The 72,089-nt window shown below is 45.8% G+C and overlaps 1 protein-coding gene across 2 annotated transcripts; it reads left to right on the top strand.

Moving 5' to 3' along the window:
* The first annotated feature begins 14,043 nt into the window (after nt 1-14,043).
* Nucleotides 14,044-57,274, top strand: MAT2B (methionine adenosyltransferase 2 non-catalytic beta subunit). Of its 2 annotated transcripts, none has more exons than XM_088445989.1 (7): nt 14,044-14,220; nt 20,351-20,545; nt 23,496-23,610; nt 39,543-39,695; nt 39,847-40,040; nt 54,048-54,161; nt 55,938-57,274. In XM_088445989.1, the coding sequence occupies exons 1-7, from the start codon at nt 14,047-14,049 to the stop codon at nt 56,106-56,108; spliced, it is 1,116 nt and encodes a 371-aa protein (XP_088302115.1). In that variant the 5' UTR covers nt 14,044-14,046; the 3' UTR covers nt 56,109-57,274. The 2 variants fall into 2 exon arrangements, with proteins under 2 accessions (XP_088302115.1, XP_088302116.1); XM_088445990.1 differs by lacking the exon at nt 14,044-14,220 and adding an exon at nt 14,227-14,366.
* The last annotated feature ends 14,815 nt before the right edge of the window (nt 57,275-72,089 follow it).

Here is a 72,089-nt window from a genome sequence, read left to right as displayed (position 1 = left end):
TTTTATATGAAGCAAGAATTAATTTTATGTGGGTCTTTTTTGTCTTATATTCATTACGAATCATTTGTCAATGGTAATTATTTGATAGTTATAGTACTAGAATTGTTCTGTGAAACCAGAGATTGTACAGAAACCTAACATGCCAAAAATGTTTAAAGATAACGACATCCAAAATGAAGTCGGAATTAGTTAAAATTAATTCTATATTTTTTATATTTATTTCTTTCCACTGTGTAAATCTATATATATATATATATATATATATATATATATATATTGCACAAACAGAATATCTGGGGTTTTTTTTGCTTTATTTTACAAATTGCATATGATGGCATTTAATTGCCTAGTTCGTTTTAACTTATCAAACATATAGGGCCAAATGTAATAGGGTGAGAGTTTAGAAAATGTGAGAGCTTAGCAGTAAAACTCTCACACTAATACTGTACTTTGATCAAGTTGTATTTTCAAAACAGGAAACACTTAGATGAGTTTAAATCTTGAGAGTTTTTTGAGTCTGAAAAACATGCAAGTTTACATGTTCTGTGATTTGATTACATTGGTGTCTTTTAAAATAGTTTTCTCTTACATTTTCTAAACTCTAACGCTATTAGATTTGGCCCATAAAGAGAGAGTAACAAACTGGCAGGTTCTTCAACTATTAGGGTCTGCTTTAGTCAAAAAAATGTGAGTCTGTCTGACTCTTATTGGCTGCTAAAACAAACACACCGCCGCCGGGTAGTACACTCACTCTCAGTGAGTGTACTGCCCAGCAGTGGTGTGTTTGTTTTACTGGTTTAGCCTTTAAAAGGATTGTCACTTTAAAAACATTTGGAGACTCGCATAAATCCCCGCAATGTTGGAAGTTTGGAGCTATTACATTTAGCCCATACTGTCAGAGCAGAAATTGCTGGCGCCACAGTATCTAAAGACTGCAGCTGAGAAGATAAACGGAAGCATCCAAAATAGCTTCCAAAGATGGATATACAATACAAGATACAGTAATCTACAGCGCTGGCTTTAGAGCATATAAATGTAACTGCGTAAACACCTTAAACGTGGATATATAATACCTTGTATGACCAGGACTTAATCTGTCCAATGAACAACCTCCTTCTTTACTCACTTTACTTGAGCTGTGCACACAGGAAAAGTAGAATTGTCCACTACAATAGTTTTATAGTTTTAGGTGTGAAAGAAATTAATTTTATTTTAAATTACAAAGTATATAAGATATGACCATGTCTCCTAACAGTTCTCTAACAGATAATGACTAATTTAATAAAACAAAATAAAATATAGTTAACTAGGTTGTTCTAAAAAGTCAGATAATCAATACAAACACTTAAAAATGCAAATTAATGAAAATAAATAATAAAACATACAAAGTGAGACTGATTGTTTTTTTTATTTAAAGATTTCATAGGTGCACAACTTGGTAAGATTATAAAGGATCAAGTTTAAAACATAACTTTTATTATGTATATATATTTAAACAAATGTCCTGACTGTCTGACAGACTGACTCATCAACGCCCAGCCCAAATCCCTTGACACTGAAACATGTAATTCAGGGAGTATATGCCTCCCATGACATAGGTGTAATACCCCACTATGTGAGTTATTTGTCTGACTTGGCATTACATAGGCAGACTAGTCCCAGCGGTCTCTGCAGCTACTGAAGAGGTCAGGAGCAGCAGGTCACATGACCAGTGTCAGGCCAGTGACAGTTGGAGCTGCGGTGGGAGGAGAGCTGAGGTGACGCCATGCAGAGTAATAAACAGCTGAAGTCACAGACAGAGAAAAATATAGAAGAGTGGCTGGAACGTATAGTGCCACATAGTAAGCCAATCTGAGAGTCCTGTCCAGTTGTTTGCTGTGGCTATCTTCTGGAGAGAAAGTCGCATCCTAATTTTGGTCCTCAGATTGGTGAGAGGAATCCATTATTACACACAACTTCTATGTGTGATAGAGAGACACTGATCATAATTTATATATCAACACTGCAACATTGCTGCTTGACATTCAGTTGTAAATACGCTTCAAGAGCCCCATCATGTCACAAGGAGTTACCCGTAACCTGGGTTATAAAAGACATGTCATCTATGTTAGGTTATTGGGACATTTTATTAATTTGAAAAGAACATTGCTAATTTAGTATAGGAATAGTCAATTAGAAAAGCAGTAATAGTTTGTTATTGTAATTTATGTGATTTATTGTGTGTTTATTGTACCAAACCTATTATTCTATAACAGTGACCCATTCAGTACTTGTGGGTTACTAAAAATAAATCCAGATTGTTTTTGCATGAATTTTGTCTCCCATTGTCTGTGTCTGATTGGGGAACCCTTGCCTCTCTGAGGATGTGGACTGAATTGCCGCCAGTTACATCTGCACTACACCATCTGTATTCTTCCCAGTGGGGTATTACATAGTCACCCACTAAGCAGTAAATTCTCAAAATTCGACCCCTTAAGGGGGTGAAAAGTAGTTAAATATTGCCTCTCGACCGAGTGACTGGGTGACAAAGGAACATGTCCCAAGTGCTGTGTGATTGTAAGCTCATGGTCTGGGTTGAGTGGTGGCTTCAGAGGTGGGGCTGCAGCACTGTCCAATATTCAAATAGCGGAGTCACATCAACTGCCAGTGACGTTTGGTACCAATTGGGGTGACAGTGGGTGTGGCTCCCCTATTTAAATATTGGACTGCGCTGCAGCCCCATCCCTGGAGTCGCCACTGCTGAGAACTTAACACTAGGTTTTTTCCATTTGGATACTTCACTTACTTTTGAAGAGAATGAGTATCTGAAGGAGGGGGAAGAAGGGGAGAACAGGACAGCAGAAGGGGAGAACAGGACAGGTGGAGAAGAGGAGGAATCTGAGGGAATGGCGAGGAGATGTAGTAGAAGACAGGGTTAGAGGTTCTATGCCACTGAGGAGGGAGGCATCCTGGATAACACGCATTTGCGTATTAAGAGAAGAGGGGGCCTATGTGCATTCTCCATCCGGGGTCCCCTCTTCTGTCCCCGGGGGCAGGTAGTGCACTGAGCACAGCACTAAACTCTGGGCACTAATCTGTGCCCAGAGTCTACTGCTCATGCGCAGGTCACCAGGGAAATAGCACAGCAGCCATTTTCCCAGTGATTTCCCTACTGCGCATGCGCAAAACACAGTGAGAAAAGCCACAGCATCTACTTTCCAGGCAATTTCAACAGCTCTGCTACCATCGACGCTGGATTCCGGAGAGGTAAGTACTAAAAATATGGGTGCAGGGAGTGTGGTATGAGCCCCCTTCACGCTTTTGTACAAATGTGTTTCTGTTTTTTTGCTCTTAATGCCAATAAAATTGTTTTAAAAAAAACTTAATTCACTTAATCTTGATACTAGCACACATCAGAGGCATACTGTAAAATAAACTAAGCATATATGTTAGGTTAAGATGGTATGAAGGAAATGTAAATATCTAGGGTGAAACTGGGTACATCAGCTAGTAGTCAATAAAATGGCAAGTAGTCCCAATTAGTAGGGAAATATGAAAGAATTAAAGAGTGAACAAAAATAAAGTTGGGGTTAAAAATGTTTCAATAAACTGTAAGGGTATCCTATCAATATATAGGAACTGGTCTATAAAGGTGAATTTTTACTGAATAAATGACAGCATATGTACTTATGTCATATGTTATTAAATTAATAAATATGAATTCTTCCCAGGATCTCTCAGCAATTGCATATAATAGGGCACAATCTTATTTTATACAGGGTATGTATGATTGGATGCTTATTCTGGATCTATTAGGATTATATTAATCCATCTTGTATTATCCTGTAACTCTTATCATCTAGTATGGTGAGATGATAGCTATTATATAGCCTAATTTAATGTGGGAAGGTGTTAATCATACAATTCGTATAGTACTGAGACAGAAATATCTAGTTAAAGCAGGGGTTTGTTGTGCAAAAAATCCCATGTGTAGTATGCAGTATACTATCCAGTATATGAGCCGGTCTGCAATTCAGAGGTACAGTATATAGGTAAGTTAATATCACATATGCTCAGACCCCTATATTACTTTTAGATATTATGGACTTCCTGTCTCTATAGTAAAGTCCCATTATTCAGGCACTCTGGTATAGCTCTAATGTGGTAGAGGGGATAAATTAGTAGATTTTGGAAAATTTTTAATCAATGAGTCCCAAAATATTTAATCCAGAAAGAGATCAAATTTAAATGACCTTGATAAATCTAGAATAACGAGTTGAGCATGGAATGCCGGTGCTCGGGATCCCGGTGGTCAAAATCCCGATGCCGGCATCCCAACAGGGTTAGGATATGACACCTGTTGGTAAGTATCCTAACCCTTCTCCTATCCTTACCCCTAACTCTTGCTCCCGGGTGCCTAAACTTAACCTTCCCCTCCCCTCACCCTGACCCTCCCCCTAGTGCCTAACCAAGCTACTCGCCTTCGGGATGCCGGTGCCAGGATTCTGACAGGTGCAAGCGCTGGCATCCCCTTTGTCGGGATATTGACCAGATCCCCAGAATGACATATGATATAGTCTGTGATAATTGTGTCGGAACACATCAAATACATATACTTTATCTTTCATGGGAAAAAAATATATTACGTTAGATTATTACTGGAGGTAATTTACATTTAACCTCTTTCTGGATTATATATTTTGGGTCTCATTGATCCTAATGTTTCCACAATCTGCTGATTTATCCCCTTTCCCACATTAGAGCTATATCATGTGTAAGTTCCTTTCCTTGCTCGTGTTTATTCATAAGCTTGGTTTTCAGCAACATTTTTATATATATCTTTTTGTGATGCTCCATTTTTTGTTTAAAGCTTATCTGAATTTGTTACAATTACAACTCTACTTATAAAAACATTTTATGTCAGCAGCAGGAGTGTTTACAATATATTCTATTTTGAAGTTTGCATTTACTTGCACAATACATATGTGCAATTAATTAGTGTAGTTATTTTTTGTATATTGGCTTTCAATCTACATTATTAAAACATTTTTTTTAAATATAGCATGCCCTGATATCTTCTATAACTGCCATATTATTATTATTATTATTATTATTATTATTATTATTAACAGTTTCTTATATAGTGCAGCATATTCCGTTGCGCTTTACAATTGTAAACATAAATAGGGTAGTAACACACAGATATATAGGTAGGAAGGCCCTGCTCGTAAGCTTACAATCTATAGGGAAATAGGCATTGATACACAAGGATAGGTGCTATATATTGCATTTTGGTCCAGCCAGAATGGAGAGTTTCTTGGTGGGCTGCATGATCCAGTCACACAGAAATGTTGACCAAATATCAGGAGGATGTGAAAGAAAGACAATGTGTGAGGTTATGTGTGGACTGTGAAAGGGGATGTAATTAGATATGGAAGCTATGAAGGTTATGTGGGCGGTTCTGGAATCTGATAAGCTTGCCTGAAGAGGAGAGTTTTCAGGAGACGCTTGAAGGATTATAGACTAGGGGAAAGTCTTATTGTGCGTGGTAAGGCATTCCATAGAGTGGGTGCAGCTCGAAGAAAGTCCTGTAACCGTGAGTGGGAGCAAGTAATGCGTGGGGATGAGAGACGCAGATCTTGTGCTGAGCGGAGAGGTCGGGTTGGGACATATTTTGAAATGAGTGAAGAGATGTATGTTGGTGTGGTTTGGTTAATGACCTTATGTGTAAGTAAAAGTATTTTATATTGAATACGGTAGAAAACCGGCAGCCAATGGAGGGACTGACAGAGTGGTGCAGCCAGGGTCGTAGAGAGCCACGCCGGTCCCTGGTAAAGAGGGGGCATGGCCTAATTTCAGAAGGCGTGGCCACGCTCCCCCCTTCAGGCATAGGAGATTGCTGTGGCTGCTACATAGCAGCCGCAAGCAATATCCCACTGCAGCCCAGCACACTAGTGATGTCAGTGGGGCTGCCCCCAAATGGTAGGCGTTCCCATGGGAATGCCTCCGTTTGGGCTGCCACCCCCCCGGCCCGCCTTCCAAACAGGGCGAGCTGTGAATCAACATCGACAGCTCGCCCCCTTTGGATCGAGACCGGCGCTGTCGGTCGTAGCGGGTCTCACGCATGCGCACGACGGCGCCGGCTCTGTGGGGGGCCATCGACCCGGTCCGAGCGCATCGGCGCTAACGACCGGGTCTGAATGACCCCCTGGGAAACAAAGGACAGTTCAGAGTCAAGTATGACACCTAGGCAGCGAGCTTGTGGGGCAGGGTGGATTGTCGAGTTATCAACAGAGATTGAGAGATCACGTTGGTAACTGTTATTGGCTGGTGGAAATATAATTAATTCTGTTTTAGAAATATAAAGTTTCAGATGGCGAGATGACATCCAAAATGAAATGGCAGAAAGACATTCAGTGACACAGACCAATACAGATGGTGATAAATCTGGGAAGGATAGGTAGATTTGAGTATCATCCGCATACAGATGTAAGATATGGTGCTTTTAGTTTTAACAGTGTAGTTCCTCTTCAGGTATTGTTTTAATTTTTTTTTATTCCTTTGAGATTCAAAGCAGTGTTTGGAGAGTCTGGGCCTGATTCAGAGCTGCTCGTAAGCGGCCGCTCGTTTGCTCCGAGCGATGTTCGCACATCTGCGCATGCGTATGGATCGTAATGTGCATGCGCCAACCAGTCATTGCGGTCGGAAATCGTGCGTTTGCAAAACAGCGAGGGTCTGCTAATTTGAGTGACAGAATGAGGCGTTTGTGGGTGGTAACAGGGGAAGGTGCTTGAAAACGGAGAGTGGAGATCCGAACGCAGGCGTGCCAAACGGTCAAAACGGGCGTTTAATGGGAGTGCATAATTAACAAAGCAGCGTCATCGACCACGTCATTGGTTGTCTTTTAGCCTGAACTGCTCGCAGTGATTGCGGGAAGTAAAACCTACCACAAGCACTGCGAGCAGTTCAGACGCCTTTCGATGTACTCGATTAATAAATAGCGGAGATGATGTAGGATGCGAGCGGCCAGGGGGCGTCTTTACAAAATAGCGAGCGCATGTTTCGTTCACTCGCTCAGACATAAAGGCGTCAACAGACCGCAATGAGCGAGCGCTCAATTTAAATAGCCGGACCCTTTTACTGAACGACCGTTCGCAAATAGCGTCCGGCTCTGAATCAGGCACTCTGTTCCAAACACTGCTGCCGGGAATGATCATTAAACTCACTAAGGAAGCATCAGATGGGTCTCTGTGTGATTGCTTAAAACTAGCCAATGGGAGCTACTGTAGCTGACACAGGAGTCTGGGGGCTGGCTAATCCGGCACGCCTGTCAATCACACAGACCCCCATCTGATGCTTCCCTGGTGAGTTCAATGATCATTCCCCGGCAGCAGTGTTTGGAGCAGACTTAATTTTAGTGTTTAAATGGCATCCCCCATAAGGGCTGTAGCTCCCTCCTTGCAACCACTGATTAGAATTATTGCAGAGCAATTCAGAGCATTACAGATTTTCTTACACACCTATATTATGCTGCCAGTTGTGGGGAAAAGGTCCGAATGCTGGCAACATACAGCCATAGCTTTTGGTTCAATTTCCCCCTTGGTATTTGACAGGCAACTGTTTCACTAGCATGACAGTACCCACATTTAAATTGACCCCCCAAAACATACACCTATTGATTTTAGAGTCAATAACTTTTAATAATATTATTCCCTTGACATGTAATTTTAGATCAGACAGAATGTTCAGTTTATCTGTTTGCAGTCCTGTTTTCTAACTTCTGTACTGTCACATCCACTCTGCTCTTGAACTAAACATTGCTGAGATTATCCATTTGTTTACAGACAATCCCTCCAGGGAAACTTCAGAGCTTCTACCTTTATCTTAATACTCCTTGGTGCCTATCTCGAATAATAGGAGATGAGCTACTTTATCTGCAGGACAGGCCATTCTTCCAGCTAATGGAAATAGAATTGTGCAATTTCCTTAATATAGGCTGCACAATAGCTTGCACCAACCAACAAGAGGGCATAATGTAATTTTATCGGCTCTCCTTTATATAATTCAAATGTTTGCATGCTGTCCCAGATGACTGGCTACTGTTCCTTAGAGAAAGTGCTATGATGACTGAAATGTTGATGAAATGTGGAATATGCTGGCAAATCCGCAGCATAGAGGTATGTCATTTTTGCCTGTGTGTTTCTGTAACTAGCTAATGGTCATTAAATATTCAGAATAGTCTTGTATTAGTAGACAGAGGCCCACTGATTAAAACATTTAGGAACTGATTTTAATATGCCTAACTTATACAATGTGTTCAATTGCTTGATATTAAATGATTTACAACTTCATTTCAATGAAAATGGTTTATTTGGGATGAAAGAAAAGTAGTTCTCCATCATGATCGTATCTGCTAGAAATAAATGTACAGTACAGCAGATTCTGTAGTGTGTAATATGGTGCGTGGCACTATACAAATACACAATAGATAATACACAGATGTATTCTTAAGGGGCATACACACTAGACAATGTGCTGAAAGATATTGGTGAAAGATATTGGGTGTACACACTGAACGATATTGTTAACAATATAGTTCAGTGATGTCATCCTGCCGCATCCCTGAACAGGCACTTTCTGACGATATCGTCAGGATGACCTGCATGTTTGCACGACAGCAAACATCGTTAACAACCCGCGGGAGGGCGCATCGTTGGTCGTTTGGTGCATACACACTGGACGATATGAACGATAGATTGTTGAACGATATCGTTATCGTTCATATTGTTCACTTTTATTGTCTAGTGCAGGGGTGGCCAACCAGTCAGAGGCAGAGAGCCAAAAAATATATGTAGTCAAGCTAAAGAGCCGATAACATGCTCTTGCAAAAATGGGGCGTGGCCTAGCTGTCACAAGGCCACGCCCCATTTTTGTGCGCACGCCTTTGGTATGACATTTGCAGGACCATGATCTTGTGTCATACCCCCATTTTTTAGTTACGCTGGGGGCGAGCCCAGCACATTGAAAATACACATTTTACATAATCTTCCCAATAAACATTTTTCACTGTTAAAGTGAAAGAAAAAGCCAGAGCAATTGGGAAAACATGGAAAAAGCCACGTTCACATAAAATACACAGAAACAAGCCAGATTCACATAAAATACATTGACAATACCAGTGCCAATTATGCTCTACCCCCTGTAGTTGTGCCCCATATGCAGTGTCCTCCTGTAGTTGTGTCCATTAAGCAATGCCCCCAGTAGTTGTGGCCCTTATGCAATGCCCCCTGTAGCTGTGCCCATTATGCAATGCCCCCAGTAGTTCAGCCCCTTCTGCAAAGCTCCCTGTAGCTGTGCCCATTATGCAATGCCCTCAGTAGTTGTGCCCCTTCTGCCATGCCCCCTGTAGTTGTGCCCATTAAGCAATACTCCCAGTAGTTGTGGCCCTTAAGCAATTCCCCCTGTAGCGGTGCCCATTATGCAATGCCTGCAGTAGTTGTGCCCCTTCTGCTATGCACCCTGTAGCTGTGCCCATTAAGCAATGCCCCCAGTAGTTGTGGCCCTTATGCAATGCCCCTGTAGCTGTGCCCATTTTGCAATGCCCCCATTAGTTGTGCTCAGAGCCGGATTTAGACCTCATGGGGCCCTAGGCAAGATACAAGTTTTGGGCCCCCCCTCCCTCAAACACTCCATAGCACTATACTTTAATTTCTGATTCATGCCCCCTTACAGCACCTGAAGAAAAGGTTAGCTGTGGCCTTGAAATGTCAGCTATGTATGTATGGGTTGGGTACGGGATGCCGGCACTCAGAATCCCGACGCCAGCATCCCAACAAGGTTAGGTTACCGATACCTGCCGGTAAGTATACTAACCCTACCCCTCCCTCCCTGCAGCCTAAACCTAACCCTAACCCCTCTCAGCACAGACCCTCCCCCCCTCAAAGCTCAGGCCCTATCTTTCCTCACATCACTGACCCCTCTCCCATCTCAGCACAGACCCCCTTCCCTCATAGTAGAAAACCCCTCTCCACTCTCAGCACAGACCCCCTATTTCCGCACATCACTGAACCCTCTCAGCACAGAGAGACCCCCTATTTCCACACATCACTGACCCCTCTCCCCTCTCAGCACAGACCCCTTATTTAACACATCACTGACCCCTCTCCCCTCTCAGCACAGAGACCCCCTATTTCAACACATCACTGACCCCTCTCTGCACAGACCCCCTATTTCCGCATATCACTGACCCCTTTCCCCTCTCAGCACAGACCCCCTATTTCCGCACATCACTGACCCCTCTCCCCTCTCAGCACAGACTCCCTATTTCCGCACATCACTGACCCCTCTCCCCTCTCAGCACAGACTCCCTATTTCCGCACATCACTGACCCCTCTCCCCTCTCAGCACAGACCCCCTATTTCCGCACATCACTGACCCCTCTCAGCACAGACCCCCTATTTCCGCACATCACTGACCCCTCTCCCCTCTCAGCACAGACCCCCTATTTCCGCACATCACTGACCCCTCTCCCCTCTCAGCAGACCCATTTCCTCACATGACTGACCTCTCTCAGCACAGTACCCCCTCCCCTCACAACACAGACCCCCTTTCCTCACATCACTGACCCCTCCCCTCTCAGCATAGACCCCTCCCCCGTCGTATCACTGGCGCTTTCCTAACATCACAGACCCCCCCTCCCCTCACATCACAGACCCCCCCTACTCACATCACTGACCCCTCTCAGCACAGACTCCCTTTTACCTCACATAACTGACGTCTTTCCCCTCAGCAGAGCACTCCCACCCCTCATAGCACAGACCCCCTTTCCTCACATTACTGACCCCTCTCAGTACAGACAACCCCCTCCCCTCTATCCTCACATTACTGACCCCTATCTCCTCTGACAGCACAGCTCTCTCACAGCTCAGACCGCTCTACCCTCCCCTTCCCTCACCTCTCACAGCACATTTCTGTCCTCCCTGCTAGCTCCAGCAAACGTACCTGCTGGCCGGGTCCGGGGACATTTGCACAGCGGACCTGTCCCGCTCCTACGTGGTTTCTCGTGCTCCGCCGCCTCCCAGTGAGTATAATTGTGACGTGACTAGTTGACGTCACGTCGCACTGACGGAGCAGTGCTCCTCCTGAATAGCGCGTGTTGTCAGCCGGCGTCCCTGTCCTGAAACTCCGCCTCCTCTCCCATCTGGTAGGGGCAGGGCTTGTGCTGCTGCTGTGTGTCACTGTCCCCTCGCCGGCCGGTGCCAGCAGCAGCCGCTCCAAATACAGGTTCTCACCAGGGTCGGATTCCCCAGCAGATGCGTGTGCTCCTCACATCGTGGGTGAATTCATGACGCCACCCGTGCACTGCATTATTGGGAACGCTCTGAAGCGATCAGAGGCTTCTTTAGTCTCTGATGGCTTTAGAGACCAGCATTTTCAGTACTAATGGGGGTCTGCCGAGCCGGGAGCCGCATTAGAAGCTCAAAAGAGCCTCATGCAGCTTGAGAGCCGCGGGTTGGCCACCCCTGGTCTAGTGTGTATGCCCCATTACTTTATATGCAGTACAGTATGCATATAAAGATGTATTTAAAATGGTATCCGTATAGAAGATTGACAATGTAAAGGTCGACAGTCAATAGGTCGACATGAATAAAAGGTTGACATCAAGGGCCTGTGTGCTTTCCCCGCCCGGTGCCCCCCCTCTCTTCCTGGCGGCCGGCAGCCAACTGACGCGGCTGGCCGGCCACCAGAGCACTAGTAGACTCTGGGTACGCTGGCCATTTTTCTGGCTTTCTGTACAGTGCTGACACCCGGAACGGGACCTCGGAGAGGTAAATTTTAAATAATATGGGTGCAGGGTGTGCGGTGCGGGCCCCCCATGGACCGGAAGGCCCATGTGCACAGCACACCCTGCACTCATTATAGATACGCCCCTGGTTGACATGTACAAAAGATCGACAGTGCAGAAGGTTGACAGGTTCAAAGGGTTGACACACAAATGGTCAACACAAAAATGGTCAGCACATGTTTGTTTATGGTTTTTCAAAATGCTTAGGGTTATGGAGAGGGCTGGTTACACACCTAACAGATATATCTGCAGATCGAGTGATCTGGAAATATATCTGCAGATGATGGTTGTTCATACACACAGCTATCATCTATCATCCGGCCACGTGTCTCGCTGCTCTGGGAGATGTTGTGCCCCCCTCTCCGTGGCCTCTGCAGCATGTGTTCAGGTGTCGGCTTACTGCACGTACACAAAGTACGATGCCCAAATATACCTGTCGATGTGATATGTCTATGAACAATGTCATTCACAGACATATCGCTGGTACACACTGGCCGGCACAAACACGATATGCCGTTCAATTGATCGGCCAATATATCTGCCAGTGTGTACTCAGCATTAGGCACGTGGGAGAGGGTTAGGCTGCCGGAGGTGACAGGGTTATGCACTGGGGGGAGGGTAAGGTCTGGGCACTGGGTTAGAGCTAGGGTCAGGCACTAGCAGGAGGGTTAGGGTTAAATTACAAATAAAAAGTGGCGACCCTTTTGTGTCAACTTGTCGACCTTTTAACTAATTGACTGTGGAACTTTACATTGTCTATTATACCAAACCCATTTAATATTGTGTAGTTTCTGTTGGTCTTAAAGTTACACTCTCACTGTTGGGCTTGAAGCTCATTGTCACTACTGTTAATATTAATACACTTGGAAGATTAGCCAGTGTATTATTCTATATTGAACAATCATTTCCTGAATTAATAACTCAAGCATAACATGTTAAGTATGTCAAATATGGTCCCAAATGTGAAATGTTTATTTTTCAAATTCATAAAAAAGAAACTATACAAATACCCCTGGCTCAGTGTATTTGTATATATAAAAAGTTATCTTTAAAAGTTTGATATATTCTATGTAATAAATCTTCTCGAGCTGACTCAGGGCCTGATTCAGAGCCGGACGCTCTGACCAGAGCGCTCGCTCTGAATCAGGGCCATCCCCCCTCAACTTGGAGCGGTCTCATGGACGCTCGCATAGCTGTGGGTTACCACCCACAGCTATAGCGAGCGTCCATGAAGATGGTTGCGATGGTCAAGACCATCGCGACCATCGGGCTTGCAACGAGACCCTGCGGTAGGGGTCTTGGCGACCGCAAGCCCTGGAGTGATTTTGGCTCTATCAGAGCCAAAATCACTCCCACTGACATCACTAGTGATGCCAGTGGGGCCGGACTCAGACGGTAGGCATTGCCATGGGAACACCTCCGTCTGGCAGCCACGCCTCCGGCACGCCCACCAAAGGGGGCGTGCTGTCACTCACCATCGACAGCACGCCCCCCTTGGTGCGAGACCCATAACGACGGCTTGGCGTCGTTATTCGGGTCTCGCGCATGCGCACGACGGAGCTCCCTCCGTCGTGCGCATGCGCAGTTCAGCACCATCGACCCGCTTGCGAGGGTCCTGCGCTCGCGAGCGGGTCTGAATGACACCCTAAATTTCCTTCCAAAGTTTCACCAATGATGTTTGGAATTAGCATGGCTTGGTAAAATAAAGTTACAAATTTGTATGAAAATAAAGAGAAAGTGTGAGTATTTATTATATTCAGTGGAGAAAAAAATATATTAATAATATAACATTTTGAAATGAAGAGCGAAGTTCAAGAATAGAACATCCACCAGGAACTACAAACCCCAGACAGCACATCAGACTATGGGACCCGGGTGCTCTGCTTGTGGTTTAAGCTCATTAACGGAGTGATTTTTAATTTGAGCGTATTACATAATATACAATTCAATAAGATATATAGTTGTTTGAAAGTTAATAGAAATGGAATATAATAACTGTCATTTTAAAAATCAATGTAATGCTTTTGCTCAGCCATGCTGATGTTTTTAAAGTATAAACTAATAGTGTATAGAAGCACGGTGAGGTGACGCTCCTTTCCTGGCCAGGCCCAGGGCAGGGCCGCTGCTGATGCAGGTACACTACAGTGGCAGAATGATGGGGTCCGGGATAACAAGTAACAACGTTACACCTCACAAACTGCGCATGCTCATACACATTCTATATGTGCGGTCCACGAGTTCGGAGGACACCAGCATGGTTTTATGTGACCTCGTTTTATTGCGCCTCTGATTGGTCAGTACGGAACGTTCTGTTTACATCTCTCCTATCGGATGTCTCATCCCGCCCACCGCAGGACGTCCAGATCTGGCTGTCACAGTTCACAACAACACACAAGGTAGTGTGCGGCGTGCGCTGCAGTAGCGGCAGGCAGGGTGGACGGAAACAGACAGCAGAGTAGCAGCGGTGTGCACTGACATGGAGGGGAGACAACTCGAGTGTAAGATCCGATTCAGACCAGGCTGGGTGGATGTGGTGGTGCAGGTGAGGAGGAGCAGCAGGACAGAGGCTGCAATGAACGAGGCTTCTTATGCAGGCCTCCGTTCCTGCTGTGCTGCATACACACTGGCTGTAGTGATGTTATTAGGATAGTATACTCCCTCCACTCATGCATTGAACGATTAAACACACAGGGGATATGGACAAAACATTGGAGAGGGATAAAGTATCAACTAATCAGTTCCTAGCTGCCAATTTTCAAACACAGACCTGTTCGATGGCAACTAGGAGCTGATTGGATGGGACTTTATCTCTCTCCAAGGCTTAGTACATCTCCCCCACATACACGTTTCCTTCTGTACAGCCCAGCTTTGTGCTGTGTCTCACAGAATTGTATTTGTGACTAGTATTGCGCTAGACAGAAGATAAAGCAAGTGTGGGTTATGCATCCTGGGCTGGCACAACAGTAAGTTCTGCTTTCCATTGTGTGTATGGAGACATTGCAGTATTGCTGGGGGGGGGGGGGGGAGAGAATAATGTACTGGCCAATTAGCTCCTAACTACCTTGTTACAGGCTGTGTTTGTAAGATGACAGTTATGATTCTATTGGTTGGTGTAATATATCACTTTATCACTTCACAAGGCTTAGTACATCCGCACCATAATCATAAATCAGATGTTACTTATTATTTTTTGACACCCATTATAATGTAATGTGTATGTTTGTTATTGATAATGACAGTGTCAGTGTGTAGTCTATTTTTCACATGTCTTTAAATGATCATATTTTTATTTCAGATTAATATTTATTTTGTGGAACATAGCATACATTAGTGTAAAAGGATGTTTCCGGCAATGTTTATTAAAGTGTATGTAGTGTTGCAAGTATGCATATAGACTGGATGCTAGTTGTATTAATGAAAGAATGAAAATACATACAGATGTGTCCACATACATCTATTCTCCGTGAGCTACAAGTTGCGTTACACAGAACTTATGAGTGCCGTGTGACTCGGTAGTACCAAGCGTTTTTTTGTGCATATTTTTACCTACAAAAGTGTCTTAGTCGCACAGTGGTGAAATACAATGCAAATGCCGCTTCTGCTGAGTAAAATGATATGCAACATTCCTACAGTATGTTCTGTTTGCAACTGCGGGTGTATCTGAATGCGAAATGCTATGCTTATGGTGTCACAGCTGCTAACACTGTAATGTAGCATTTCACATGCAGATACACCCGCAGTCGCACACAGAATATAGGCATGCCGTATATAATTTTAATCATTATATTCGCACTACTCTGCAAATAAAACTCGTTTGAAGGTAAAAAGTCGCATTAAAAGACATTTGGCGCTACCGAGTCATGCCACGGCATGGCCCGACTAGAAAGGTTGTTTAACTTGCAAGGAGGCTAGATGTATGTGGACACATCTGTAATATACAGTGGCTTCCCCAGATTAATGTAATAGTACAACTATGCCGTCTTGCTGATGTTTAATCAGTGCTTCTCGAACATTTGCTAAATGCAAATAAGAAGGTTAATGACTTGCAGTATTGTTGTTTAACTGAGTACAATGGCACATTGGTTAATATTGCAGCTTCACAGTGCTGTGGCCATGGGGTTCTTTCCGACCAGGGACCACCAATGGTCAGCACCTCTACAGAGCTCTCCACGACCACGTCTACAGGATGCTCTGACAGAGCGCTCGCTCTGAATCAGGGCGTCTTTTTTTTTTTTATGGAGCGGCCCCCTGACCGCTCGCATTGCTGTGGCTTGCCACCCACAGCTAATGCGAGCAGCCATGATGATGGTCAAGACCATCGGGCTTGCGACGAGACCCTTGTGGTATGGTCTCGTGGCCACAAGCCGCAGAGAGCTTTCGGCTCAAACAGAGCCGAAAGCTCTCCCACAGACAACACTTGTGATGTTAGTGGGGCCGCCCCCAGACGGTAGGCGTTCTCATGGGAACGCCTCCGTCTGGGCAGCCACCCCCCCCGGCCCGCCCACCAAAGGGGGCGCGCTGTCACTCAACATCGACAGCATGCCCCCTTTGGTGCGAGACCCAGAGCGAAGGATTGCCCGTCGCTATCCAAGTCTCGCGCATGCGCACGACGGAGCCAACTCCGTCGTGCGCATGCGCTCTGGGCCACCATCGACCCGGTTGCGAGCGTTCAGCAATTGCGACCGGGTCTGAATCTGAATCATGCTGAATCATGCATGCTATGCCCTAGTGCTATATCATTACTCTGAGATTGCTAAAATTTTCCTTCCCTTGCTGTGAGATGTTGTCTCCAACAGCACCATTTCAGAAATCCCGCTTTGGTTCCCGGTGCATAGTGCCCGTGCTGCCCTCCAAGTCCTGCTGTGTCCTATGAGACCTGGTCATTTTAAAAATGAAGTCCGCTACCTTCATTGCTTCACAAAAGACACGTTGTAGAGCGTAAATGCGAACACTGAATCTGTGTAGGCTTCCTTTGGCTGGTTTCCTTTCACAGTCCAAAACATACTGGTAGTTTTAAATAGCTTTTGAAAAAATGCTTGTGTGTGTGTGTGAGGTGTTTTAGTCTGGGATGTAGCAATCACTGTGGATGCGATACATCCCGCTACTTACCGCATGCATACCGGCGTTAATAATGCCGATATGCACGTACAATTGCAATTAAAATTGCAACGGACAGCTCTTCCGAAAAGAGCTATCCATTGCCATTGAGAGGATTTCCGGGTGCATGACCAAGGAGTCCTTTTGCACATGCACTGCCGTCGGCCAACGCATGCATGGGGACCCTGGGAGGGATACTATTGGAACCCTCTAAGGCAGGGATGGGGAACCTCAGGCCGGGGGGACCGTAAAAAGGCCCCCGGAATCATTTGGTCTGGCCCTCTGAGCTTTTTTCTGCTAGCCTCGTCTGGCGAGGAAGGGTGCCTAGAAGGGCACCCTGCAGCCAGAATCTATGCAGCAGTGCCGCCTGGAGCGTCCTTAGGACACTTCAGACGGTCACACCGCTGCCCTTACAGCTCCCCGGAGCATCCTCAGTATACTCCGGGCATTGCTGTAATCACCGGCTATTGTGGCCCCACCCCTGTGTGACCTCACACGGAGGGGGCGTGCCCTTCATCAGGCTCGCAAATAATAATATATATATCAAAATGGCCCTCGGCAGAAAAAAGGTCCCCCACCCCTGCTCTAAGGGAACTATATGGAAGGAAGGCAAGTCCATCTGTAGATGACGTTGCCTGTCGTGTACAAGCCTGGGACAGTTTAGCTTTCCAAAGCTTTGTACATATGGAAAACCTTATTTTCGGAGTTTTGACTGCATTTTTCTGTTCGTACATCCCACCCCCGAATCTGTAATCTCCAATTGGGGAGGGACTAATGTGAATAATTTAATATTCTTTGGCAGATGTTTAAATTGATAAGCACAATTGGTGCATTCCAACCCAATAGCTGCATACATCACCTCATACAGGCAAATATATGCATTTAGTTATGTGCACACAGGGGGTGAAATTACATCTGACTTATGGTTAACTCAGGTCACTGCATTGAAAGAAATGTAATCTTCAGTTGCTTAACAGGTTCCTTCCAATACATTCACATATTTTAAAAATAATGTGGGGGAGATGTATCAAATCTTCTAAAGAGGACAGGTGGAGAAGTTGCCCGAAGTAACGAATAATTTTATGGAATGTTCTTGATAAATGATGGCTAGAAGCTGATTGGTTGCTATGGACAATGTCTCCACTTGTTCTCTATAGAAGGTTTGAAATATCTCCCCTGAAATATCTTATATTGATGTTTAATTAGAAGTGGCCAAATGCAGTACAATACACCTACTACTACTACTACTACTGTTATGTTATAGACTTCATAATTGTATGTTGGGCAATGTTATTCCTTGTTACATTGCACACCGAGGCACATACATGACATAGGTGTTTAAATGTTTTGGGCTGTACAGGCTGATGCTGGACACTAATAATTGTGTTTGGTTCTGCAGGCATATGGTGAGCATAGGGCCTAATTCAGAGATATACATAAATTCAATATTTGCGCTCATATCCGATGTTTGCAGATCTGCGCAGGAGCAGATTTGTTTTGGCGATATCGCTCGCAGTGCCCCAAAAGCTACAGCATGGTTGACATGATGGGCAGTGTTCCGGAAAACTGGGTCATTGGCTCCATTTTCTGTGCGTGCCGAAGACAAGGATGCAGCTTCACTGACCCTGGCAGAGTGTTTACACCGGACATCCTGAGTAACCTGAGATGTCCGATGTTCACGCAGTTGATCCGATGCTGCCAATTGATTGGCATAATGTTTGGCAGAATCTTAAATGAGATTCCTGAGGTCAGATATTGGTATTACATTTGAGCAAGTGACAGTGGGCCAGATTCATTTTGGACGCTATTACACAGTAGCTGCGTCTATGTATGCAGCTACTGTGTAATAATATGCTAATGCCACAAATGGCATCTTGTGTAAATAGACGCCTCCTGCCGGTTTCTGTAATCTGAAGGACACAGCAGCTGCGTGACCATCGGTCATCTGAGTAATCATCAGGTTACTCAGGATGGCTGGTGTTTTCATTCAGCTGGAACCAGTAAAGCTGCGTAAAGCAGGCAACCACTGGCTTCAACAAGCCCAGAAAACGGAGCTGACACGCCCCTGTCTTGGACACTGCTTTTTGTCACCCCCACTTTGTCCCCAAACGGCAGCAGCTTGTCAGTCAGGCTGCAGGGTCTGGGCACTGTGAGCGAGCGTGCGCTGATCGGAGGGACTGCTGGTGGCTGCTGTACACACAGGCCGCAGTGCAAACTGCAAGTCATTGGTTTAAAAAAGAAAATCATACACGCACCATCTTCCAGTGTTCTGGCCTCAGCTGTTTGACCCTTTCGCTGTAGTACTTTCAGAGACTATTTCTTGCTCCATACAGAAAGCTGGGTAAGAAAATCCTTTGAAAGAGCATATGTAATCATTTTTATGTTTTATTGCAGATTTTGCACCACTTACAGAGGTGTGCAAATTATTAGACTCTACACCAGTTTTTACTTTTCATACATTTCTGTCCACAAACAGACTGTAAAACTGCTTGCAATGCAATTAGGTATTTTCACGTGTTACCTAAGATTCTAGATTTTCTTATTAAACAAAATTGCTAGCAAAATGTAGTTTTTTGAAGGTGGCAGCCTTGGCAGAAAATTATGTAGATGTTCTTCCCTGGCCATGTAACAGCCCAGATGCAAATCCATTGAGAAGTAGTTGGTAATTGTAAAGAAAAAAAACTCGATGTAGATGATCATCACCAAGACTGGCCTCATAGAAGAGTCTACCTGAATATGGCATACAGGAATCTGTATGAAATACTGACAGTTGAATAGCCGCCGGTTCTCATACCGACGCCGGAAGCCCGAAGGGAGGACATCCCGACAGCAGCTCGTAAGTGTCCTAACCCTCCCTTGGTGATGCCTAACTGTAACCCCCCCTTTCCCCTACTCTAACACTCCCAGGGGGGTGCCTAACCCTAAAACTCCTAGAGGGGTGCCTAAGTCCCCCGGGGGTGTCTAAACCTAACTTCCTCCCCCCGCAGTTACAACCTAACTATCCCCGGCTTACCTCGTTCGAGATGCGGGGCATCGAGATTTCGGCGTGGGGCTAAAGATAGATCTCGACACCTCAACGCCTATCTTTAGTCCCCGGGCGGCCTTCCACCGTTGGGATTCCGCCGGCCGGAATTCTTTGTGGCAGAAAATTAACCGCATTCCGGCATACAGTAAGGATGAAGACATCAAGAGAAACTGTCTTGAACGGCATGCCAATCTGTATCAAAGTGATTATAAACAACAAAGGATATCAACCAAAATATCAATAGTTGTAATAAAAGAGTTTTATAGAAAAAGTGTGACTTTGTTTTAAATTCCGTGTTTGAGTCTAATAATTTGTACACCTTCTATAAAATCATAATTGCTAAAGATGGATTTGTATCCTTTGTGAGTCTCTGAATTATAAACTGGTTTGTGATTGCATTGTAGGCAGATGTTTCTGTTCCCAGTAGAAGGGCTCTGATAACTGGTGCAACTGGTCTCCTTGGCCGAGCTGTGTATAAAGAGTTCAAGGACAACAATTGGCATGTATTGGGCTGCGGTTACAGTCGGGCTCGCCCTCTCTTTGAGTTTCTTAATCTACTGGATGCATCTGCAGTGAAAACATTGATCCAAGACTTCAAGGTAATGTACCAGACCAGTGGTTCAACAAAGTATTTAAATGCAATAAAAGTATAGAACATAGCTTTTTAATGGAAGGTTTGTTATGCTGGGTACACACTGGCCGATATATTGGCCGATCAATTGATCGGCCAATATATCGTGCCTCCGTCGGCCAATGTGTACAGACGATATGTCTGTGAACAAAGTCGTTCACAGACATATCGCATTGGCTGTGCTGCGCAGCCAATGAACAGATATGTCTGCAGACATATCTGTCCATCGGCAAGTGTGTACGGGCGATCAGCTGATCACCCGTACACAGGGGTGCAGGGGGGGGAGGCGAGAGTGGGTACTACTTACCCGGGTCCGGCACACCTCCCCATCCACAGCAGCCCAGCACACGCTGCTGTATGCTGGGCTGCACTGGGAGACTGTCCAAAGCTGCTAAATCAGCAGCCAGAGCAGTCTCCTATGCCAAAGGGGGGGAGAGATCACACTGATCGCGCCCCCCATTGGCTGTGCGCCGGGCTGAGGGTTACACAGCGCCCTCCTCCACAGCGTGCAGCATTGCGTCACAAATGTGTTTTTGTTTTTTTTTCCCCCGAAGGAGGCGTGACCACGCATTCCACAATTAGGCCAGGCCTCCTACCTGCCCCAAGTCCGTCCCAAGCGTCTGCAGCATGCAGATGATGGTCATTCAGTGTGTATGAACCAGGGCCGGCTCCAGGGTTCTGAGCACCCTGTGCCGGCTCTTGAGAGAGCACCCTAACCTTGCGCGGACGAATTTGGGGGCGTGGCCCAATTACCATAGACCACGCCCCCTGTGTGACATTATTTGGAGGCGTGCCCGCATGGCACGCCTCCAAATAACGTCAGGCTGGGGGTAAAGTCCAGCACTCCGTCACTGGCTGGGCTTCCCCCAGCCCTCTCCCGTCAGTGAATGGTTGCCGCACGCATGCGCGTGCAGGTAGGGAGCTGGGCACCCACTGAGATTTTGTAACAAAATCTCAGCGGCGCCTGGCAAATGGAGCCTATTGGCTAGCTGCGGGGAACAGCTCCCCCCCGGTCAGCGGCCCACCCGACAGAGCTCCATGAGCCATCCGTGGTCCACGGGTTGAAGACCCCTGGTCTAGGCGTTCCAGTGCCTTTAAATTTCTCAGACAACAAAGTTAAAATGGACCGGTCCATCATGTACAAACTAATCTAGTATGTAAAGTTTTTTTTTTTATATAAATAAGCATTTTTTACATTTATTGTCTGTTACAAAATTGTATATGTCGCTTCATAACACTTGTTGCTGAAACAGCATGGCGATGGAATGGGAGAAAGTTTTAATAATATCTGCCAGTTTTGCATAGACAAAGGAGTAAAATGATTCACTCATCAGCAGTTCGCTATAGAAAGTATTCACTGACAAAAAAAAATGGCAATAACTAGTCCTAAATGTTATCAAAAGTGAGGGCAGTGCTGGCAAGACAGTTCACCACCCACAACTGAGAGTATAGCGGCCTAGATCGATGTTGGCTCTTATTTGAATTTTGGAAGTAAAAATTCTTCCTATTGGGATTTTCGAAGCACTATTTGAAATGCAGCACAGGTACAAATAAAATAAAACCTAAAATCAGGATGTACAGATGGGTCCAGACTCCACATACATTTAGCCTCCTTGCGCATTAAACTGCCCTTCTAGTCGCGCCATGCCATGGCGTGACTCTGTAGCACCGAGTGTCTTTTTTTGTGCATCTTTTTACATTCAAATGCATCTTATTTGCACAACTATGCGACTTCTGCTGATTAAAATGATATGCAGCCTATTTTCTGTGAGCGAGTGCAGGTGTATGCGAAACACTACGTTACAGTGTCAGTGGCTGTAACTGTAACGTAGCATATTGCATGCTGCATATCATTTTAATCAGCAGAAGCTGCTTGTGCTAACTTGTTGCATTATTGCGCATTTGAAGGTAAAAAGACGCACAAAAAGATGCTCATCGCTAATGAGTCACACTAAGCTCCTGCGTTGTGTGGCACGACTTCTAGCGCTCCGAGGATAGATGTACGTGTGAATATCTGTAATCCCTACATGTATCAAGCTCCAGAGAGCAAAACTTTCCAGAGCTTTTATCTGATGGGCAACACCATCTATAGATGACATTGCCTATAGAAGCATATGGGCTTCTTTTTGCACAATCATACCCCCCCCCACCCTGTCCTGCGTCTAGTGTAATATGACTCCCGTGTCATAAATTTGAAAGTCCTCACAACAAAAGGGACAGCAGTGGAAGTGTGAGTGAAATTCTCTATATCTAAGGTCAAATCTATAAATATTCTATATAGTTATGAAAGCTAGAAAGTTATTAATATTGGACCATCTTGTAGCTACATTAAGCCACATATTTTTAATGTATCTTTAATATGGCTTCTTTACTAATAGGATTTCTTTACTTTTGACTTTGCAGCACTTTTTTATGTTTTGCCAGTTTTTAATTTTTATATATGTTCTAAAAATTATGTTCTGTTCGTACATGTGACTGTATTTTGGGTCCCCGCTTGGTTGTTGTCCCTTCATTACTGTATATACTGTACAACTTGGATTCTTCTAATTCAAGTAGTTGGACTGGTGGGACTCTAGTATGCAAACATTTGTGATAGTAGCCCTTTAATACTTATGAAGGGGCATTTAGGATGGCAAGTAATTTTAACGCTCTAGGAAATTGTCCTATTTTCTATACTATTCCAAATAGAGGGCTTTAACATAGATACTTTTACAGACCTATACACACCAAAATGGCCATCAACAGTATTGCCATATGGTAACTAAGACATCAAGGGGCCATAGCCATTTATTAACTTTGTTCTAAAGGGAGTCCCAAGCACGTGTGACTTTTATTAATTGGGTGGTCCACAATTTTTTTTCCACAGTGCACTGTGGTGATTAAGGTGCTGAATCCTAATAGCAGTATTTTATTTGCAGCCACATGTGATTGTTCATTGTGCAGCAGAGAAGAGATTGGATATTATTGAGAAACAACCAGATTCTGCCGTCATGCTGAATGTAGGGGCTTCTGAGAATTTGGCAAAAGAAGCAGGTAATATATTGACTCACTAATGTCTCTTTATATGCTTTTCCCACTATTGCAACTGCACATAATAAATTAAAGCTAGGTACACACTAGACTACTTGCAAATGATGCAATGTCTTTAACTATTTCCTTTGAACTCCCAGGCAAACGACCTAGGCTCTGAGCAGAGCGCATGCTCTGAATGAGGGCCGTCCTCCATAACTATGGAGCGTCCTCCTGGACGCTCGTATAGCTGTGGGTCACCACCCACAGCCTATACGAGCGTGCAGTTTGATGGCCGCGATGGTCTTGACCATCACGACCATCGAAACTGTGAGCCGGAGCCTGCGGTTGAGGCTTTCAACCGCAAGGCCCTGAGTGATTTTTGCTCTATCAGAGCCAAAATCACTCCCACTGACATCACTAGTGATGTCAGTGGGCCGGCTTCTGACGGTAGGCGTTCCCTTAGGAACGCCCCCGTCTGGGAGGCATGCCCACCAAAGGGGGCGTGCTGTCAATCAACATCGACAGCACACCCCCTTTGATCAGACACAACGAGCGAAGGAAAGTCCTTCGCTCGTCGCGTCTGGCGCATGCGCACGACGGAGCTCCCTCCGTCGTGCGCATGCTCAGTGCAGAACATCGACCCACTTGCGAGCGGACAGCCGCTCGCGAGTGGGTCTGAATCAGGCCCCTAGTGCATACACACTGTGCAATGTAACAAACGACAAACCGATATTTCTACTTCAGGGTCCATAGGGTATCCACAGGATACCTTGGGGTATAGGTGTGACGTCAGTCGCAGGGCACCAAAGAGTTAAGCTTTCAGCCTCCCAGGATGCACTAGGTCCCCCTCCTATACCCCGCCCCCGGGCCAAGGCACCTCAGTTTAGTTTGGTGCCCGGCCGGAGTCGGGTGCACCTGTTGGAGTGGGGGCTAGAAGAGCCCCTGAAGCTTTTTCTTCATGCAGCTGTGGCTGCACATCTGGATGAACAGCATGGACAGTCAGTCCTGACGTCCATGCTGTCTTCCCTACACCCCGCCGGTACCAGAACGCCGGTACTGATCCGGGGATGCTGGTGGGCGTCTGGGGTCACAGCTAGCGGTGACCCCAGATGCTCCGGACCATGGCCGGATTCAAGGGGGACAGAGGTAAGCAGCGGGGTCCCGCGGTGGGTCCCCGCTGATCACATGGTCCTAAGTCCCCAGGCAGGGGGCTCCCTGGGGACTGGCTGCAGCGTGGAGCCAGGCGACCAACCTGCGCTTCCACTACCTCCTGGGACAGCGGACCGCAGCAGAGCGGTAGCGCTGCGGCGTCCCAGGGGTTAAATGCATGCCAGGGGAGCGCGCCTTCCCTGTCTCACAGCCGGCGCCTCCCCCGCTGCACACAGCCCTCTCTGCACTGTGCTGACTGGTCCTGTGTCAGCGCTCCTCCCCCAGGCCAGCTTCTCTCTGCTCCTCGGCGGCCATCTTCTCTGCAACGCATGGTGAACGCTGCTGGAAGTCTGGAAGGAAGCATCGTGGTCTGGGTCCCCCCGCATACCTCTCCTCCGCTGTGGCTCAGGTCTGTGTATGCAGCGCTGTGTCCTACCAGGCCCTGTGTCTGTGTAGTTGAGTGATCAGCGCTGTTAGTGCAGGAATTGTTATTTCTCTGCATTGTATGTGACTGTGCTAGCGCTGCCTGTAACTATTCTTCTCTAAACTGTCAGCTTTATTACTGTCCCTGTTCTTTCTGCTAAAGCCCTTGCGGTGCGGTGCTGCAGGGTGGTCTCTCGCCTATTTAATACTTAATTGGTGAGAGAGGTCACATACGTGGTGCCATCATGTCTGAAAGTGATTTTCCCCTCCGGCTACAGTGTACCACGTGCAAAGTACCGTTAGCGGAGGGGGAGGGTAGCGCGGAGGGCCTTTGCCGGCAGTGTTTGTCCATGGCGCGGCCTATTACGGTTACAGCACCGGTACAGGAGCCGCCCTGGGCTTGTTTCGCTCAGGCGTTAACAGCTTTAGTGGGCCAGTTAGCTCCGCAGCCCGCGTTTACTCCGATGGGTTTGTCCCAGCAGTCTGTGGTGTCGTCACCCATGCAGGGGTTCCCACGACAATTGGTGGTACCCCACAGTCTCCCTATTTTCCCGCTCCCGGGTTCTCAGGAGCCAGCGTGGGTTAACTCCCTGACGAGTTCTTTACAGCACTTGTCGGATGTGTTGCAAGGGGAGTCTGTGATGCGGCCTCATAAAAGGCCGGTGGCGTCTCTGTCCGCTCCTTATGAGGATGACGAAGGGACGTCTGATGATGGGGAGATTCTGGATCCTTACGATCAGGAACCTTTCCATACTAAGGACGCTGATGCTAAGTCCAAAGTATATATTCCTGGACTTATTCGGGCGGTCCGCACAGCCTTGGTGATTGAGGACGAAGTTCCCCCAGCGGCTAAATCTAAGTATGCCTTTTTCAAAGATGTGAAGGGCGATGCCACAGTCTTTCCTCTTTCGGGTCAGTTGGTGGACCATTTAGAGGAGGCGTGGAAACAACCTGGCAAAAGATACCAGCCGCAGAGACGCCTGGCGGTGGCTTATCCGTTCGCGGATAATTATTTTGCTAAGTGTGAATCCCCTCCACAGGTGGATTCTCACGTGACCCGTCTTGTCCGTAGTGCCACATTGCTGATGCCATCCATGTCCTCCCTTAAGGATGCTACGGACCGCAAGGTAGAAATCTGCCTGAAGTCCGCTTATTCCCTTGCAGGGGGGGCAGCACGGCCGGCTATGGCCATTTGCTGGGTTGCCAGAGCGATGGAGCGCTGGGCGGATTCATTAGAGGCTTCTTTTGAATCCGACTGTCCGGCCGAACAAGCGGAGTTGATTGGCAATCTCCGTGATTCGGCCACCTACATCAACGAGGCGGCTCTAGACATTAGTACTCTGGTGTCTAGAATTTCTTCAGCAGCGGTAGCTGCTCGTCGCACCTTGTGGCTGCGATCCTGGAAGGCGGACGCAGATCCAAGAAAGGTCTGGAAGCGTTGCCGTTTACCGGAGAAGTTCTCTTCGGTCCGGATCTGGATAAGATTGTGGCCACGCTGGCGGCAGCCAAATCTGCTTGTCTCCCGTCGGCCGCTGCTCCTTCTGGTTCTGGACCATCGTCCTTTCGGTCATCTAGGGCCCAGGGCAGGCCCAAACCACAGTCGTTTCCTCGACAGGCTGGCCCTAAGAAATCGGTCAAGCCCCGGAAACAGGCATGGAGTACCAGACGTCCGGCCCCCAAGCCAGATGACAAGCCTGCGGCCTGACGGTCCGGGTCTCCCCTTGGGGGATCCCAGGGTGGGAGGCCGCCTGCTGCAGTTCTCCCGGTGTTGGTCGTTCACTACGACAGACACTTGGGTTCTGGAGGTGGTCTCTCACGGGTACGCCCTCTCCTTCCGGCACAGACCCCCGGCTCGATTCTTCACCACGGGTCTACCATCAGACCGGAACAAGGCTACGGAGCTGCGGAAGGTATTGCACACTATGCTCCAGGCTGGAGTTATAGTGCCTGTTCCATTCTCCCAGAGGGGCCAGGGTTTCTATTCAAATCTATTTTTGGTACAGAAACCCAATGGGTCATATCGTCCGATTCTCAACCTCAAAGCACTCAACAAGTCTTTGCGGGTCCCGAAGTTTCGGATGGAGACCCTACGGTCCATCATTCTGGCGCTGGAACCTGGGGACTACATGGTGTCATTGGACATACAGGACGCTATGGCGGTCATGGCGGCTTCTTTGCGGCTGCAAGGAGTCCGCATGTTGCCGTACTTGGACGACCTGTTATTGGTGGCAGGATCTCCAGAGCTCCTGTTACACCACTTGGACCTGACCATTGCACTGCTGCAACGGCACGGCTGGCTAGTCAACTGGCAGAAGTCCACTCTAATCCCGTCTCGGAGGATTCTGCATCTTGGAGCCTTATTGGACTCGGGACAGCAAAGGATCTTCGTGACGGAGGACAAGATCTCTGCTTTACAGTCAAGGGTGCGCAGTTGTCTGCACAGCCGCCGGGTGTCCTTACACTCGGCGATGAGGTTACTGGGCTCCATGGTGTCGGTGTTCGACATGGTGGAATACGCCCAGTTTCACTCTAGACCTCTGCAGCACCTGATCCTGTCCAAGTGGAACGGCTGCCTCAGTCTCTGAAGTTCCAGACGATTGTGCTCACCCCGGAGGTTCGCCTGTCCCTTGCGTGGTGGTTAAAGACGACCCACCTCAACAAGGGACGTCCGTTCTGGGTTCCAAATTGGGTCCTGTTGACAACGGACGCCAGTCTTCGGGGCTGGGGAGCAGTTTCAGGTCCACACTTGTTCCAGGGCAGGTGGACACCGACAGAAGCGGAGCTTCCAATAAATATCTTGGAACTCCGTGCGGTCTTCAATGCTCTCCTGCAGGCACAGCGGTTTCTCCAGGGTCACCCGGTGCAGGTCCAGTCGGACAATGCTACCACCGTGGCCTACATAAACAGGCAAGGAGGAACTCTCAGTCGGGCGGCTCTCGTAGAGGTCTCTCGGATCCTGGTTTGGGCGGAGCGCAATCTTCCGGCCATATCAGCGGTCTTCATCCCGGGAGTGCTAAATTGGGAGGCGGACTTTCTAAGTCGCCAGGACGTTCATCCAGGGGAATGGTCCCTGCACCCGGACGTTTTTCAACTACTGGTGGACAGGTGGGGTCTTCCAGAAATCGACCTGATGGCGTCCCGGCACAACAACAAGTTGCCGGTGTACGGGTCTCGCACAAGAGACGTAGGGGCGTCTCTGGTGGATGCTCTGTCCGTCCGGTGGACGTTCAGGTTCGCATACCTGTTCCCTCCGGTCTCCCTTCCACGGGTAATCCGGAAATTCAAACAGGAAGGAGGGACGCTCCTGTTGATAGCTCCCGCGTGGCCCAGACGGCACTGGTTCTCAGACCTTCAGGGTCTGTCCGTGGACAGTCCTCTGCGGTTGCCGCTACGACCGGACCTTCTGTCTCAGGGTCCTTGTCTTCACCCGGACCTGACTCGGCTGTCTTTGGCGGCGTGGCTGTTGAGACGGCCATGCTGAGGTCCTGGGGGTTTGCCAGCTCTGTGGTGCGTACCATGTTACGAGCTCGGAAACCGTCTTCCGCGAGGATATACCATCGCGTGTGGCATACGTTCTTCCAGTGGTGTCGACCGAGAGGTTATGCACCGCGGGAGTTTCGTCTGTCTCGGATTCTCGCCTTCCTGCAAGCGGGACTAGATCATGGGCTTCGCCTTGCTTCTTTGAAGGTACAGGTTTCGGCCCTATCTGTCTGGTTTCACCGTAGGATTGCTACAATCCCGGATGTGCGCACCTTTATGCAAGGTGTTCTCTGTATTCAGCCGCCCTTTGTTCCACCTGTGGCGCCTTGGGATTTGGCTGTGGTCCTGAGGGCTCTCCAAGGACCGCCGTTTGAACCACTGGGCTCAGTGGATATTAAATGGCTAACAGCTAAGACTGTTTTCCTTCTGGCCGTTGCTTCAGCCAGACGTGTTTCTGAGTTAGGGGCTCTTTCTTGTAGACCCCCTTTCTTGGTTTTTCATGGGAACAGGGCAGTGCTCCGCACTCGGCCCGAGTTTCTTCCCAAAGTTGTTTCCCAGTTTCATGTTAACGAGGAAATAGTTGTTCCGGCCTTTAACTCACCGGGTCTTTCCGTGGGTGAGGCCTCTTTGGATGTTGTGCGGGCCTTAAGGACTTATGTTGACTTTGTTTAGGAAGTCGGACGCTTTGTTGTCCTCTATGGCTTCTGTAAAAAGGGTTGGCCTGCTTCAAAGCAAACTTTGGCAGCCTGGATCCGTATGGCTATTTCTGAAGCTTATCTTCATGAAGGCCTACCGGTCCCTCCTTCTCTGAAGGCTCATTCCACTAGGTCTGTGGGTCCTTCGTGGGCAGCTCGACGTGGTGCCTCGGCAGTTCAGATCTGCAAGGCTGCTACGTGGTCTTCTGTCCATACCTTCGTGAGGTATTACAGGTTTGACACCTTCGCCTCTCAGGATGCTTCCTTCGGGCGGCGGATTCTCCTTTCTGCACAGGAGCGTCCCCACCCTTAAAGGATACTGCTTTGGGACATCCCCAAGGTATCCTGTGGATACCCTATGGACCCTGAAGTAGAAAATATGAGATATGGTAAGAACTTACCCTTGTTATCTCTATTTCTACGAAGTCCATAGGGTTCCACAGGACTTCCGCCCTGTCGCACCTGTGCTGCAGATGGGCTTTGCTCTGGTCACCGGTTTTCCGTCTCCCTCTGGTGAGAATGTGATTCTTGTATGTGTCCAGATCTTTGTTCTCTCTCTTCCTTCTCCTCCTCCGGCCTATGGCTTGGTAACTAACTGAGGTGCCTTGGCCCGGGGGCGGGGTATAGGAGGGGGACCTAGTGCATCCTGGGAGGCTGAAAGCTTAACTCTTTGGTGCCCTGCGACTGACGTCACACCTATACCCCAAGGTATCCTGTGGAACCCTATGGACTTCGTAGAAATAGAGATAACAAGGGTAAGTTCTTACCATATCTCATATTATTTTGCATTGTTTGGTGGTTAGATTGTTACCTATATAATGTAACCATATAGCCTGATTGTTCAGTGGAGCATACACATTGCACGATCTGAGGGGAATCTTTAACGAGATTGACAGATCTTCCTGCATGTACAAAATATCTGAAGATGCGACGAACGACGCCACGGGAGCGCGCACAGGTCATACACACTTGATTATTTGAATGATTTGTCATTCCAATACGTTGGAATCGGCCAAATTGAGTTTCGCAACATTCCTATACGTTTACTGAACAGCAGCCACAATGCTTTCATTCTGTGATGTATATATTGTAAATTCTGTAGTTTCCAATGTTGCCATTAGCACTAGCAATCATGAGCTATGTGGTGCTGAACATGTTTTGCAGTCACAGCCTTCTTCATTTTTTTTACTTTCAGCAATAGTCATATGAATTTAGGTCAGTTGCTTGTCATCAACTGACTTTTCCTGATGCGGGACAAGTGCTTGTTACGGTACTCATGTCAGATGCTTCACACTTGACATGTGGTGTCGGTGGTGTTTGAATTTGCTTTGTTCATACACTTGTGTGTACTTGGCTTCTTCCTAGAAGTCAGGACTTTTAACCCATCCAGTTTAGTTAGTTTTACCTACTGGAGGAGGGGACAATAAAACAATTGGATATATGGACTTTATTTCATATAGTGGTATGTTAAATACAGAGAAGCAAAGCAAAACTCAGATTTTTTTTCGCCAGGGTCCATAGGTTCCACAGGGAGGGCTTAGGGCTTATTAAAGGAGTTGGAGGAAAGGAGCTTATATACCCTAAAAGAAAAACTATTAGGAGCTAGCTCCTCAGCCCTCACTACACCTCATGGTCAAGAAGTGCACACATATGGACTGGTGAGTACCAAAAAATTAAAGTTATGGTAAGAACTTACCTTTGTTAACTCTTTCTTCGAAGTCCATAGGGTCCACAGGGAGACCTTGGGGTGTAGGTTGGATCTGGATTCTGGGCACCACGCAGTTAAAGCTTTTGCTCCCAGGATGCACTGGTCCATCCTTCCTATACTCCGCCCCCGAGCCAGTGGCACCTCAGTTTACGTTGGTGCCCGACCGGAGTCTGGTCACTCTTTTCGCAGGGGGCTGTTTAGCAGCCCCAAAGCTAATTTTATGATTTTGGATTGTTTTTCCTCCATCTTCAGAGCACGCAGTAGCAGACTGTCCATAGGACGACTGCGCTGCAGCTCCATCACCCCGCCAGTGCCGCGACACCAGTACCGATTAGTGGATCTCGGGGTCTGTGCTAGCCGGGCCCCGCAAGACACACCGGACTGCGGTCAGAAGTATGGGGACAGGTAAGGCGGGTCACCGCTTGCGGTGACCCGCGTATTAGCAGTCCTACTTCAGTTCTCAGGGGACAGACTGGAGGTGCTGATGGTGGAAGCAGACACCCAATACCCTGCGCTCCACTAGACCACAAGGTGAGGGAACCAGCGTCCTGGGTGTTAATAGTCAGCCAGGGGAGACAGCCTTTCCTGTTTAGCGTCTCCTCCCCTCAGCTCAGCGCCTTTCCTCTGAGGTCTGGCTTTGCTGGCTGTTTCCTACTGCGGCCACGCCCCCTCTGAGGTCTTCGGTGGTCATTTTCTCTGTGTGGTGCATCGCAGAAATCCCAGGACAGCGTGTGGTTCAGTCCCCCTGCTTACTTCTCCCTTGGGTTAGTGTATGCTATAGCCTTCCCAGACACTGAATCTGGGCAGTTGAATGTAGTGCCAATTTGCAGTATATGATATAATTCTGTATTGTTGTGACGTATGCTAGCACTGACTGTCTGTGTCTTTTCTCTCTATCCCTTTCCTTTACTACCAGCCCTAACGGGTGTAGTTAGGGTGGTTCTTGGACCTCACATATATAGATTACAGTATTTGTGAAGTCTGTCACAAACGTTTGTGTGCTACATGGTGCCATATTGTTGAACAAGTGAGTTGCATACGTTGTAAGTGGGGTCTGACAGCTATTCTTAGCGTTAGTCAGGACCAGTGTAGCGCTTCCTGATATTCCACTATATATATTGTCAGACATGTCTGATCTGGAGGTCGAGCGCAATGCTGCACCCACTCAGGCTATGTGCTGCAGGGGTGAGTAAGGAGGATTTAACTCAGGTGCTATCAGTTGACTGGCTCAAACCCCCCAACAACTGGACAGGATCCCACTTGGGCGTTTTTTTCTCAAGTCTTGGCCTCCATTGCGGGTTGCCTGGCGGTCCCGGCCATTTTGCCCCATATGGGGTTACCTCAACAAGCCATCCTTGCCTCTCTGGGTATCCCGCATTCTTTGCAGTCTACTCCTGTCCAGTGTGTCGCTCTCTACCAGGGATTATCCTTCCAGGGACTACCTCAAGCTGTACAGCCTCCCTGGGTGGAAGTTTTATCTAGTTCAGTTTAGAGTTTGGCAGCTTCCTCTACGGCCTTTCAGACCTTGGCCCGTATTCAATTTGATGCGAAAAGCCGGAATTGGCAAAACGTTTTGCCGATGACGTAATTTCGCCAGAAGGAAAAGTATCACCGTATTCAATTTGAAAGACTTTCCGCCTAGGCGGAAAGTCAATGCAATGTAATTGGCGGAAAAGTTTCGCCTATGAATAGCAGGCGGAAAAAAGTGCAGAATCGGGGTTTTGGGGTGCAACGTTGCGGGAACCCTCGTGCAACCTTCAGACAGTCCCCTAAAGGTAAACTGCGTAAAAAATTTTTAAATAAAACTTAAGAACACTTAAATCACTTTCAATTTGGGGGTGAAAAAAAAATGTTGGGGGACAAAGTTAAAAACTAGCGAACTAGACTCTAGGGGGGTCCCCAAGTATGCCCCAGGTGTTTTTTTCACTGCAGATGCTTGCGGCAGATGGATTTTTCACGATTTTTTTCAAGTTAACTTTAGCAATTTATAAATATGCTGATCCCCATTTTCAAGTACCCCAAATTTGCTGGGATAAGTTATTTTCTCAAAAAAACCTCCAGAGTACTGTTCTGCACCACTTATACAAAAATGCTATTTAGCAGCTATTGAGCCTGTTTAAAAACACCAACTACCTTCAGCAAGCCAAATCGGGGGGTACCATAGCTAACCCCCATGTCAGAGCATCTTTTGGGGGGGTATCAGGCTGATTTCCCCAAATCTGACATGACTTTCCGCTTGTTTAAGTTTCGCCGGGTCCCGTTTTCCCGTACTTTCAAATTGAATACGCGGTCACGCGCGCGATACTTTTCCGCCTGCAAAACACGCAATGTAGGCGAAAAGTCCGGGAGGCGGAAAAGTATTGCGGCTTTAATACGGCTCAAATTTAATACGGCTCAATGTTGCAGAATGAAAGACCTAAGAAGACATCTAAACGCCCTGTATTGTCATCCCAGTCTACACAACTATCAGACAGTGAGGTGTCGTCGGATGATGGGGAAGTGAATGTTGCGTCTGAGTCTGATTTCCCTCCACAGGAGGTGGAGCCTAAATCAAGTATTAATGGTTCCGGCTTTGGTGCGGGCGGTCCGATCCATGCTAGATATAGAAGATGACGAACCTCCCCCTAAATACAAATACCATCAGTTTAAACAGGTAAAGGTGACTTTGGCAGTTTTTCCTCTGACCAGCTGGTAGACCATATGGCGGAGGCTTGGCAAGCACCTAGTAAGAGGTATCAGCCGCAAAAGCGTTTGGCATCATGTTATCCATTTCCTGATGGGCACTGTAGGAAGTGGGAATCACCTCCTGCAGTGGATTCTCATGTTACTCGCTTGATTAAAAGTGCCACGCTACCCGTGCTTTCCATTTCTTCTTTGAAGGATTCCACTGATCGGAAGGTGGAGATGTGCCTCAAATCTGTTTACTCTATCTCAGGAGCGGTTGCCCGTCCGTCCATGAGTGGTTAAGGCGATAGAGAGTTGGGCAAATGTTCTGGAGGACACTTTTCCGAGGAGGCTCCTGAGACTTGGAGGTCTTTGGTGGGCCACATTAGAGATGCTGCTGCTTATATTGGTGAGGCTTCTTTGGATGCCCGTCTACTGACCTCCAGAGTCTCGGCCGCGGCTGTGTCTGCTCGCTTCTCCCTGTGGCTGTGCTCCTGGATGGCGGATGCTGACTCTAAAAAGGGCCTGGAGGCCTTGCACTACAATAGGGAGATATTGTTTGGCACCGGACCTGGACAAAGTTGTAGACACACTGGCAAAATCTAAATCAGCATTTCTGCAATCGGCATCTGCACCTTCCAAGGTTAGAACCGCTTCCTTTCCTTCTCAGGGAAAGCCCAAAGGACAGTTTTCCTAGACAATCTGCGACCAAAACAACCACCAAGCCTAAGAAACCGGCCTGGAGCGCAAGATGCACTGCTTCCAAGTCAGAGGATAAGCCCTCAGCCTGATGGGACGGGCCTCCCTCTGAGAGATCCTAGAGTGGGAGACCGACTTCTTCAGTTCGCAGAGTGCTGGTGTCAAACCACCAAGGATGCTTGGGTAAATTAAGTGGTCTCTCAGGGGCACGCCATCTCATTCCGTCAAAGACCTCCCCACCAGTTTTTCTGTACGAGCCCTCCTTCCAACAAGAACAAGGCCTTGCAGATCCAGGAAGCCATAGAGTTCTTGCTGAAAGCAGGGGTAATTGTACCAGTTCCACTATCTCAACGAGGGACTGGTTATTATTCTTCTGTTTCTGGTTCAGAAGCCAAATGGTTCTCATCGGCCTATCTTCAACCTCAAATCTCTGAACAAGTTCCTTAGGGTGCCCAAGTTCAGGATGGAAACTTTACGTTCCACCATACTAGCTATGGAACCTAGGGATTACATGTTATCCCTGGACATTCAGGATGCTTAGTTGCATATTCCCATAACGTCTTCTCACCAGTGTTATCTACAGTTTGCTCTTCTGCACCAACACTTCCAATTTCGGGCACTGCCCTCTGGCCTATCCACGGCTCCAAGGGTCTTTACACACGACTCCTGTCATACCTGGATGACCTCCTTTTGCTGGCTGGTTCTCCAGATGTGCTTCAGCACCACCTACGCCTGACGATCGCTTGTCTAGTGCATGGGTGGCTGATCACTTTGAAAAAGTCATCCCTGATTTCCTCACAAAGGATGGTTCATTTGGGAGCCTTTCTAGATTCTCACCAGCAGAGAATGTTCCTGACTCTAGAAAAGATCTCCTCGCTGCAACTGTGAGTGCGCAGATGCCTCTGTAGTCGTCAAGTGTCAGTACACTTGACAATGCAGGTTCATGGTGTCCACATTCGACATGGTGGACTATGCTCAGTTCCATTCAAGGCCCCTGCAGGGGCTTATCCTCTCCAGATGGAACGCCTTAACCCACCTGATCAGGACTCAGATGATGGTGCTCTCTCCGGTGGTGCGCCTGCCTCTGTCTTGGTGGCTATTGACACCTCATTTCACCAACGGTTGCCCCTTTTGTATCCCGGACTGGGTATTGCTCACGACAGACAGACGTCAGTCTAAGGGCTGGGGCGTAGTGACCTGTTCCCCACTCATTTCAGGGCCGTTGGAAGGTAGTCGAAGCAGCCCTGCCTATCAACATATTGGAACTTTGGGCCGTGTACAGGGCCCTCAGATGGCAAAAAAACATCCTTCACGGAAAGCACGTGCAGGTTCAGTCCGACCACGCTACAACAGTGGCTTACATTAGCATTCTGACTTGGGCATAGTGCCACCTCCCAGCAGTTTCGGCAGTGTTCATTCCATGAGTTCTCAATTGGGAAGCAGACTTCCTCAGCCGTCACGACATGCATCCAGGGGAATGGTCTCTTCACCAAGAAGTGTTTCAACTCCTAGTGGACAAATGGGGCCTCCCAGAGGTGGACCTCATGGCCTCCCGACACAATCACAAGTTACCAGTGTACGGGTCCAGAACAAGGGATGTCGAAGCAAGATTGGTGGACACTCTGTCAGTAAGGTGGACCTTCCAGTTTGTGTACCTCTTTCCTCCAGTATCCCTGCTTCCTTTGGTTCTTCGGAAGTTCAAACAAGACGGAGGCACAGTCCTGCTGGTGGCTCCAGCTTGGCCCAGGCGTCATTGGTACTCAGATCTTCGCAGTCTCCCCATCGACACTCCGTTCCTGCTGCCTCAATATCTGGACCTGTTGTCTCGGGGTCCTTTCCTTTACCCGGACCTGGATCGTCTGTCTTTGACAGCGTGGCTCAGATGGCCGTGTATGACTATCTCAGAGGTTTACACACAGGCAGGCTTGCCTGCTCCTGCTTCTGTTACTGCTCACCCTACTCGGTCTGTGGACCCTTCGTGGGCAGCTTGCCGTGGCACTTCTCCTGTTCAGCTTTGTAAGGCGGCCACATGGTCTTCCATTCAGACCTATCTAAGGTTCTATGCATTCGATACCTTCGCCTCTCAGGGTGCTTCCTTTAGGTGCCGGATTCTCCTCTCAGCACAGGAGCGTCCTCACCCTTAACAGGATGACTTTTGGACATCCCCAAGGTCTCCCTGTGGAGCCTATAGAGCCTGAAGAAGAAAGTGAGTGTTATGGTAAGAACTTACCTTGGTTAACTCTTTCTTTGAAGTCCGTAGGGTCCACCTGGCTTCATATGGGTTATGTTGCTGGTTACCGGTTTCCTGTCTCCTTCTCTGTGAGTGTGATTCTTGAGTGTTTCAGTCTTCCTTCTCTCTCTTTCCTCCTCCGACCTTTGGCTACTTACCAACTGAGGTGCCTCTGGCTCGGGGGCGAGGTATAGGGAGGATGGACCAGTGCATCCTGGGAGCAAAAGCTTTTACTGCGGGGAGCCCCAGATCCAACCTACACCCCAAGGTCTCCCTGTGAACCCTATGGACTTCGAAGAAAGAGAGTTAACCAAGGTAAGTTCTTACCATAACTTTAATTTTTTGGTACTTACCAGTCCATATGTGGGCACTTCTTGACCATGAGGTGTAGTGAGGGCTGAGGAGCTAGCTCCTAATAAGAGTTTTTCTTTTAGGGTTTATAAGCTCCTTTCCTCCACCTCCTTTCTTACTTTGAACTTAATAAGCCCTAAGCATAGGTTGAAGAATAAGAACAGGATTACATCTTCTCTCACGCACAACAATTTAAAGAAGTGATCGTAGTGGTTATGAAAATCCAATGAATTGGTGGGATTGATCTTATATATGGACTCATTTTATTATCTATGTCAATACAGCTAATTATTACAATTAATATATATTTTTCACCAAGGGCACTACCTACATATAATTGAGGAACACTCACAGGTACCACCAACACAAATAATTAACACAAATAATCAAAACAAAGCCTCATTTTCATCTATATTGATGTATAAGGCATTCTTGGTTATAATAGTACTTTACAGTTTTGTTATGAGTTTCTAATCCTGTGCGGAAATCCCCCACCAAACCTATCTAAAAATGTATTAGGATTACATCATAGTTCAATTGCCAGTTTTGACAAATGTGAAAATTTAGTATATAACACACAGCTTTTCTTTTAATTTTAAGTTAAGAATTATGCTCAAAGGGAGTCTTGATTATCAATATCTCCCTAAGGTCCAAGACCTGATGCACTGATGTGATTAGGTCATCCATTCCTTGCACACCTTGACCCTCTTCTATTAAGGTTACGGTATCCTCAATATCAGAATCCTCCTGATGTTCTCCCTCTCCTGAGGAAATCCTAGCCTCATAAAACTGAGCAAAATGTTTCATAAGCTGTACCTTTATGTATTCTTGGCTCAGCTAAAGACAGCAATTTTTTCTAGTGAAGAGTATCTGGTTTACAGACATAAAGGAGTCCTCTCCATTACTCTGCCCAAGAAGGGATTTATGAAGACTCTCTAAGGTCCTGGCCTGGTCCATCTTAGTGCCACAAATATTATACAGTTTGTCTAATAAAAGCTACAGATGTGTCCGCATACAGAACATCTAACCTCCGTGTGCTACAAGTTGCGTTACACATAACTCATGATTGCTGTGTGACTAGTGTTGAGCGTCTTTCCGTGCAACTTTTTACCTTCAAACGCGTCTTATTCGGACAGCGATGCGAATAGGATGCACAAACAGCTTGAAAATGATATGCAGAATACCTATGCTCTGTGTGCAACTGTGGGTGTATCTGCATGCAAAACGCTATGTTATAGTGTCACAGCCGCTGACACTGTAACGTAGTACTTCACACGCGGATACACACGTAGCAATTCGTATGGCACAACTAGAATGACTGTTTAACACACAAGGAGGCTAGATGTATGGGGACACATCTGTATAGAAAGAAGCCCTAGCAGGCCTGACGGTGACATCCTCGCAAGCTTCACAGCAAACATGCACCACTAGTTATTTTGAATTACAACGTGTAAACTTCACTTTCCTCCAGTATATTTGGGAGTACTCCTTTTTCACACATTTTAGAAAAATATCATAATAAAGAGAAAATTCCACAGAATGCAGTATTATACTGAGAATTTGCACAGTATACAGAGAAAATACTTAAATAGCTAAATAGATAGAGGAGTGGGAAGAGAGAAGCTTAACAGCAGTCATCATTGGCTCCTCTTTTCAGGTGGTGGACTGTACCATTTGCTGTAACTCCTCCGGGCTGTCTGATGATCAGCCTTGCCACAGTGCGTTACCCTTTTCATTAAAGGTAGGAACTGGGTATAACCATTCCAACTCTGACCCTCTAAGTACGGTCTGAGAGGAGGCTGTTGCCATAGATCCAGCCACCCCACTTCTCATTAGGCAAGATGGCTTGGTCTGGATACACTTTGTTCTGACAGCCGACGTCCTAGACAGCTCTAGAGAGTGTGCCAGTACTGCAGGTGTTCTCTCATTGCAGTGTCTCCTTACAAAGCAGTCTTTGGGGCATAATGTGGGACCAATCACTTGATCACTGGAACAGCTACCCGCCCTCCCCAACTTCCCCTTTCAATATACAGGGTAACCTGGTCTGGATTCCACCTCCTGCTGCCAGTCTACGTAATCTGTTATAGCGCACTCTCTGTTATAGATGACCATAACAGCCAGCTTTGCTCTCTTACACAGTCCAGCAGAGTAAAAACTGTAGATAAAATGCAGTATTGCCACCTGTCCAGCACACAGAGGAAGAGGCAGGGCACTGTTTATGTCCATTTAATAGTTTGCTGAAAAGTGCAAGTGTGTTTATTTGCTTTTTGTGCGTTTCACAAGACTCGCTTGCACAGAATGAGTCTTGCTAAGTGCACAAAAGCATTGCGCACTTTTCTAGCACTATAATTGCCCTGAGCAGGATTCTTTGCACATGACTATTTCAAAAGTGGGTATATGCTATTATATCTATTATATCGCTGACCTGAAAACAATTATTAAAGTGTCGGAGACCCTAGTGTAACATGCAAAAAATTTTATAGCTTTCCCTAAATAAGTGCTTTTATAATTAGCTATTTTTGTATTTTTTTTTTTTCTTTCTTCTGTTCCAAAGCTGCAGCGGGAGCGTTTTTGATCTATATTAGTTCTGATTATGTTTTCGATGGAGCAAATCCGCCCTACAAAGAAGATTCCATAACAAATCCCCTGAACCTCTATGGTAAAACAAAACTAGAAGGAGAACGAGTAGTGCTGCAGAACAATGATGGTGAGAACATGCTCATTTTCTGAAAATACAGAGTACTTTATAGCACTAGTGACCTAATTTGCTGTGTAATAATATCCATTATGATCAATCAGTATGTAATGACATTAATAGGTGGTTTTTACATCAGGTTTTCTGTTGTTCTGATGAAAAGGTGCTGCAGTACTCAGAGTTCCAGTGTTATACGGGGAAGTGGAAAAATTAGAGGAAAGTGCAGTCACTATCATGTTTGACAAGGTGCAGCACAGCAACACATCGGCCAGCATAGACCATTTGCAACAGAGATTCCCCACATATGTCAAGGATGTTGCCAGCGTATGCCTTCAGTTAAGTGAAAAAAGACTGCAGGTGAGATTTGGGGAAAAAGTACATATTCTATCAATGTTTGCCTTTAAAGAGGTTTTGCTTCTATTTACGGGCACTATCGGGTTCTCTTTCATTCCAAATTACAAGCCTGTACAGATGTGTCCTCTCGTACCTTTGCCGCTAAACTGTTGCCACAAAGTTGGAAGCACACAATTCTTTAGAATGTCCTCTTGCACTGTAGATTTCCTTTATTGTGAGCAAAATCAAACAATGAAAAACAGCCCCAGAACATTATTTCTCCTCCATCCATCCAACTTTGTTTGGTGGCGCAAATTTGGACAGGAAGCGTTCTCCTGGCATCCGCCAAACCCAGATTTGGCCATTAGACTGCCAGATGGTAAACCATAATTAGTCATTCCAGGGATTGCTTTTCCATTAGTGCAGAGTCTAGAATGTCAATATTCCAATGATGACATGAACGTTATATATCAACATAAGACCTGGTCAGAGTGTCAACATAACGTTTTCCTTCTGTTAAAGCCATAACCCTAAATCTAACCGCAGCCTAACCCTGAAATGTCGACATTATGTTCATGCTGACATTGTGAATGTTGGCTGTATGCTTAATTGTATGTCCTTGTTAGCAATGGGTGTGGCTGAAATAGTCAAACACATGAATTACAAAGCGTATCCACATACTTTGGGCTATGAAGTACACATATCGGCGGCTAGCACAGGCTGCCAAAATGAAATAAAATTTTTTTGGGGTATAGTTAACCATTTGCACAGAAAAACAAACCTAATAATAAATATCAAACTCCAAACATAAAATAAAACTAGAATATACAGCCATGGCCAAAAGTTTTGAGAATGACACAAGTATTGGTTATCACAAAGTTTGCTGCTTCAGTGTTTTTAGACCTTTTTGTCAGATGTTACTATGGTATACTGAAGTCAAATTACAATCATTCATAAGTGTCAAAGACTTTAATTGACAATTACATTAAGTTTATGCAGAGTCAATATTTGCAGTGTTGACCCTTCTCTTTCAAGACCTCTGCAGTTCGCCCTGGAATGCTGTGAATTAACTTCTGGGTCACATACTGACTGATGGCCGCCCATTCTTGTCTAATCAATGCTTGGAGTTTGTCAGAATTTGTGGGTTTTTGTTTGTCCATCCGCCTCTTGAGGAATGGCCACAAATTCTCAATGGAATTAATGATAATTTTGATGTTTTGATCCCCGAGCCACTTAGTTATCACTTTTGCCTTATGGCAAGGTGCTCCATCATGCTGGAAAAGGCATTGTTCGTCACCAAACTGTTCTTGGATGGTTGGGAGAAGTTGCTCTTGGAGGAAGTTTTGGTACCATTCTTTATTCATGGCTGTGTTCTTAGGCAAAATTGTGAGTGAGCCCACTCCCTTGGCTGAGAAGCACAGACATGTCACAGAATCTTAGGGGAAACCTCCCTAGAAGAGAGGAGGCTGTCGTAGCTCAGGAGGGGAGATCAACTTCATATTAATTCCTTTTGGTTTTCTAATTCGGTGTCCACCAAGCAAATCTCTGTGTGATGTTTGGATGTCCGCATACCATTGGCCATGTTTTGTATGCATAGTCTATATTTATAAAATATATATTTATTTATTGTATACATACTTCTGTAATGGAGAGGGGATTCCTATCTTAATAAGCTTGTTGATTGGTAGCTAGTGAACATGCCCCCCCCCCCCCCCCCCCGCCCCCTCAGCCTTGAAAGTGTTTCTTGGCATCTTAGCATATCTCTCACTTATGAGGTGTGCTTCCACTTTATACAAACAGATCAATCGATTAGTATTTCACCATTATTGCTAACTGCAGTGGTATTGAAGTCTAAGGGGGTCCTACTATACCCTTATAGGGCATAATACCACTGGTTCATGGTGTTGCTGAAACAGAACTTGGATGTGATGTTCCTATATATTAGAAAAGCGCATCTGATTTCTATGTAAATATAGGTGATAGTGCAGGTGGAGAGTGTGGCAGTCTCGGAATGCTGCCGTGAAACTCCCTCTAACTATCAGACTCTCTGTTTTACTTGGAAGCATCAAAACTGCCTCTAGTATGTTTTTTTTTTTCTTTCTTTTTAGTTATAATAATTGAAACTGGATCACTTCCTACTAAAAAAAAACAATTGATGTGGCTTAATTATTCTGTATGTTGTTCATTACTGGTTTAGGCTAGTGACATGGTTGCACTTGTGTAGACTCTTTGCCGACATATAACAAGCAATGCAAAAGCAGAAGTCATGTGTTATGTGCTATTCAGCCAGTAACTTGTTCACACTCATATAATGGTCAATGCACACCAGGGGCGTTTCTAGAGAGAGGGGACCCGTGTGCAGTCTCCGACACGAGACCCCTCCTCTCTGTCCGGCGGCCGGCAGGGCACTGTGCTGTGCACGGCCAGCACCGTAGTTATAGACTCTGGGCACTAGAGTGCGCCCAGAGTCTATAGAGTATGCGCAGGTCACCAGGAAAATGACAGTGGTGGCCATTTTCCCTGTACTGTGCATGCGCAAATGACGGGAAAATGGCCACAGCGGCCATTTTCCAATCGTTTTTACAGCGCCGGACCCACACGCCGATGTGGACTCTGGAGAGGTAAGTAGTACTATGGGTGCAGGGTGTGCGGTGCGGGGCCACCGTGGACCCAGGGGCCCGTGTGCCCCGCATACCCTGTACCCATTATAGATACACCCCTGATGCACACACACTGCCTCTGATCAGTTTTGCAGTCATGATTTTGTTTTGTTTATGCTTCAATATGTTTATTTTTTTCCATTCTACTTGACCACTTCTGTGCTGTGTGAAGGACATCATGCACCAAGTTTGTGGTAGTGACAAGACCAGGACAAGCCGTGTCTACAGAACTTTTTTACTAGTACCTAAGATAGTATTTCTTTGTGACATGTGTTTGATTTAAAATCCAAAACTTGACATCTTAAATTGGGAACACTTTTTAAAGCTTACTACTCTGCGTTCACACACACAGATTGGATTGTCACTTCCAGCATGACTGAGGCCTGTTAATGCGGTTGGATGACTGCACACACAAGCTCTTCCAACAACATATAACCAACTTGTCTGGCACTGAAACAGTCAACTTCAATGTGATTATCATCAAGCATTGTGTATGTTTTTGATATTACAGAAAATAGGTGTCCTGGGCAAATCAACTTCACAAAGTAGCGTCCGGGGGAAGTGATCCTTTTTACTAGGCGGTAGTGCATCTTTTTGAGTTAGGACTAGAAGATATAGTAACTCATTGTAACAATGAATGTGCAGAGAAAGGATACAGTAGGCATTTCATATGCCTGGTGTAACATAAATATCTAGACTGAGGGGTCATCACAGTTGGGAACTTACAGGGCTAATTTGTTTAAATTAGATAGTGGAATGTTGGGTGTTTGGACCTATCATAGGTTGTTTGGTGTAAGGGTGTGTCTTGAGTTTGTTAGTGTTCAGAACTATAGGGGAGGTCTCTTTTGTTGGGTATTCTGTGCTTCTTCTCTACTATACTACAGGTTGAGTCTCCCATATCCGAAATGCTTGGGATCAGGGGTATTTTGGATATCGGAATATTCCGTATTTTGGAATATTTGCATACCATAATAAGATCTTGGGAATGAGACCCCAATATATACACAGAATGCATTTATGTGTTATATACACCTTATACACACAGCCTGCAGGTAATTTTTATACAATATTTTTTATAATTTTGTGCATCAAAAAAAGTTTATGTACATATATGAAATTCATTTATATTTCATATACACATTATACACACAGCCTGAAGGTTATTTTATACTGTATTTTAATCATGTTGTGCTTTAAACAAAGTTTGTGTACATTGAACCATCAGATAGCAAAGGTTTCACTTTCTCAGTCATGCTAATAATAATCCATATTTCGGAATATTTGGATATGGGAGACTCAACCTGTATTGTGGTTGTACAGGCTCTCCTGTGGTTAGTGGGTCGGTGCCTGCCTTTCATAGCGCTGCTACAGGGGTCACATCTGTCCCCGACGGGACTGCGCTTGGTTCTACTACATCTACTCTCGGTTTAGTTATAGCGGTAGTGTCAGCACTGTGCACATCGCTGGTCTCGTTTCAAGTCAATCTTTTGACTGCTCGTTGTCAAGGTTTGGAGGTGAAGTGGCTCTGGCTTCAGCTCCGTTGGCTGCGGCTTATTTGCTCTGGTTCTGCAGCAGCCGACGTTGTGTGTTGCGCTAATACAGCGGTCATGTGTGGTGTTCATCCTAGAATTAAGGAGCTGATCAGGAAGGGACATTATGTAAATGCTTTTGCTTTGACCAACAAAGCGCGCAAAGCTCTGTCTGTAGCTAAGAAAAAAGGCGGCTGTGGTGAGGACTCTTTCAAGTGTTATTTTAATTGGCTGCAGGGTATGTACGTCTTTGCGGCTTGTAAGAAAGGCGTTGACCGTCATGTTGTATTTTCTGCATTTTCTGGGTGCAGTTGCACACCACAAAAACTTTTTTGCTTGCATATGCTTTGAAAGGTTTGGCGAGGGTTACCGAAGCCTCATTGATTTGCTCTTGCTTCTCAGTCTCTTTTGAAGTTGCTTTGGGTATATGAGCATCCCCTAATGAGACGTAAGTTTATTATCTTTCCTTTGCCATGGCTTTTGTGTAGGTGACTCTGATGGAGGAATACCCTTTCCCCTTACTTGCTTTGAATATCTTCTGGAGGGATGATTCCTTGTTGGGTAAAGTAAGACCAACCAACAGAGAAAGGTCATTGGGTATACATACATAGTTGCCCTGATATTTGGATTTGTCCGGTGTCGTTAGCTTCTTCTTAAATGCTGCAAAGGCTAAAAGTGGCTGGGACTTGACTGATGCTTCCACAGTTACTTGATACCAATATTGGCTTGCACTTAATGCACTGTATTTTATCCTTTGGCCTATCACCGTCCGATTTTGAAATGCAGTCATTCCGCATTGGCACAGCTACGGAGACGACTGCAATTGTTTTTTTTTCCATTTCTGGAGATTCATGTTCTTGGTAGATGGAATTCTAATGTGTACAATGGGTCCAAAATTGTGACCTAACTTAAACTGCTATTTTTTTTCCTGCTGGTTTTACTTAACTATCTGTTTCATGCATTGCCGGCAGGTTTTCTGTGTTTTGTTTCTGCATCAGTTTGTTTTGGTTCATGTAGGACTTGTTTAGTTTGTGGTGTTGTTTCCTGAAATGCATTTTTTCATTGGATAAGGCACAGGGGAATGCAGTGGCATTGTTTTGGGGAATTATTAGATCAGTCCGTGGCTTTTTTTGGTTGTCCGTTATTTTTAGCTGTTCATTTAGGTGGTAACAACCTCACGTCTCATACATCAATGGACATAAGATCTTCCATTAGAAGGAACCTGAAGAGCTTGGTGGAGAGGTGGCCCTTTTTGTTTTTTTGGTCTAACATCATTCCCAGTCAGGAGTGTCATGGTACCAGTAGTAGTATGGCTATAGAATTAGCTCAGAAGCTGGTGATCTCTGTGGTGGGATGCTTGGTTGTAGGTTTTCGAGGCGTGGTGGTTAGTTACCCATTATACATAAAAAATCTTCTATGCGTTTTTCTTAAGCAAGGAGGAAATAGAAGGCCTAGAGACCCTTTCTCTCACTACAGATCAAGTGTCTTCATCTGGTGGACTCCCTAAGCCTCTCTCCCACTGAAGCTTGTGGTTTAGTGTGATGGGCCATCCAGCATGGAGTAAAAGGTTATAGAGGAAATGGATAGGTCCCTTCAGGAGAGGGTTAGTAATGCATATAGTATCAAGGGAAGTCAAAGTCCTATTGATGGAGCAAGGTGGGAGAGAGTCAAGAAAATGTCGAACTTGTAGAAAAGCAAAATGACAGTTGGAATCCCAAATAGGTTCTTCAGAGATTATTAAAGAGCACATCAGCTGGAGTTGAGGAGATCAGACACTACCCAGGCACCTCGCTCCACCGACAGAGAGAAGCGAGTTCGACAGAAACCTAGGGGAAAAGATGAATTTTGCTAGAGGGGAGTGTTGGGGGACGGATGGGAAATGGTTTCATATGGTTATTGCAATAGTCCCACATAGAACACGAAAAAGCGATGATAGGATGGGATCTCACAGATTTGGGCCTAAGAAGGGCTGAAACGCAAGCAAAGGATGACATAGCAGACGCATGGCAAGAGCTAGCTTCTAGATGAACCCAACGGGGGACCTGCGAGTTTCCAACCAAGTTACAGCTTGACTAAGATGGGTAGCAATATAGTAAAGACGGATTTCGGGAAATCCGTTTCCACTGTTAGTAGTGGTACGACCGAGTGAAAAAGCGAATGCGCGTTGGTTTAAGTCTACATGCAGACTGATCAAAACATTGACACAGATGTAACCGTGTAGAGCTCAGAACTTTAATAGGGAGGGTCTGAAAAATATAGAGTAGTTTCGACATGAGTTTAATGTTTATCACCACTGTTATGTCCAACCCAGAAATAAGATCACACCATCAAAGAAGGTCCCGTTTGATAGTTCTAAGAAGAGTGGGGAAATCTGCAGCGTAGACAATTTCGTACCATCTAGTTATGTATATCCCTAGATATTTGAATTTAGAGGTGCGCCAGGTAAAATTATAATTGTGGTGCAGGAGGCCCAGGACTGTAGGCAGCAAGTGCAATGCAAGGGATTCAGTCTTGACTTACTTTATATCTTGAGAGAGTACCACACACAGTCAAGGTCTGGAAGAGCTTGGGGACACACAGATGGAGAGTATTTAATCTAAGTACATTGTCGGCATAGGGGGATATTTTGTATTCCTCACTGCCGATTAGCATCCCTTTGATGTCTGGGTCAGGATGGATATGAGCTACTATGAGTTTGATTAAAAAGGCAAAAATCAGGGGTGACAAAGGAGCGCTGTCTGATATAATTTGTGATAGGAAAGGGAGACAATAGAATCCCGTTCACTGAGACCCTGAATGAAGGTACTGAGTATAGGGCTTGAATACCTTTTGAGAAACTCGTTGTCAAGACCAAGGGCCAAATGTAATAGGGTGAGAGTTTAAAAAGTGGGAGAAAACTCTCCCATTTTCTAAACTCAGCCAATGTAATAGAGTATGAGAACAAAGCAATAGAGCAAACGTGCATGTTTTTCAGACTCAAAAGACTCTCACGATTTAAAATCTCATTCAGATCAAGATCAAACTCGACCACCAGTGTTTACTGCTAAAGTCTCACATTTTCTAAACTCTCACCTTATTACATTTGGCCCCAAATGTACACAGAGTTTGTATCATAGAAGGTGAACTAGTCCAGTCCAGCCATGTCTAGGAAAAGAACTAAGGCCAAGGTGCATTTAGCATTAATAGAGTGAATAAGGCTGAACACTCGTCTGGTATTATCCCGGGTCTGTCTACCAGGAATAAAGCCCACCTGATCGTTATGAACCAAGCAGGGCAGAACAGTATTCAGGCGGTTTGCAAGGATCTTAGTGTAAATTTTGATATCTGTGTTCAACAGTGAGATGGGTCTGTAGTGAGCACAATTGAAGGTGTCTTTCCCCTCTTTGGGGATAACAATGATCCAGGCTTCAAGATCCTCCAGACATCATGCCGTTGAACGCTTTGGCAAGATGAGGGGAGAGTATGGTGTTATAGGTTTTAGAATAAGTGGCCGTAAAGCCATTGGTGCCTGGCGCTTTATTATCTTTAAGGGCCTTGATCAAATTTGAGATCTCCTGCACCTGAATTATTACAAAAATCAGTATAAGAGCATAAGGGGTCTGCTTAGATAGGTCGCAGTGGGACAAACAAATCCTGTATAGGGCCTACTGAAGGAGGAGAGCTATTTGTGGAAGAAAATATTATAGATTATTAATTTTAGCGTAAAACCCACAGTACTTTGAACAGGATCATGGATAGAGTGAGATTTGATCTTTGTTCTGCAAGATTTTCGACTGAAGTTTGGACACTGACAGCCAATCTGCCTTATCAACCTTTTCATAAAAGATTAGATTGCGCCATTTATGGGAGGCCTCAGCAGTATGCAAGAGGCCAAGCTCACCTCTCGCAGCTACAGGTTTGTGTAGTCATCAGCAGAAGGCCCATGTTTTTATATGTCACAGTTGGCAATTTTTATGTTACAATTGGGCCAGTCTTTCTTCGGCACCATACTTTTTTCCCTGTCCTTTAAATAAAATGCTGACCCTTTCCCAGTCAGTATTGTGTCAGAGTCTTTATTTAGTTAAGAATATTACTTATGTGTATAAATGTGGACTGACGTCAGCTGATAGAGGGTTTATAAACTATTGTATGAGTAATGCTGGCCATACACTAGTATGACCAACATAAGATAAGATTCATCTTACGATTTCCTTGAACTTCCTGGCAGTCCTGGCCACACGATGTACATACGATCTCACGATGCGATCGAACTGCAGTTAGGAGGGAAGGTCATTGAAAGAACACACACTTCTTCAGAATGTCACTGAAATGACGCCGGTCAGTTTCACGGTGCATCGCATGCACAAATACACGGCACGATCTGCATACGATAACGATAGTTATGATGGGCTGCATATCTGATCATACGATGCATTTTAAGAGCGGTGGGAGCGCGCATCGGATCATATCCTACCTAAAAAAAAAAAAAATACACGATTTCCAAATGATTCATTGTACGACGCGTCGAAGATCGGGCAATCAGCCCAAAATCGCACTAGTGTATGGCCAGCATAACAGTCAGATGCTTAGGAAATGGTGTTATCTGTGTATAGAAAGTATAGCGACTTCTGGAGGCAGCATATTGCAACTAAATGCTAACTATCTAAAACAAATTAAAAAAACTTATTTTATCATGGGCCAATTTGGCTTGAGGATACTGTAGAGACATGTAGTACTACATTTTTGTTAAAACGTGTTTCACTTCATTTTTCCAGTTATCCAGCATTGATTCTGTGCCATGTTGATGGTAAACGCCCCAGGCCGGGTAATGAATATTCTTGTCATTACACTCCCAATGCTGAGAGACATGCCTTTCCACTCTGAGTACCAGGCGTGTGGCATCATAGGTTCCACTGAACAAATGTATTTTCTCACAGGCACATTTGTCACTTACCATACTATGTAAAAACTAAACCTTGCACCATAAATTCTTAAATGCATGTCCCTCTTGCAATCCACACAGACAGGAGACCACCTGAACATTTCTTTGTATAAATAGCCTTTTCTATTCTCCCACTTTGACATGAAAAAAACATAATGAAAAACTGTCACTGCAAAGGGAAAGTAAAGACACAGCAGTATATCATTGCATTGCTACAGGAGCATAAGTGCATCATAGGTCCAGCAGATACTTCACTTTTATTTAAGCAGGTTGTTGGAGAAGACAATACTCTTTAAGGTCTCATGTACATGAGCATTAAAATTGAGCACTCCGAGTACATTTTACTTGCACCACCAAGCCCAGTAAGTGCTCTCTTATACTGAGGTTCTAACGAGAATACAAGCAAATGGACCTGTTTTCAGGATACTGTAGTAAGCCTTGTGTGTCAACCTGGTCTCCATAAACATGTACACAATTACATAGACAATTAGTTATTAAAGCAAAGGCATCACACAGCTATTTTCATGTGGGTGTTATAATTCTAACCTACATTCCCCGACTGCTTAGCAGTCACCATCTCCAGACTGCTAGGACTCAATCTTCCGTCTCTCTGCTTATCGAGCTAGGAACAAAGACCAATGTTTCCCCACCAATTTTGGCAGGCTATCATGGTGCCAAAGTCCACAGAGGCTTCTCCCTTCAAAGTAATCAGCACGATCCTTTGATCAGCCCAACAGGAGCCGTAACTCCTAGTCAGAACTATGTAGGCTTAGTTTGCGCTGACCAGAAGTCCTGCAGTGCTTTGCTACTTCTTATGTAGTCAGGACAACTTCTTATGTTGTCTATGATCGACTGCTTGCCCTGATTTTCACAATTGATAATAGTTCTTTTAGGACATAATCGTAGAATACCTATTGGTGCTTATAGGACCCACTTGACTATTTAAGAGCTATAAAATTATCTTATTCAACATATCACACACATATGCCTTACATGCATTGCATACTTCATTTTGGGGAAGAGGGGATGCCAAGCAGGTTTAACCTTTATTTTCCATGCCCAGCACAATGTTGTCTGAACTGTACACACAAACTTTTGCTTTGCTTTAATTGTAGTGTTGCCTGCAGTGTGTAAGCATTAATACTCTGTACAGTGTAATACAGTTCTGTGGGGAGTCCTGTATTTTGCAGAGAAACAACGAGAACAGTCTGCTAATACTTTGTAAAGCAGACCTGTATTTAACAAGCATTGTTTTTCAGCACACACCTATACTACAGCTCTAAAGGTGCGCACACACTCGACGATATTTTAAACAATATCGACACATCAATACGACAATTTAGATTTATTGTCCAGTGTGTATGCACTATTGTTAACTATGCGCGCTCCCGCTGGTCGTTAACGATATCCCCAGTCATCGGTACTTGCAATACAATCTGGGGATATCGTTAGCAATGCCATGCTGCCGAATACAGCATGGCACCACTAGCATCCCCCACCGTCGTTCGTCATTGCCTGCATTCACAAGTTTGTATGCACTTACTGATGCCAGCACCTCTGCCTGGTCCGCCGCGTCCGACATCGCTGGGTACACACATAGTGTACCCAGATTAAGAGACTCTCTTAATCCCACACCTGGGAGTATATTTACTAAAGGTAGGTCGATTTTAATAATTTTAAAATCAACATCAGTTTTGAGTTTTTGGGGCTAAATCACACATTTACTGAAAATAAAAAAAAGAATATAAAAATTGTCCTAGTAAATGTGTGATTTAAAAAGATCTTCTCCACAAATGTGACACCTCAGAAAAGATTTCACAACAGATCCTCAAATCCCAGTCAGGACACCAGATAAGTGAAAGGTAAATACGTAACCAAATTCGTACATGAATGCTTACTTCAAATAAGCTGATGATAAGCACATACTGTAACAGTTTCTTTAATCCTTATATGTCCACCATAATAGCGAAAAGATCATTTCCAAAAATCTCTCTAGAAAAATCAGAGAAAAGAACACTTTGTAGTGTAAACTGAAGATTGATTTATTAAAAAAAACATAGGTGCATAAATATTGGGACATTGACAGAATTTTCATATTTTGGCCTCTATTCACCACCACAATGGATTTGAAATGAAACAAACAAGATGTGCTTTAACTGCAGACTTTCAGATTTAATTTGAGGGTAATTACATCCAAATCAGGTGAATGGTGTAGGAATTACAATGGTTTCTATATGTGCCTCCCACTTTTTAAGGGGCCAAGAGTAATCGGACTATCAACTCAAAAGCTATTTCATGGACAGGTATGGGCTATTCCCTCGTTATTTCATTATCAATTAAGCCGGTAAAAGGTCTGGAGTTGATTCTAGGTGTGACATTTGCATTTGGAATCAGTTGCTGTCGACTCTCAATATGAGATCCAAAGAGCTGTCACTATCAGTGAAGCAAGCCATCATTAGGCTGAAAAATCAAAACAAACCCATCAGAGAGAGAGCAAAAACATTAGGTGTGGCCAAATCAACTGTTTGGAACATTCTTAAAAAGAAAGAACGCACTGGAGAGCTCAGCAACACCAAAAGACCCTGAAGACCACGGAAAACAACTGTGGTGGATGACAGAAGAATTATTTCCCTGGTGAAGAAAAATCCCTTCACAACAGTTGGCCAAATCAAGAACACACTCCAGGAGGTAGGTGTATATGTGTCAAAGTCAACAATCAAGAGAAGACTTCACAAGAGTGAATATAGAGGGTTCACCACAAGATGTAAACCATTGGTGAGCCACAAAAAACAGGAAGACCAGATTAGAGTTTGCCAAACAACATCTAAAAAAGCCATTACAGTTCTGGAACAACATCAGATGGACAGATGAGACAAAGATCAACTTGTACCAGAGTGATGGGAAGAGAAGAGTATGGAGAAGGAAAGGAACTGCTCATGATCCAAAACACACTACCTCATTAGTGAAGCATGGTGGTGGTAGTGTCATGGCGTGGGCATGTATGGCTGCCAATGGAACTGGTTTCCCTGTATTTATTGATGATGTGACTGCTGACAAAAGCAGCAGAATGAATTCCGAAGTGTTTCGGGCAATATTATATGCTCATATTCAGTCAAATGCTTCAGAACTCATTGGACGGTGCTTCACAGTGCAGATGGACAATGACCCGAAACATACTGCAAAAGCAACCAAAGAGTTTTTTAAGGCTAAAAAGTGGAATGCAATGGCCAAGTCAATCCCCTGACCTGAATCCGATTGAGCATGCATTTCACTTGATGAAGACAAAACTGAAGGGAAAATGCCCCAAGAGCAAGCAGGAACTGAAGACATTTGCAGTAGAGGCCTGGCAGAGCATCACCAGGGATGAAACCCAGCGTCTGGTGATGTCTATGCGTTCCAGACTTCAGGCTGTAATTGCCTGCAAAGGTTTTGCAACAAAGTATTAAAAAGTAAAAGTTAGATTTAGGATTGTTTAGTTTGTCCCATTAGTTTTGGACCCTTAAAAAGTGGGAGGCACATATAGAAAACCGTTGTAATTCCTACACCGTTCACCTGATTTTTCATGTAATTACCCTCAAATTAAATCTGAAAGTTTGCAGTTAAAGCACATCTTGTTTGTTTCATTTCAAAGCCATTGTGGTGGTGAATAGAGGCCAAAATATGAAAATTCTGTCAATGTCCCAATATTAATGCACCTGACTGTATATTATAATAAAAATCATAGGTTTATAGACAGCCGTACCATAAAGATGGAAGTACACTGAAGATGGTACCCGGGTAACCACAGTGTAGTTAATGTGTACTGGCCATGCACAAAACCAATGTGTGACACTCCTTGTGCATGGCCAGTACACATTATCTACACTGTGGTTACCCGGGTACCATCTTCAGTGTACTTCCATCTTTATGGTACGGCTGTCTATAAACCTATGATTTTTATTATAATATATGTTTTTTAATAAATCAATCTTCAGTTTACACTACAAAGTGTTCTTTTCTCTGGTTATTTATTTTTTTTTTAGAGATTTTTGGAAATGATCTTTTCGCTATTATGATGGACATATAAGGATTAAAGAAACTGCTATGTGCTTATCAGCTTATTTGAAGTAAGCATTCATGTACAAATTTGGTTACGTATTTACCTTCCACTTATCTGGTGTCCTGACTGGGATTTGAGGATCTGTTGTGAAATCTTTTCTGAGGTGTCACGTCTGTGGAGAAGATCTTTTTAAAGCGCCTATTTCCACTCCCAGCACGGCTATTAGAACAGAACTTTTGATTTATTTACAGTATTACACCTTTGTGTTTTTTTTTTTGTCTGTTTTTCATTTACATATGAGAACGGTTCTAACATTGAAAACAAATTTATTGCATACATTCCAAGTTGAACACGTTTGGAGCGCAAGACAGGTTGTGTGTATCTTGTTTCAATATTTGTTATAAGTTTGGTGACTTATCTCACTACCTTTGCTGCTCCAAGTGCAGCGCCATTGTTTTGTACACAACTTTTTAAATGTATGATTTACCCCAAGAAACATCGATGTTGATCTATTTGAAACAGATTTAAAATTTACTTTTAGTAAATATATCCCCTGCACTATTATAGTCTGCAGAAATGGGAATGTGGCGTAATTGTAGCATAGAGGACTGGAGGATACATCTAGATACAATACCATTCTGCAATGTAACTTCGATTGGTGTACAACACTGACATTTATTGGCATTGCTTTGAAAAGATCTAAAGGAAATCAAAGAAGGGACTTTCCCGCAGATTGGGTAATGAGGAAGGGAGGACTCTGGCATTGGTGTCACCTGTAAGGGAGATGTGTGAAAATATGTCATCTCCCTTAAATTAACTCTTGATAATCTGTTTTTTTAACATTGGTTTTCTAAGTAAACACACTCCTTTTTTACATCCTAGGATCCCTCTATAAAGGGCATCTTCCATTGGTCAGCAAATGAACAGATGACAAAGTATGAAATAGCTTGTGCTATGGCTGATGCATTCAACCTTCCCAGCAGCCACCTGCTAGCAGTAAGTATGATCATATATAAATACAGAAGTATGCATTTTGCAGATTATTGTTATGTACAGTATGACTGATTGATAGACTAGTTTACTCATGATTTACTCTCAGTATAGATTTTTACAATATAGGAAATTGATGCAGCATTTGGATGTGAGAACAATTAAAAAGGAATGGATTGATTGCAAGCAGGGGCATATCTATAATGGGTGCAGGGTGTGCGGGGAACACAGTCCAGGGGGGCCCCGCCCCGCACACCCTGCACCCATAATATTACTTACCTCTCTGGAGTCCCACGTCGGCGCGGGGGCTGTAAAAAAACTGGAAAATGGCCACGGCGGCCATTTTCACGTCGTTAGCGCATGCACAGTACAGGGAAAATGGCTGCCGCAGTCATTTTCCCGGTGACCTGTGCATACATTATAGTCTCTGGGCACACTCTAGTGCCCAGAGTGTACAACTCCAGCGCAGGCCACGCACAACTCTGCCGGTCACCGGGCGGAGAGGAGGGGGTCCATGTTGGAGTCTGCACATAGGCCCCCTCCTCTCTAGAAACGCCCCTGATTCCAAGGGGTATATTTACTAAGTGTGGGTTTTTAGAAGTGGGGTTGTTGTCCATAGCTACCAATCAGATTCTACTTATCATTCTTCAAACACCTTCTAGAAGATAATAGCTAGAATCTGATATTAATTGCTATAGGCAACACCTCCACTTCTAAAAACATGCACTTTAGTAAATATACTACAAGTTGAGTCTCTCATATCCAAAATGCTTGGGACCAGGGGTATTTTGGATAACGGAATATTCCGTATTTTGGAATATTTGCATATCATAATGAAATATCTTGGGAATGGGACCCCAATGTACATACAGAATGCATTTTTGTGTTATATACACCTTATACACACAGCCTGCAGGTCATTTTATTAAAGTTTTTCAATAATTTTGTGGCTCAAGCAACGTTTGTGTACAAAAATGAAATTCATTTGTTTCATATACACCTTATACACACAGCCTGAAGGTAATTTTATACTATATTTTTAATAATTTGTGCCTTAGACAAAGTTTGTGTACATTGAACCATCAAAAATCAAAGGTTTCATTATCTCAGTCATGCTAAAAATATTCCGTATTTCGGAATATTTTGATATGGGAGACTCAACCTGTACCAAGTTTCCATGGCAGCTTTCATCCACAGTTATATAAGTTGTCTTAGTAGAAGGAAGAGTTAGCTGATAAAACATGTAAATGGTCTCACAAGGTGATGGTTTAAATGAATTTGAGTGGTTATGTACAAATATGGGATATAGTGTGCTAGTCAGCGATCAAAATGTCGACAAGCATTATGAGGAACCCCAGAATGCAGGCGTCCCGATGTCGGCAAGTATAAAATGCTACTTACTTCATATTACACTTGCTGGCAGCACACATGATGAATTATAACGTCTACAATTTACACTTGTCGACAACATAGCACCTGCCTTTCGAGGTTCCCCATAATGCGTGTCGAGGTTGTCAACAAGCCGCATGTATACCTGCAAATATGAATGAAATCACCCGCACTTGTCTCCGGTTATAATACAATGAAACTTTTTATTTTATTTGATAATTAAAGATATTGAAAACAATTAAATATAACACTTCAATATTAACCAATTTTTATGTTTTTGCTTGGTCATAACATGACCAGCTAAACCAGTATTTATTTCTAATATGTTAACATAAGAATCAGACCACAGAAACTGTACAGAACCGTGATGGTAAATTGATTGTTCTTGTTTAGATCACAGATGAACCTGTTGATGCAGTTCCTCGACCTTGGAATCCACAACTCGACTGTTCCAAGCTGGCGGGACTCGGCATTGGTCAGCAGACACCCTTCAGAATTGCCATTAAGAAATCGCTTTGGCCATTTTTGGTGGAAAAGAGATGGCATCAAACTGTCTTCCACTAGTATTTTTGGGAACGGGGCTGAAACTGATATTTCTATTTTTTTTTCTTAAAGAAATTTAGTTTTGTATTGGTGTTAAATGAGTTGTATTAATAATAAGCCAAGTTGTCAATTTCAGTATATGATAGCTGTTTAAAAGGGGAAAAAAATCAAAACCAACTATGTCACTTATCGTCTGCACACAGCTTAAGCTGCAAGTTTGCACTTTAGAATAGTTTTCTTGTTTAGGATATTTCATTGTCATATGCTAGAGTGTCTGAATATTGCTAACTAGAATAAGATCTCAGAGTAACTGGCTTATATGTGTTTAGATATTTGGTGAGCACATGTTTTACTGTAGATTTCTGTGTCGGTTGGTGGTGTACACCAGATGCATAAAATCACATTCCTGTCAGGATTTAATGGATAGAGGGACAGAAGTAGAGGGTTTAATTACTAAGTGTCGGGTTGTAGAACCAGACATATCTGTTTGTGTTTATTCCTGATATCTAAAAGGGTAGTTCTTTTACTAGACGTGTCTTGCTAGTCAAAGCACTGCCATTTTAAATATCATGCATAGACATGAATAGAAGTGTTGAGTTTTACAACCCGACACACAGTAAATAAACCCCAAAATGTTTAATCCATACTTACACAGCAACACGTGATCAACATCTCACTGACTCAGTTTAGCTGAAGCAGGTGTAAGCAGAGTCCTTAATTGTTTGAAGCCTCAGATAGCTGGTTGTTTGGTAACCCTACTAAACAAACAGTTAATCCTTACTGTCTTAACGCCGCATAAGTCCTATATGGCTGCATTAATTAAAAAACAAAGCCGTCCTAATGAAAGCTGAAAAGTCTTACATGTTACATATTCTATATATTTTCCAAATGTGTATATGTTTTGCATTAATGTAAGAAGAAATTAACTATATTATTGTCAGTAAGTCAGAATGAATGATTTATGCACTGTGTGTTATACAGACGTAGTATGACAGTATTTTTACAGTAACATGATGTAGGCAAAATAACAAATATTAGTGTATAATGTCAAATGGTGTATACCTGCATTACTTTTCATAAACAAATAGTTCTTTAAACTTGTTCTTCAAATTTCAAAAAAATCTTCAGCACTGGTATTTTTTGACTAGTTACATTTTTTTTTTGTGTTGAGCGCAAAATAAAATATATTTCTAAACTCTAAAGACTGTTGAATGTTTGGTTGAAAGGATAAATCTGTCCATTGTTTCTGTTGGAGATAGGGAATTGTGTATAGAAATGTGTAAATGATACCTGCTCTGTGCATGACTTACAAACCTGCATTTTATGTGTTAAAAACACTTTGTTCTTTTTAATCAATTCTATCCTTTGAAGTTGACACGGCCTGTTTGGCCATCCCCGCTGTCATGCTTACTGTTTGCAAAATCTGCTAAGCGGCCTAATAGATCCATCGGCACACCATGACCTCTTCTCAGCCAGCAGCATTAAGCTGCAGATTGGCAGGATAGGAGAGCTGTGCAGCCAGTTGACATCCTGCTTCCTATAGTAAGCCAGGCCTATCAACCACACAATCCATTTCAGAGCATCAGAGTATCTAAATTTGCCTTTCACAGCATGCTGTGCATACATCAGACACAAGCATACCAAGCAATGCAATGGTTTTCTTTCTACAAATTGAATACAGTCATTAGTACAAGTGAATTGCCTTGTGAAATGTGCTTCTGCGCACATTTTCGGATTTTACTGTACAGAAAATATTGCTTAATTACCACCGGACATAAGAATGTATGGAAAAAAAAATACCCAAGAATAAGCATACAACGTACTGTACAACCAAAAGTTAGAATATGCAAAGAAAATGGCCAATACTGTATATGCAAAAATATAAACAGTATATGAACAAAACATTTGTTAATTATTTACTGACACTATTATATGAACCATATTTAAAGTTCAGTTACAGTACTTCACTAAATGGTTCAAATAATGTATTAAACTTAAAAAAACAAATGTACATGTGAAAAATAATTTTGGGAACAGTAGAAACTATTAACTAGCAATATTGGCTACTTGTAAATTGTTACAATATAGCGCCAACATTTTCCCTACATTTTCAGGTATTTATGCCTCTTGCCATTTAAATTTCTAAGCTGAAAAGCTTTTTCATGTCACAGGAAGCAAATTTAAACTTTGACACAAGCTTCACTGTTGTGGGAATGGCTGTATCATTCCCTTGTAACACATCAGCCAATGCCATAATGTCCCCTAGATTTGAATTTTTGTTAATAACATCCATCAAATTATTTTTATTTACTGCCTCACACACACACTTGTGTTTTTTCACTGTCTCCTGGAACTATGTTGCTGATGTAGTATCTACTTAACTCTACCCAATTTATAAAGGGCAATCCTTTAACCCAGGGATGGGGAACCTCAGTTCCGGGGACCATATACGGCTCACAGAATCATTTGTTCTGGCCCACGGAGCTTTTTTCTGCTAGCCTCATCTGGCTAGCAGGCTGCCTAGAATGACACCCTGCAGCCAGAACCTATGCAGCAGTGCCATCTGGAGCATCCTTAGGACACTTCAGACGCTCACACCGCTGCCCTTACAGCTCCCCAGAGCATCTTCAGGATGCTCCGGGCACTGCTGTAATCACCGGCGATTGTGGCCCTGCTCCCACGTGACGTCACACGGCCCTGTGAATAATGTTTTATATATCAAAATGACCCTCGGCAGAAAAAAGGTTCCCCACCCCTGCTTTGACCACAACAAGCTGCTCCACCCTAAACACAAATGCCCCAAAATACACTGAAGCCGACGGTACATGGTACTTCTCTAACAAAGAACCCCTGAGACATGAATATACAAAACTAATAGCAAGAACAACAAAAATATATAAAAGCCTAACAATAAAGGTGAGAACAAGTGAGCCCAACTGGTGGTGAAAACAAAAATAACCTTGGGAGAGATGAATTATATAGATAAAGTACCAACCAATCAGCTCCCAACTCAAACACAGCCTCTAGTGACAGGAGCTGATTGGTTGGTACTTTATCTCCAATTTTTATCTATCCAAGGCACTTAGTACATCTCCCCCCTTGTGAATCCACAAGCCAATCGGAACTCCTCAGTCAAAAAAATCTGAAAGCCCTTCACACCTCCAAAAAGTAAGTACACATGAGGCTCGTTCAAGAGGGGAGGAACACTAATGCTCACAGGGCCTGATTCAGAGCCGGACGCTCTTTCAGAGCGCTATCTCTGAATCAGTGCCCGCCTATTGTATTTTTAGAGAGGCCTCCTGGCCGCTCGCATAGCTGTGGGTGACCACCCACAGCTAGTGCGAGCTGCCAAGATAATGGTCAAGACCATCGCGACCATCGGATTTGCGACGAGACCCTTGTGGTAGGGATTCGTTGCCGCAAGTCCCAGTGGACTTCTTGCTCTTACAGAGCAAGAAGTCCACCCACTGACATCACTTGTGATGTCAGTGGGGCCGGCCCTAGACGGTAGGCGTTCCCATGGGAATGCCTCCGTCTGGGCAGCCACGCCCACCAAAGGGGGCATGCTGTCACTCAACATCGACAGCACGCCCCCTTTTGTAGCGAGACCCAGAGCTACGGCTTGTCCGTCGCTATCCGGGTCTTGCGCACTGGGCCAACATCGACCCGCTTGCGAGCGAGTCTGAATCAGGCCCACAGTTACAAATTTCTTTTTCAGGGCCTATAGGGATACCATCGGGATATTATGGTTGGAGACCAGGCACCAAACCATTAAAGCTTCAGCTCCCAGGATGCCTTGGGTCCTCTTCCATATATACCCCTCCCCTAGCCACAGGACTTCAGTTCGTTTGGTCAACAAGATCAAGACGCACCTTTGTAATGAGACTGCTCTGGCAGTCCAAAGCTTTTAGTTTATGTTTTTGGGTTGGCAGTACTAAGCGTCTGAATTAAGACGCATATACTGCGACTCCATCTACCTCCGCCAGGCCGCAATACCAGTAACTGGGCTTGTGATTTCGGCGGGTTGCGGCTAAGCTTGCTACCCGCAATGCTGCCACCTGGACTGCAATCGGACGCACGAAGATATCAGGTAAGGCGATTCCTCGCCTACGGGAAATCGTGCACGGCAGTCCTGGTTTCTGGTGTCAGAGATGCACCAGAAGCTGCTGCTGTCAGGCCCTGGGATTGTCCGCGTCCTTACTACACCACCGAGGCCTTATCGTCTGCTGCCACGAGGCCAGCGTACCTGGCTGGTAAACGCAGCTTAGGGGAAGTAGGCGCTCCCCCGGCAACTACGACCCAGACACAGTCGCTACAAAGGGTTTTGCGTATCTAGGTTGCTCTGCCTACCCTCCACGTGTAATGAGACGCTCACGGTTCACGCTTAGCTGTTGGTCTCAGGAGGGTGTGGACAGTCTCCCTGTATACCTCTCCCTTGGTTAAGGTATATAGTGTTCTATATCGTACCATTCCTTTATGTTTGTGTACATATGCATTGTGTGTGACTGTTTGCTAGCTGCTGTATTGACGCTGTCTTATTTCTGTCTGTCAATTATAACTATCACTGTTTTTCTCTCCATCCTCTTGGGGTGGACGTTTTTTCTGAGAACTCACATTCGTTAAGATTTTGTGAAGGCTGTCACAAAACATTGCAACTATTGCCTTTATATTGAATATGTCAAAAGATTAAGGAATATAGAAAGGGGAGACCTCTGTGCTGTCATGTATGGCTTATTTGTCCCCACAGGACATTAAGGATGGTTTGTGTTTTGTCTGTTATAAAGAGCCACCTCACCAGTCCAGTTTATCTGTGCCTGGGCAAGAGCCTTCTTGGCGGCTGCCACTATACCTCCTTGGATGGGGTGTCCACAGCATGCTATGTTGTACCTCTTATGCATCCTTCTTGGAAGGATGTTGATGGCCATTCTAGTCAGAGTATGGCAAAATCTAATGTTGATAGCAGACCGGTAGTAACTAAGGTTTCTAAGTGCAGGTTAGATTTTTATCAGTCTGCTCAATATATGGATTCAGATGATGTGCACTGTGGATATTCCTTCTTGGGTGAAGGTGGTTATATCAATCATAGACATTCAGGATGATGAACCAGTTCATAGTATGAAAAATGGTCAAAACGGAGTTTCCTGTATCTGAACAGCTCACTGAGCTTATGGATGAGGCATGGGGTAACCCTGACAAACTTTTCTACTTCAGGGTCCATAGGGTATCCACAGGATACCTTGGGGTATAGGTGTGACGTCAGTCGCCGGGCACCATAGAGTTAAGCTTTTCAGCCTCCCAGGATGCACTAGGGTCCCCCTCCTATACCCCGAGCCAAGGCACCTCAGTTTAGTTTGGTGCCCGGCCGGAGTCGGGTGCACCTGTCGGAGTGGGGGCTAGAAGATCCCCTGAAGCTTTCTTCTATGCAGCTGTGGCTGCACATCTGGATGTACAGCATGGACAGTCAGTCCTGACGTCCATGCTGTCTTCCCTACACCCCCGCCGGTACCAGAACGCCGGTACCGATCCGGGGATGCTGGTGAGCATCTGGGGTCACAGCTAGCGGTGACCCCAGATGTTCCGGACCATGGCCGGATTCAAGGGGGACAAAGGTAAGCAGCGGGGTCCCATGGTGGGTCCCCGCTGGTCACATGGTCCTAAGTCCCCAGGCAGGGGGCTCCCTGGGGACTGGCTGCAGCGTGGAGCCAGGCAACCAACCTGCGCTTCCACTACACCCTGGGACAGCGGACCGCAGCAGAGCGGTAGCGCTGCGGCATCCCAGGGGTTAAATGCATGCCAGGGGAGCGCGCCTTCCCTGTCTCACAGCCGGCGCCTCCCCCGCTGCACACAGCCCTCTCTGCACGCTGCCGACTGGTCCTGTGGCAGCGCTCCTCCCCCAGGCCAGCCTCCTCTCTGCTCCTCGGCGGCCATCTTCTTCTGAACGCATGGTGAACGCTGCTGGAAGCCTGGAAGGAAGCATCGTGGTCTGGATCCCCCTGCATACCTCTCCTCCGCTGTGGTCAGGTCTGTGTATGCAGCGCTGTGTCCTACCAGGCCCTGTGTCTGCATAGTTGAGTGATCAGCGCTGTTAGTGCAGGAATTGATTTTCTTTGCATTGTATGTGACTGTGCTAGCGCTGCTGCCTGTAACTTTTCTTCTAAACTGTCAGCTTTATTCTGTCCCTGTTTTTTCTGCTAAGCCCTTGCGGTGCGGTGCTGCAGGGTGATCTCTCGCCTATTTACTATATAATTGGTGAGAGGGGTCACATACTTGGTGCCATCATGTCTGAAAGTGATTTTCCTCTCCAGGCTACAGTGTACTACGTGTAAAGCACCGTTAGCGGAGGGGGAGGGTACCGCGGAGGGCCTTTGCTGGCAGTGTTTGTCCATGGCGCGGCCGCTTACGGTTACAGCACCGGTACAGGAGCCGCCCTGGGCTTGTTTCGCTCAGGCGCTTACAGCCTTAGTGGGCCAGTTAGCTCCGCAGCCCGCGTTTACACCGATGGGTTTGTCCCAGCAGTCAGTGGTGTCGTCACCCATGCAGGGTTTCCCATGACAATTGGTGGTACCCCACAGTCTCCCTATTTCCCCGCTCCCGGTTTCTCAGGAGCCAGCGTGGGTTAACTCCCTGACGAGTTCTGTACAGCACTTGTCGGATGTGTTGCAAGGGGAGTCTGTGATGCGGCCGCATAAACGGCCGGTGGCGTCTCTGTCTGCTCCTTATGAGGATGACGAGGGGACGTCTGATGATGGGGGGATTCTGGATCCTTACGATCAGGAACCTCTCCACACTAAGGACGCTGATGCTAAGTCCAAAGTATATATTCCTGGACTTATTCGGGCGGTCCGCACAGCCTTGGTGATTGAGGACGAAGTTCCCCCAGCGGCTAAATCTAAGTATGCCTTTTTCAAAGATGTGAAGGGCGATGCCACAGTCTTTCCTCTTTCGGGTCAGTTAGTGGACCATTTAGAGGAGGCGTGGAAACAGCCTGGCAAAAGATACCAGCCGCAGAGACGCCTGGCGGTGGCTTATCCGTTCGCGGATAATTATTTTGCTAAGTGGGAATCCCCTCCACAGGTGGATTCTCACGTGACCCGTCTTGTCCGTAGTGCCACATTGCCGATGCCATCCTTGTCCTCCCTTAAGGATGCTACGGACCGCAAGGTGGAGATCTTCCTGAAGTCCGCTTATTCCCTTGCAGGGGGGGGCAGCGCGGCCGGCTATGGCCATTTGCTGGGTTGCCAGAGCGATGGAGCGGGCGGATTCATTAGAGGCTTCTTTTGATTCCGACTGTCCGGCCGAACAGGCGGAGATGATTGGTAATCTCCGTGATTCGGCCACTTATATCAACGAGGCGGCCCTAGACATTAGTACTCTGGTGTCTAGAATTTCTTCAGCAGCGGTGGCTGCTCGTCGCACCTTGTGGCTGCGATCCTGGAAGGCGGACGCAGATTCCAAAAAGGGTCTGGAGGCGTTGCCGTTTACCGGAGAAGTTCTCTTCGGTCCGGATCTGGATAAGATTGTGGCCACGCTGGCGGCAGCCAAATCGGCTTGTCTCCCGTTGGCCGCTGCTCCTTCTGGTTCTGGACCATCGTCCTTTCGGTCATCTAGGGCCCAGGGCAGGCCCAAACCACAGTCGTTTCCTCGACAGGCTGGCCCTAAGAAATCGGCCAAGCCCCGGAAGCAGGCATGGAGTACCAGACGTCCGGCCCCCAAGCCAGATGACAAGCCTGCGGCCTGACGGTCCGGGCCTCCCTTTGGGGTATCCCAGGGTGGGAGGCCGTCTGCTGCAGTTCGCCCAGTGTTGGTCGGCCACTACGACAGACACTTGGGTTCTCGAGGTGGTCTCCCACGGGTACGCCCTCTCCTTCCGGCACAGACCCCCGGCGCGATTCTTCCCCACGGGTCTACCATCAGACCGGAACAAGGCTACGGAGCTGCGGAAGGTGTTGCACACTATGCTCTAGGCTGGAGTTATAGTGCCTGTTCCATTCTCCCAGAGGGGCCAGGGTTTCTATTCAAATCTTTTTTTGGTATAGAAACCCAATGGGTCGTATCGTCCGATTCTCAACCTCAAAGCACTCAACAAGTCTTTGCGGGTTCCGAAGTTTCGGATGGAGACCCTACGGTCCATCATTCTGGCTGGCTCTGGAACCTGGGGACTACATGGTGTCATTGGACATACAGGACGCTTACCTGCATGTCCCTATTCTTTTGCGCCATCAACAGTTCCTCAGATTTGCAATCCGCAGCGACCACTTCCAGTTTCGGGCGTTACCTTTTGGCCTGGCGACAGCACCACGTGTTTTCACCAAGGTGATGGCGGTCATGGCGGCTTCTCTGCGGCTGCAGGGAGTCCGCGTGTTGCCGTACTTGGACGACCTGTTATTGGTGGCAGGATCTCCAGAGCTCCTGTTACGCCACTTGGACCTGACCATTGCACTGCTGCAACGGCACGGCTGGCTAATCAACTGGCAGAAGTCCACTCTAATCCCGTCTCGGAGGATTCTGCATCTTGGAGCCTTATTGGACTCGGGACAGCAAAGGATCTTCGTGACGGAGGACAAGATCTCTGCTTTACAGTCAAGGGTGCGCAGTTGTCTGCACAGCCGCCGGGTGTGTCTACACTCGGCGATGAGGTTACTGGGCTCCATGGTGTTGGTGTTCGACATGGTGGAATTCGCCCAGTTTCACTCCAGACCTCTGCAGCACCTGATCCTGTCCAAGTGGAACGGGCTGCCTCAGTCTCTGAAGTCCCAGACGATTGTGATCAACCCGGAGGTTCGCCTGTCCCTTGCTTGGTGGTTACAGACGACTCACCTCAACAAGGGACGTCCGTTCTGGGTTCCAAATTGGGTCCTGTTGACAACGGACGCCAGTCTTCGGGGCTGGGGTGCAGTTTCGGGTCCACACTTGTTCCAGGGCAGGTGGACGCCGACAGAAGCGGAGCTTCCAATAAATATCTTGGAACTCCGTGCGGTCTTCAATGCTCTCCAGCAGGCAAATCGGTTTCTCCAGGGTCACCCGGTGCAGGTCCAGTCGGACAATGCTACCACCGTGGCCTACATAAACAGGCAAGGAGGAACTCGCAATTCGGGCGGCTCTCGTAGAGGTCTCTCGGATCCTGGTTTGGGCGGAGCGCAATCTTCCGGCCATATCAGCGGTCTTCATCCCGGGAGTGCTAAATTGGGAAGCAGACTTTCTAAGTCGCCAGGACGTTCATCCGGGGGAATGGTCCCTGCACCCGGACGTTTTTCAACTACTGGTGGACAGGTGGGGTCTTCCAGGGATCGACCTCATGGCGTCCCGGCACAACAACAAGTTGCCGGTGTACGGGTCTCGCACAAGAGACGAAAGGGCGTCTCTGGTGGATGCTCTGTCCGTCCGGTGGACGTTCCGGTTCGCATACTTGTTCCCTCCGGTCTCCCTTCTTCCACGGGTAATCCGGAAATTCAAACAGGAAGGAGGGACGCTCCTGTTGATAGCTCCTGCGTGGCCCAGACGGCACTGGTTCTCAGACCTTCAGGGTCTGTCCGTGGACAGTCCTCTACGGTTGCCGCTACGACTGGACCTTCTGTCTCAGGGTCCTTGTCTTCACCCGGACCTGACTCGGCTGTCTTTGACGGCGTGGCTGTTGAAACGGCCATGCTGAGGTCCCGGGGGTTTTCCAGCTCTGTGGTGCATACCATGTTGCGAGCTCGGAAACCGTCTTCCGCGAGGATATACCATCGCGTGTGGCATACGTTCTTCCAGTGGTGTCGACCGAGAGGTTATGCACCGCGGGAGTTTCGTCTGTCTCGGATTCTCGCCTTCCTGCAAGCGGGACTAGATCATGGGCTTCGCCTTGGTTCTTTGAAGATACAGGTTTCGGCCCTATCTGTCTGGTTTCACCGTAGGATTGCTACAATCCCGGATGTGCGCACCTTTATGCAAGGTGTTCTCCGCATTCAGCCGCCCTTTGTTCCACCTGTGGCGCCTTGGGTTTTGGCTGTGGTCCTGAGGGCTCTCCAAGGACCGCCGTTTGAACCACTGGGCTCAGTGGATCTTAAATGGCTAACAGCTAAGACTGTTTTCCTTCTGGCTATTGCTTCGGCCAGACGTGTTTCTGATTTAGGGGCTCTTTCTTGTAAACCCCCTTTCTTGGTTTTTCATAGGAACAGGGCAGTGCTCCGCACTCGGCCCGAGTTTCTTCCCAAAGTTGTTTCCCAGTTTCATGTTAACGAGGAAATCGTTGTTCCGGCCTTTAACTCACCGGGTCTTTCCGTGGGTGAGACCTCTTTGGATGTTGTGCGGGCCTTAAGGACTTATGTTGACCGCACTTCTTCGTTTAGGAAGTCGGACGCTTTGTTTGTCCTCTATGGCTTCCGTAAAAAGTGTTGGCCTGCTTCAAAGCAAACTTTGGCAGCCTGGATCCATATGGCTATTTCTGAAGCTTATATTCATGAAGGCCTACCGGTTCCTCCTTCTCTGAAGGCTCATTCCACTAGGTCTGTGGGTCCTTCATGGGCAGCTCGACGTGGTGCCTCTGCAGTCCAGATCTGCAAGGCTGCTACGTGGTCTTCTGTCCATACCTTCGTGAGGTATTACTGGTTTGACACCTTCGCCTCTCAGGATGCTTCCTTCGGGCGGCGGATTCTCCTTTCTGCACAGGAGCGTCCCCACCCTTAAAGGATACTGCTTTGGGACATCCCCAAGGTATCCTGTGGATACCCTATGGACCCTGAAGTAGAAAATATGAGATATGGTAAGAACTTACCCTTGTTATCTCTATTTCTACGAAGTCCATAGGGTTCCACAGGACTCCCGCCCTGTCGCACCTGTGCTGCAGATGGGCCTTGCTCTGGTCACGGGTTTTCCGTCTCCCTCTGGTGAGAATGTGATTCTTGTATGTGTGCAGATCTTTTTTCTCTCTCTTCCTTCTCCTCCTCCGGCCTATGGCTTGATAACTAACTGAGGTGCCTTGGCTCGGGGGCGGGGTATAGGAGGGGGACCCTAGTGCATCCTGGGAGGCTGAAAATCTTAACTCTATGGTGCCCGGCGACTGACGTCACACCTATACCCCAAGGTATCCTGTGGAACCCTATGGACTTCGTAGAAATAGAGATAACAAGGGTAAGTTCTTACCATATCTCATATTTTTTATGTGAATAAGAGAATAACAGTGTTGTATCCTGTCCCAGCTTCTGTAAGTACTAAACAGGAGGTACCTCCTGTGGATGCTCATGTGACGCATTTAGGGCCATATTCAAATAGAGGTGAGATGTCAGAGTTTTCGCCATCATCTCAGGTTTTCCTGGGGATAAAGTATCGGGAGCGCGCCCGCGTATCCCAGTATTCAATTTGGAATTAGCGAAAATGGGAGCCAGCGAAAAGTTCTGTCACTTTTTGGGGAAATCAGGCTGTCACCCCCCAAAAGATGTACTAACATAGGGGATCACTAAGGGTACCCCCAAAAAGCCCTGCTAAAGGTATTTAGGGTTTTAAACTGTCTCTGCAGGTGCTTTAATGTGTCTTTAACAAAATGGTGAAGAATAGCATTTAGCAACATTTTTTGGGAAAAATAACTAGTTCCATCAAATTTGGGGTACATGAAAATGGGTGCAAGGATATTTTTAAGTCCCTAAAGTGAACTTTTAAAAATGCACCTGCCGCAACCAACCGCATTCTAGTAAAAAACCTGCCGCATACTTGGGGACTCCCCCTGAGTCTTTCACTAGTTTATAAGTTTGTCCCCCCATTTTTTTTTTTGCCCCCAAAACAAAAGTAAATTTTTTGGGGTATGCTGTTGAACTTTTTCATTTTTTTTTTTATACAGAATACCTTTAAGGGATATTGCAAGGGGTGCAGGGTACTTTTTTTTTTTTTTTTAATTGTGTACCCCAAAACACCAATTCTGCACTTTTTATCGCCACCTAATCATAGGGGAAAAGTTATCCCCAGTTTTTGAAACTGAATATGGGGAAAAGTCCAAACTGCGAAAATGACATCATCGGCAATAAATTATCGCCGATAACAGCTTTTCGCAGCCTAATTGAATATGGCCCTTAATTGGAAATGCTACATTTGCCTATTCCGTCGGTATCTTCACTGAGGATTCCACGGATGTCTCAAAACGATCTTTGAATCATCTGGAGCTGTTACCCATCCAGCTATGGCTGGAGCCTGGGTAGCCAAGGCTGTTGAAGAATGGATGGAGCATTGGAAAATTCTCTACCAAATGTTATCAGAGAACAAATTATGTATATCCCATATACGGGAAGCAGCTTTCTATCTGGGAGGAGCTGCTGTAGATGCTGGAATTTTAGGTTCTAAAGCATCAGCAGCTTAAATAGTGGCACCTGGGCCCTTTGGTTAAGATCTTGGAAAGCTGATACAGGATCAAAGAAGGCACTGGAAGTTTTACCTTTTTATGGAAAATAACTTTTTGGAGCAGAGTTGAAAAAAATAATAGTTACACTGGCAAGTCAGCAGGTCTGCCATCCACGGTGACTACAAAGTCTGGACAGGTTTATTTTCAGTCCTTCTGTTCTCAGGAACAGCCTTCCTCTAAGACGTCTAGTCATCGCAAAATATCAAGGCGACACACTAAAGGTGCCCATCCACTAGGCGATGCGGGGACGACGGCACGATTACGACGCCGTCATCTCCCGCGGGGTGAAGTCTGGAGAGGTTTTCCTCCCGGGTCCTCGGCGGTGACGGGCAGAGTCAGCAGGGCACTGGTCTCCGGCAGGCTGCAGGACCCCCTCCTTAGCGGCTCCCTGCAGCGGACATTCCATGGCAGCACCATCTAGACAGGTGAGTGACAGCGCTCTTGGCACTCTGCTATATGGTGGCGGGTTCATCCCCGAACATGGCAACCTGACGGCGGTCGTCAGGTTGACTGTCATGTTCGGATAGATGTTAAAAACGACCAGCGGGCGCGCGCATTGCTGGTCGTTTTTAACCTTTTACTGCCCAATTTTCAAGCAATTACCAAGCGATAGAGCGATAACGACCGTCGTTATCGCTCCATCGCTAGGTTTAATCGCCTAGTGGATGGGCAGCATAAGAGGTCTGACCCGGCAAGAGTTCCAGCTTCTATGCCAGACCACAAACCCACTGCCTGATGGGGCGGGCCTCAGTTACGGATTGTTGGTGCCAAACAACAACAGGTGCCTGGGTCTGAGAAGTGGTTTCTCGGGTATACCCTCACTTTTAGGAGGCACCCTCGCCAGAAGTTTTTTTGCACGGTTCCTCCAGCAGATGCGGTAAGGACTTTTTCCCTTTAGGAGGTCATTCACTCTCTGCTGCAGGCGGGGGTAATGGTCCTGGTTTCTGTGTCGCAACAGGGAAGGGGTTATTATTCCAATCTATTTTCTGAATGGAGCTTATGAAAGGTTTTTCCAGTACTGTAATTTAGACAATGCTTAGAACACAAAAGCCTGCCTCTGCCCTCATCTGTTACAGGGTTTGGCATTCTTTTGGTCAGTGGTGTGCCCACAGAAAGTATGATCCTAAGGTGTTCAGGATTTACAGGATACTGGATTTTCCCCAGGCGGATTTAGAGCGTGGTCTCCGCCTGCCACTTTGAAGTTTCTGCACTGTAAATCTGGTTTCAGAGGACGATTGCCTCATTACCAGATATTAGAATTTTTTTTTTAAGGGAGTTCTGCTAGTTCAGCCTCCTTTTGTTCCACTGGTAGCACCGTGGGATTTGTCATTGGTTCTTAAGGGGCTACAAGCTCCCCTATTAGAACCCCTGGACTCTGTAGATTTGAAATGGTTGACAGCGGAGAATTTTTTTTCTCTTCGCTATCTCTTCTGAATGCAGAGTCTCTGATTTGGCAGCACTTTCTTGTTGCCCTCTTTTTTTGATTTTACACCAAGATAAAGCTATTCCTCATACAAGGGAGGGTTGCCTTCTTAAGGTAGTGTCCCATTTTCATGTGAATGAAGAAATTGTTGTTCCAGCTTTTCAGGCTCCAGATCTTTCTGTAGGTGAAGCCTCCCTGGAAGTAGTTCGTGTTCTCCATATCTATGTGGAGCGTACAAACTCTGTTAGAAAATCAGATGCTCTTCTTGTATTATATTATTTTCACAAACGAGGATAGCCAGCTAACAAGCAGACTCTGGTGAGATGACTACGCATGACTATCTCTCAGGCGTACACACAGGCTGATCTCCCTGTCCCAAGCACGGTGACAGCACATTCTACTCTGTCTGTAGTGCCATTGTGGCATTTAGCCGTGGTGCCTCTGCTGACCAATAGTACAGGGCAGCTACGCGGTCTTCTGTCTACATTTTTCTTAGCTTTTATGCTTTGATACTTTTGCTTCTCGGGATGCTTCCTTTGGGCAACGAGTTCTCCTTTCAGCTCAGGAGCATCCCCCACCCTAGGAGAACTGCTTTAGGACATCCCCATGGTATCGCTGTGGATCCCTATGGACCCTGAAGAAGAAAATAAGAGTTATGGTAGACTTACCTAGATCACTCCTTTTCTTTTGAGGTCCATTGGGTCCACAGGGCACCCACCCTGACACACCTGCTGCATGGGTACATTTTTTCTTTCAGGCACAGATTCCCTCATTTTGTGTAAGAGTGTCTCTGATGTACGATTGCTCTTCCTTCTCCTGCCTTGAGGCTTGTTAACGAAACTGATGGCTAGGGGCGGTGTATATATGGAGGAGGACCCAAGGCATCCTGGGAGCTGAAGATTTAACTGTTTGGTGCCTGGTCTCCAATCATAATATCCCTATGGACCTTGAAGAAAAGGAGTTATCTTATTATATTATTTATAGGCAGAGGATTTCCAACCCCCTAATGCTCTAATGGAATGAGCAGAGCACTCTACAGCAGCTTACAGGATGCTGCATCAAACAGATATCCGGAGCAACTGAGCACAAACAAAATCTACCTTCCCAGTTGTGATGACCTATGTACCCCCCCTCAGCGTGATACAAGCCTGCAGCTTGGGTCATCCCAAAATCATGTACTCTTTACAGCCTGCTTTCTGCTCTCCAGTGTATAAGTGCAGGAGGTGGAAAATAGCTATTTCTCCTGCTCAGCACCACTGCATGTGTGTCAGTGGAATGGGACATATTATAATGCAGTTGAAGTATTTGTGCATCACATTGTGCATGGGACAGAACTGCGTATTGGACATTAAAATTACCTTATATAAATGGGTCTGACCATGTTACTGTGTGTAATATGGAAGTAAACTGTGAATACAAGTGTTTGTGCCTATCAGTGCATAATATCCCTAAATCCTGATATGTTACGTGTAAGATGCATATGACATATATAATGATTTTGTAATGTGTGTTAATTATGCAGGGGGAGACATCCCCCTAAGGAAGTTACAAAGCCAATAATCCCCCACAGCCCCGCTCTCTAAGCTGAAGACAGGAAGCTTGAATCAGCTGGAAGGCCTCTGACATCACAAATGACAACAAGGGGTTAACAGGGACTCCTATAGCCCCAGGGGAGCAAGCCCTCTTATCAACATGATTAAGTTTCCTTTGTACCAAAGTGGAAATTGCGAGACTGGACAGTACCGATATCCACAGGGGGGGAGCAGGGAATGATATGATCACTAACTGTATAGAGCATTCAAATCACCCAATAGCAGGGCTCAGGGGTGTCACCAACTCATGAGAAAATGAGAGTTTTCATAATGGCAAGGGGTTTTGGGCAGTGCTGATCTGAGATCGGAGTGGAGTGGAGGTTCTAGTCTGAGTGGCAAGACACAGGCTGGGCAGGAGTCGGGAGATCCTGCCAGCCTGCCATCCAGGGAGCCAATGCGTAAGCTCCAATCGGAGCGGTCCCGTGATGTGCGACTGGTGTGCTAGCTGGAGCTAGGTGACTGTCCGACACACCCTATTCTTGGCGAGCAGAGGACCGTAAGGCCAATCGTCCGAACACAAGCAGCAGACCTGGCTGTACGGAGAAGGCCTGGTGAAAGATACGCTGCAGAGGCGGGTAAGCGAGACAGAATAACTGTCCACCTTTCTAACACTAGAGGGG

Source organism: Taudactylus pleione, unplaced genomic scaffold, assembly GCF_031769625.1.
Source record: "Taudactylus pleione unplaced genomic scaffold, aTauple2 ptg000392l, whole genome shotgun sequence".
NCBI lineage: Eukaryota > Metazoa > Chordata > Amphibia > Anura > Myobatrachidae > Taudactylus > Taudactylus pleione.
The sequence above is the reverse complement of the archived record's forward strand: the minus strand, read 5'-3'. Positions and strand labels throughout refer to the sequence as shown.

What these genes read in the sequence shown, in the direction of transcription:
- MAT2B (XM_088445989.1), top strand. Translation starts at nt 14,047, where the DNA reads ATGTGCGGTCCACGAGTTCGGAGGACACCAGCATGGTTTTATGTGACC. An exon ending in AGTTCACAACAACACACAAG is followed by an intron (nt 14,221 to 20,350) that starts GTAGTGTGCGGC and finishes ATTGCATTGTAG; the next exon opens with GCAGATGTTTCTGTTCCCAG. An exon ending in AGTGCTGCAGAACAATGATG is followed by an intron (nt 39,696 to 39,846) that starts GTGAGAACATGC and finishes TCTGATGAAAAG; the next exon opens with GTGCTGCAGTACTCAGAGTT.